The 72,089-nt window shown below is 47.3% G+C and overlaps 1 protein-coding gene across 1 annotated transcript; it reads left to right on the forward strand.

Moving 5' to 3' along the window:
• Positions 1-21,274: 21,274 nt before the first annotated feature.
• HEBP2 (heme binding protein 2) lies at positions 21,275-50,668 on the forward strand. Its single transcript, XM_086925414.1, has 5 exons — positions 21,275-21,667; positions 22,023-22,110; positions 39,715-39,850; positions 40,372-40,552; positions 49,987-50,668. The coding sequence occupies exons 1-5, from the start codon at positions 21,525-21,527 to the stop codon at positions 50,162-50,164; spliced, it is 726 nt and encodes a 241-aa protein (XP_086781540.1). The 5' UTR covers positions 21,275-21,524; the 3' UTR covers positions 50,165-50,668.
• Positions 50,669-72,089: the final 21,421 nt, after the last annotated feature.

Below are 72,089 nucleotides of genomic sequence, written 5' to 3' on the forward strand. Positions count from 1 at the left end.
GCGTGGAGATGTTATGTAATGTCACAAAGTAATTCCAACAGCTTATGCTTATTTGTAAATTGGTGCATGGTATTGAGTAGTGTGTGTGTTTAATAAATGTACTCTTGCTTTTATAAAGCAAAGTACAGACTGGACAATCAATATTTGAGTGTTATTTTTGCACACCTGCAAATGGCGATTACTAGCCCCCACCACCTCCCTTGAGTAAGCCTCTGACTGCTCTGCAAGACTACCCTCTGAGAGTCAGGCGCTACAATTGGGTGTTTGGTTCCCAGTGAAGGACAATTTTAGTCATGTTATTTGTGCAGGCCTCACAGATGATACCTCGTTTACCAACACCTGTTCAGTAGACTACGTGAGATATCTGGGATGGCACCTTCCCTGTTGCTGTTATTCCAGCAACTGGTACCTCCCCCAGTGTCACTGACAGTGAGCTTTTCTTTTAGCGGCTTCCGGCTTGATTCTGAATGCTGCCGGAGTCGGAGAATCATGAGCGCCATCATCATAATCGCCACTGTAATACTGTATGTACAGTGTTTTTCTATCTGCGCCGCCCTGAACTAGAATGGAGCCGTGGCGACTTTCAGGTCAGTCGGGTTCGCACTATTCAAGGTAGGATTGCAAGCATTCAAAAATATATACCAGCTAGTAACATTTGATCATGTCCACACAAAACCATCTGTAAGACATAACGTTGGTGTTTTTGTTAATTTTAAATATTGGTCAGGGATCATCATGTGCAACTCTAAAGCATATTTAAAGCTCCTTTTTAGGTCTCGCCTGGACATCGCATCCGAAGGATGCGTCCAGGCTGGAGACTTATAGTCGTCTGACACGGGGGAATGAGGGACACAAAACTGTGACGAGCGGCTGGATTGAGCTGCGTGCACGCGCGTCAACATTCACGCATGCGCACATCACAGCCACACGCATACACAGCACTCACGCATGCGCACATACACACGCATACACAGGCACACCCCCGTCACCTACACGCATACACAGAGACCCCTCCACACACACCAGCCCCTCTCCTCTCGGCTCCACACACACGCACACGCATTTACACTTACACAGACACGCAGGCACCCAGACAGGCAACCCCCCCCCCCCCGTCACACACACGCATACACACAGACTCCAGGACACATACACATACACACACACATGCACGCTCACACACATACACAGTCCGCCGCCGCGCGCGCGCACACAGATGCCCCCCCCCCCCCCCCCCAACAAGGCGAAGCCCCACTCACCGGCATCCTCAGTGCAGCGGCTCCCACCGGCAGCAAGACTCTTCTTCCCTTCTTCGGCACCGGGGCGCAGGGTAGGCTCCTGCCTGCTCCGGTGCGCCAAACAATCGCGGCTCTTCCGTGGGAGGCGGGGTAGGCTCCCGCCCTCCTACTTCCGGTTGTCCCGCCCGGCCTGCCTGACTTCCTGTTCGCAGGCCGGCGCAAAACGAAAGCGGGAGTCCGCCGTAATTGCTTACCTTAGGGCATAGCTTTCCAAACTATGTGTCGCGACACGGTACTGTGTCGCCTGACATGTATGGGTGTGTCGCGCAACGGGGCTCTAATCAAGCATGTCCTTCTATCTGTCTGTCTGTTTAAAACTTAAGACTTAAAGATTTAAGACAGACATACTTTATCGTGCATCAGTGAGGCTGAGGCAGAAAAGGAGCGTGTGTGCGCGGCGGTTTCCTTTGCTGCGCGCGTTGATTGGTGAATGCGCAGTGAGTATTTTTTATAAAACTGTAAAATACTTGAATCAAATGCGCATCACGACGTCTGCGCATGTCCGTGACTTGGTATGATACAAGGAGGCAGGAGAGGAGAGTGTGCGAGCGGCCGGTTTCCTTTGCCGTGCATGTTGTTTTGCCAAGCGTGTTGTTCGTTGAGGGTGGAATGCGCAGTGAGTTTTTTATGAGAAAATTATTAGGTACAATTGCACGGACTTGATTCCTGGAGTACACCCTGTCCACGCACAGAGGACTCCTGAGCCGTGGATGGATCTGGTTTCCCAGGCGACCGATGGCCGGGTTGTGTGCCTGGCCCTCTCCATCAAGTCTTCGTCTGATCTGTTTTGATAAGGACGGGTCGGGTGGGTTCGTTGTTATGGGTGATTGATTTTTTTTTTTGTAAGTACATTCCTCCAAGATACAGTGAAGCGTTTAGTACTTTGGTATTGCGGGTACATTTTGTCTCTTACCTCGTAGCTTCTAATCTACGGCCTTGTGCTGTTGCAGGAACATATCATTTTGCCATTTTGTTCAGACATTGACCAAGCTTAGCTCCTCTGACATAAACCAGTGCACGCAGAAGAGGTACCCGTTTTATGCCACAAAAGGAACAGTAATGATGAGTGCAGAGTGAGTGCAGAGTGACAGTGAGTGCAGAGTGCATGCAGTGAGTGCAGAGTGACAGTGAGTGCAGAGTGCATGCAGAGTGACAGTGAGTGCAGAGTGACAGTGAGTGCAGAGTGACAGTGAGTGCAGAGTGACAGTGAGTGCAGAGTGACAGTGAGTGCAGAGTGAGTGCAGAGTGACAGTGAGTGCAGAGTGCATGCAGTGAGTGCAGAGTGACAGTGAGTGCAGAGTGCATGCAGAGTGACAGTGAGTGCAGAGTGACAGTGAGTGCAGAGTGACAGTGAGTGCGGAGTGACAGTGAGTGCAGAGTGACAGTGAGTGCAGAGTGACAGTGAGTGCAGAGTGACAGTGAGTGCAGAGTGCGTGCAGAGTGACAGTGAGTGCAGAGTGAGTGCAGAGTGACAGTGAGTGCAGAGTGACAGTGAGTGCAGAGTGACAGTGAGTGCGGAGTGACAGTGAGTGCAGAGTGACAGTGAGTGCAGAGTGACAGTGAGTGCAGAGTGACAGTGAGTGCAGAGTGACAGTGAGTGCAGAGTGCGTGCAGAGTGACAGTGAGTGCAGAGTGAGTGCAGAGTGACAGTGAGTGCAGAGTGACAGTGAGTGCGGAGTGACAGTGAGTGCGGAGTGACAGTGAGTGCGGAGTGACAGTGAGTGCAGAGTGACAGTGAGTGCAGAGTGACAGTGAGTGCAGAGTGACAGTGAGTGCAGAGTGACAGTGAGTGCGGAGTGACAGTGAGTGCGAAGTGACAGTGAGTGCAGAGTGACAGTGAGTGCAGAGTGACAGTGAGTGCAGAGTGACAGTGAGTGCAGAGTGACAGTGAGTGCAGAGTGACAGTGAGTGCAGAGTGACAGTGAGTGCGGAGTGACAGTGAGTGCGAAGTGACAGTGAGTGCGAAGTGACAGTGAGTGCAGAGTGACAGTGAGTGCAGAGTGACAGTGAGTGCAGAGTGACAGAGTGCAGAGTGACAGTGAGTGCAGAGTGACAGTGAGTGCAGAGTGACAGTGAGTGCAGAGTGCGTGCAGAGTGACAGTGAGTGCAGAGTGACAGTGAGTGCAGAGTGACAGTGAGTGCAGAGTGACAGTGAGTGCAGAGTGAGTGCAGAGTGACAGTGAGTGCAGAGTGAGTGCAGAGTGACAGTGAGTGCAGAGTGACAGTGAGTGCAGAGTGACAGTGAGTGCAGAGTGCGTGCAGAGTGACAGTGAGTGCAGAGTGACAGTGAGTGCAGAGTGACAGTGAGTGCAGAGTGACAGTGAGTGCAGAGTGAGTGCAGAGTGACAGTGAGTGCAGAGTGAGTGCAGAGTGACAGTGAGTGCAGAGTGACAGTGAGTGCAGAGTGACAGTGAGTGCAGAGTGACAGTGAGTGCAGAGTGACAGTGAGTGCAGAGTGAGTGCAGAGTGACAGTGAGTGCAGAGTGCATGCAGAGTGACAGTGAGTGCAGAGTGACAGTGAGTGCAGAGTGACAGTGAGTGCAGAGTGAAAGTGAGTGCAGAGTGACAGTGAGTGCAGAGTGCGTGCAGAGTGACAGTGCGTGCAGAGTGACAGTGCGTGCAGAGTGACAGTGAGTGCAGAGTGACAGTGAGTACAGTCACTCAGCACCACCACATTATCAGTCAGAACCACCACAGCATCACTCAGAACCACCACAGCACCACTCAGCACCACCACAGCATCACTCAGCATCACTCAGCACCACCACAGCACCACCATAGCACCACTCAGCACCACCACTGCATCACTCAGCATCACCACAGCCCCATTCAGCACCACCACAGCATCACTCAGCACCACCACAGCACAAATATGTTCTCTCAATGTTTCAAGCTTTATTACAAATGTCACAAAAAGATGTTAATATTTCACTTCTGTTCTTGGATTTTGTTACAATAAAATACACTGAACATAATCTTCACAAAAGTTATTTACAAAAGTTTAAGCTATTGCCATTATAAATTACAATCACTTTTATTAAGTATTAAAAAAAATTAAAAGCCATTGTTATTTGTAATATCAATACATCTAAGTCACGTAAATACAAATGTTGCATTACAAATGCTATAGGTGTCACATTTGCGAAAGTTATAACTATTGGCATTGTAAATGACAAAGCTATTAATTTAGCTATTTTCAAAACCAACACATAAATGAACGTTTGGTGAATTTCCATTAAAATATTTGACTTTTTTACTAAGATATTATTATACTGTTTTATGCAAACAAAATTTAGATACTGCATAAATACCTTTAATAAAACATATTTTATATGAAGCTTTTTATGTAAAAAAAAAAAATATAGCATAAAGCAAAAAACAATTGCCATTTACAATGCTAATAGCTCAAACTTAAATAATGCGAGACCTATTGCATTGCAAATGCTTGTTTCATTGTACCTTCTGTTTGTAGTATGTACTAATGAGGGAGAAAAAACTATCTTTTTGTGATTTTTTTTCGTATTTTCTACTAGCTGAAAGAGTAAAATGCGAGTTTCTGGTTGATCAAATTGGTGTAATTTTTGATTTTATATGTTTCCCTGGTCTTCATTGCTCGATCTTACTCGTGAAAAAATTTGTCGTAGAATGTAACTCATAAGTACAATGAAAAAATTAAAATGTCTCACATAAGTTCAAGTTCAAGTTCAAGTTCCAAAATGTGTATAGCGCACTACTCACCCAGAGGGTCTCAAGGCGCTTGAGGGAGGGAGGTGCTTTACTTATCGAATATCCAAGTTTTTAGTTGCTTTCTGAAGGAGAGGTGGTTCTGTGTAAGGCGGAGGTGGGTGGGGAGAGAGTTCCAGGTTTTGGCCACTAAGTAGGAGAAGGATCTTCCCCCCATGGTGGATCTGTGGATGCGCGGAATGGCGGCGAGGGCTTGATTGGACGATCGTAGTTGGCAGGAGGGGGTGTAGAAGGACAGTCGCGTGTTGAGGCATTTGGGTCCTAGGTCGTAGAGGGCTTTGTGTGCGTGGGTGAGGAGACGGAACGTTATTCTCTTGTTGACAGGGAGCCAATGGAGGTCTTTGAGGTGGTCGGAAATGTGGGCTTGCCGAGGGATGTCCAATATGAGTCTGGCTGAGGCGTTTTGGATGCTTTGGAGTTTTTTCTGTAGTTTGGCTGTGGATCCGGCGTAAAGAGTGTTTCCGTAATCCAGTCGGCTTGTCACCAGTGCATGGGTGACCGTCTTTCTTGTTTCGGTGGGGATCCAACGGAAGATTTTTTTGAGCATGCGAAGGATGTTGAAGCATGATGATGAGACAGCGTTGACTTGTCTGGTCATCGAGAGGGAGGAGTCCAGGATGAAGCCCAGGTTACGTGCGTGGTCCGTAGGTATGGGTGCGGTTCCCAGGGCCGGTGGCCACCATGAGTCATCCCAGGCAGAGGGGGATGACCCTAAGATGAGGACTTCCGTTTTGTCCGAGTTTAATTTTAGACGGCTGTTCTTCATCCACTCGGCTACTTCTTTCATTCCATCGTGTAAGTTGGTTTTGGCGGTGTTTGGGTCTTTGGTGAGGGAAAGGATCAGCTGGGTGTCGTCTGCGTAGGAGATGATATTGAGGTTGTGTTGGCGTGCGATGGATGCGAGGGGACTCATGTATACGTTGAAGAGGGTGGGACTGAGTGATGATCCTTGTGGTACGCCACAGATGACTTCGGTGGCCTCTGATTTGAAAGGGGGGAGGCGGACTCTCTGGGTTCTTCCGGCGAGGAACGAGGTGATCCATTCCAGTGCTTTTCCTTGTATTCCGACGTTGCTGAGGCGTTGTATGAGGGTGCTATGACAGACTGTGTCGAAGGCTGTGGAGAGGTCAAGTAAGATGAGGGCAACTGTTTCTCCGTTGTCCAGTAGTGTTCGAATGTCGTCTGTTGCTGCAATGAGGGCGGTCTCGGTGCTGTGTTTGGCTCGGAAGCCGGATTGTGAAGGGTCGAGGGATTTGTTGGATTCGAGGAAGGCGGCGAGCTGACTGTTGACGGCTTTCTCAATGACTTTGGCAGGGAATGGGAGGAGCGAGATGGGGCGGTAGTTCTTAAGTTCGGTGGGGTCTGCTGTGGGTTTCTTCAGGAGGGCGCTCAGTTCGGCATGTTTCCAGTTTTCCGGGAAGGTAGCGGAGTTGAAGGAACAGTTGATGACATCGCGGAGATGGGGTGCGATGATGGAGTCTGCTTTGTTGAAAATGTGGTGGGGACATGGATCGGTTGGGGATCCTGAGTGGATGGAGTTCATCAGGCGGATGGTGTCTTCGGTGGTGATTGGGTTCCAGGCGCAGAGGTTGTTGGAGTGCGGTTTAGGTTCGGAGGTGGGTGGAGTGGACTGGTCTTCGGACTGGTTTTCAAAGCTGTTATGTATTTCGGCGATTTTGTTGTGGAAGAATGAGGATAGGGAGTCACAGAGGTCTTGGGAGGGAGTGATGTTGTTGGTGCCGGCTGTGGGGGTTAGTAAATTCTTTGACGATGTTGAATAGTTCCTTGCTGTTTTGGGCATTGTTGTCAAGTCGATCCTTGAATGCTGATTTCTTGGTGGAACGGTTCAATTGGTGGTGTTTGCGGGTGGCGTTCTTGAAGGTGGCTAGGTTGTCAGTGGTTGGGTTTTTTCTCCAGGTTTTCTCGAGAGTACGACAGAACTTCTTGGATTTCTTAAGGTCGTCGTTGAACTAGGGGGCTTTTTTGTTGCCTTGCTTGATTAGATGGTTTTTCAAGGGTGCTAGTTCGTCGGCGCTGTGGGTGATCCATTGTGTGAGGTTAGTGGCTGCTTGGTTTGGGTCCGATGATTTGGCAGGGGGGTTTTGGTGAAGTGATGTAAAGAACTGGTCGGTGGTGATTTTGTTCCAATTTCTTCGAGGAATAGATTGTGGGGGGTTGTGGGTCGTAGTCTTTTTGTAGTTGAAGTGAACGCAGCTGTGGTCCGTCCAATGGGGAGCTGTGGTGCGATCGAAGGAGATGTGCTTGCAGCTATGCTTGACCTAGGTGAGGTGTGCCAATTGTAACTGAGATCCTATGAGAAAGCATGTGAAGGAGGTAAACAGCTGTCAAAATATTGGCAGGGACGAATGCTTACAGGTGAGTGGGAGAGGTTTGTTGGGGTGGTGCATGAGGCTCTGAAAACGATGGTGCCAAAGAGGAAAGAGATTAGGGGGGTCATTAGGATGCCACCCGGGGGTCATTAGGATGCCACCCTATCGGGAAACGGGACCGCCCGCCATAAGGCGGGGGTCCCGTGGGGGCAATTAGGATGTGCCTGCCACAGTGGTGGGCGCATCCTGCATTCCTGTGATTGTGGCGGGCGATGCACTCAGCACCGCCCGCCACAATGCCAGGAAGGCATGTTGTGCACTTCCATGCACAACATGGCAGGCACCGCGTGGTGCCTGCCACGTTGTGCATGGAACAGCTGGGGGGTACCATAGGTACCCCCCATGTGCACCCCCCACCCCCAGAGTCCCTGAGGGCCCACAACAGGCCCCCAATGTCAAACATTGCATGCCTTTCAGTTGCTGCAACGCCACCGCGGAAAGGCATGTCCCCGCCTGCATAGTAATATGGATGGCGGTGTCTCACAGACACCGCCACCATATTAAACCCTTTTCCACCCAGTCAACTCGTTGACTGGGCAGAAAAGCGGCGGACGGTCTTTCCATCCACCGCTGTCCCCCCGCCATAGTAATATGGCGGGGGGAATAGTGTGGCGGGCAGTGTCGGATTACGGGCGGATCGCCACCGCCATGTGGGCGTTGGCGTCCGCCCGTGATCCTAATGGGCCCCTAGGTGTGAGATATGCAGATGGAGTATTTCAGAGAGATATGAGAATAGTATTAATAATAATAATAGTAATAGCGGACAACGTTTCAGATTGCTATATGTGACATTTTCATAATTTCAGTGTAATTATGAGTGACATTTCAATGACTATGAGTGGCACTTTCTCGTGAGCAAAATCAAGCAATGAAGACAAGGGAAACATATCAGAAATTACACCCATTTGAGCAATGAAAAACTCTAAGATCTTAAAGTTTCTGCAAAGCCCCAGAAAGTGAGGGGGACTTAGGAAGTAAATGAGTGGCTAGGGGCATGCTTAGTGGGAAAGAAGCAATCGACTAAGTAGCATGGACAATGCACAATACCTAGAGTGCCTGCTTCTAAGCACTACAATTAAGCACAAAAGAAAACTAAACTAGAGTCTGGGAGGGGGAGAGCAGAGTTATAGATATGATGACAGCACTGTGATCAGTCTGAGCCAGAAGAAACTTGAGCTCACTGTAGCCCACCTATACCGTGGAGAAGGAAATAACGAGTGTGGGTGTGGTGGGGAATCTTGGCTTCCTGAACGTAGTTAAGGTAAAAGCACCAGTGGCGGCTCCTCCGCTAAGGCTGAGGAGCGTCGCCCCACTGCTTTTCAGCAGTGTAAGGAAAAATAAAATGATAATAACTCAATATTATTGTTATTTTCTTTTTTTCCTGTTGCTGGCACTGTAGCTTTGCGAGGCAGGCAGGGCTGCTCTGCTGACAGAGCAGGGGAGCAGTGGTTTTCACTCCTTAAGTGTGCATGAATGTTAGGCCGGCCATCTCGGGCAGGCCAAACTTTCTCTCGCACTTAGCATGTTCTCCATCCAGGCTGCATTACAGCCTGGGTGGAGAAACAAGACCAGGCCCCCAATCCCTGTCTCAGCGCTGAAATAGGGTGCTCAAACCAATCACAACGCAGCATTGTGAGTGGCTCAGGGGAGCCTGGGTGCTTGTTGTTCTGGCTGGAGGGATGAGGAGGAGAGATGCGACGAGGAGGACGTGGCAAGGAGGTAAGTATAATTTCATTTTTTATTTACCCCCTCCGCACCGCAATCAGTGCCAGTCCCCACTGAAAAGCACGAACACAAATGTGCACATGTGTATCGTGTCTACCTCAAATTTAAACTGTCACGTGTTTGTCACTAGTACCCTCCATAGCACACCATACTTTAACTTTTCAATACTGTTTGAAGGCTCCTCGCTCCCAATATGATATCCCAGCGGCTCCCACGGAACCCCTGGTGCCTTTTCCAGACTGGCACTACTGCTGCTTTTCCCAGAAGGTGTACGGAAAGGGATCCGGGGTAACTTTGTGTTCCGCAAAGTGAATCAGCACCTCCCCAGGACAGGAGTCTGTGATCTGATACTTGCCCCAGCCAACCTTCTTCTGACTCTGGAAGTAGTACAGGCAGGAACTTGTTATTCAGCACCTTGGTGCAGCCCTGGGAGCCCAAGGCTCCCGAATCAGGATGGGGTGTGGGTAAGCTTTGTCCCCCATCCGTATTATCGCTACGCTCCCCAGTTCAGAAATATGTGGAGAATTGGACTTCCTATGCTATACCATTCAGTTCAACCAGATAAATCAGAACAGCTGGCTTTTTGTTTCTAAGTAGTTCAAATTGTTTGTTTCGGAAGTGCCAAGGGAGTATTATTGAGGGTTATTGCTGTGCCTCGCCCAAGGCACTTTGGAACACGGTTCAATGCACAGCTTAATCTGATCAGCTGTGCAAGCTCTGCGAGGAGTAACACTTTTGGGTGACAAACTTAGGCATTGCAGTAATGAAGGGACATTACCGAAAATGCGTTATTCTAATGCGAGATGCATGGCATTTGGCAGGGCTGATAATAATATTAATAAAGCAATTCATAGAGCGTCTGGTTAATCCATCCAAAGTACCCCCGCGCTAAGAAGACAACCTCAGTACAGACCGCAACATGATGTACTAGTCAAGACCTAGATTTAGAAAAACAGCAAAAGTGCCTGAGAGACTACAGAAGAAGGTATTAAGATGAAGAGAAATGCATTGGTTAGGACACTCTGAAGACCACTACCCATTTCACGCGTGCAGCCTCTCTATATACGCGGCCCTACCAGTTTCTTAGGTCTCGCCTAGCATTGCAGCGCATGCGCTGCTCGCTTGGCGAGACTTACAGTGAGAGAGGAAATTGAGAGATTTCAGAAGGGGGCACGAAGCCCCACCCCTCATTTTTATTGGCTGGTGTCACCCTTTATGCTAAACAGTGGTGGCCATTCATTGGAAATGAGGTTTTTTTGTTGCCGCCCTTTTCGTCCAGCCCATCCGGACAGCATTGTCTGCTTTGTAGCTGTTGTAAAGCAATTTCTTATCTTTAGGGGCCATCTGTTTTCACTCAGCTGCTATGAGTATTTTCCCATCGCGCTCTCACTTAAAGTGAAAGTGAAAGCGTGATGTAAATATAAACATGCGGCTGCGTTTATATCGAGAACACTTCTCTGTTTTTAGGTTTCCAATAGGTTGATGGGGTTTCGTTGTTTCAAGCCTTTACATAGTTTTAGTGTTTCCATCTACATATTTATTTTAGTTTTGAATATTTCCCTGTGTTTTGTTTTTCAGTTTGGGTGTTTTCCATGTATTTCTGAGTGTTCTCTTTTAAATAGTTCCTTTATTTTGTAGTGATCTGTTTCAATGTTGTATTTTTTCGTTTTGTGTCTTCTGCTGTAATTTTTCAAGTAGTTTTGAGGGAGTTTGCATAGGACATTCCGTTGAGAGCGATTCATCTGTTTTTTTCTTTTTGCAAGGGCTCCTGTAACGAACCTTATCTCGCTCATGCTGGAGAGTCGAGGGTACCACATATTTGCCGGCTGTGGTAAGACTTCCTCAGAAGGGTCAATGATTAGAAGTAGACATGTCGCTGCTTTCTCCGCTCACTGTGACACCGGCCCTTTCTCCACGCCCGAGGCATGCCCCCTGAGCTGCCCTTGCAACGTCATTCCACCCCTCTGACCATAGCCTGACTCCTGCCTCTTGGTTCTCCGCTCACACATTCTCCTCTCTCGAACGTTCTTCTGTTCTCTCTCGTGTCCTCTTGCCTCGTTCATCTGCTTCTCCCCTCTTGGCGCCATCTTCCTCTTCTCACTCAATCATACCTTGCTCTCATCCTGCCTCCGCCACTTTTTGTAGCTCTTCACGCTTTGCTTCCGCTAAACTGCTATCTCCCACCATCCTCTTGTTTGTCCTTTTTCTCCCACCCAACTTTCTCGGTCTCCTCTCGTCGTGCATCTCGTCTTGTTTCCCTCTCTTCTCCAGCTCCTCCTTCCCTCTCTCTCTCCCTCCACGCTCTTCTTATAAACATGTCTCCCCCTCAAGATCTTCTCTTTTCTCGCGCCCTCCTCCTTCTCTAAAGCCTCATTTCCTCTCTTCGTTTCTCGTTTCTCCCTTTATTCTTCTCCCGCTCGTTCCTTTCTCATTCCCACAATCCCCTTCTTCTCACTCACTCTCCCTTTACCCCTCTCTCTCCCGTGGTTTTCAATATGTCCCTCCCTGGGCCCTTCTCCATTAATCCTATCTTTCTTTCTCCTCCTCTACTTCCTGCATCCCCTTTCTCTTCTCCCTAGACCTCCTCTCCTCCTTAATTTCGCTCCTGTTTCGTCTTCCCCTCCTTCCTCTCTTACGGATTGCCCTCTTCCTCTGCCCCTTCTCATTCTCTCGCTTCTCTTCCTAATTCTAATCTCCCCCTTTTGCTCTCTCCTCAATGTCTCCGGTTTCTCTCCCTCTCGCCTTCTCCTAGGCCCCTTTTCCCCTACCCCCTCCTGGTTTTGCAGAAATACAACAATGCTCTGTGTGGAGAAAAGGCCCAGGGTTCTGCTCTGGTATCAGCAGATCTTTTCACCGGGACGTGGAGTTGTTCGTGGTCGCCCACTCTACGGGTGCAGTGGGTGTGAGTGCACGTGTTATGGTTCTAGTGTGGCTGCCGGACACTTGTTTATTTCCTGTCTACTATTCGATTTTTTACCCTGCCTTTTGCCCAAGAATGCTTAAATTGAATTATTTCTTGTTACTTTCTGAAATAAAACAAGGCTTTTTTTTATTTAATAAAAAAAATTCTGTGGGAAGGAGGCTGAGTGTGAGGACTTTTATCCCTTACCAGGCTCCAGCTAGTGATTCTGAATGGACGTGAGTGAACACAGAAGTTGCAGAACAGACCCTCTGGAGACCCGGTGGGCATCGAGGGGGACAGGAGGAGCGGGCACAGGTCTGGTCCCTTTTAAAAAGGGCTGTGCTCTAATTCACACTCACCTGCACCCTCGATCATTATAGTTTGGCATAACCTTCTGTTAGACGGACCGGGAGGGTCGGCCGAGTAGAAGGGGAGCGGTCTCCAGGGAGAGCCGTCTCCAGCGATCGTACAGACAAGTAACTTCCCCCCCACAGACGGACACCACACAAGGATAAGGTTAAACGATACTTTATCAGCAATTCTTCGAGTACGGTCAAATGGTACAAGGAGGTCTGGACTCAGGGGTCCCCTCGGTTCGGGTCTCTGGTGGGGAAAAGGGGTAGCGGGACAGTCTTGTTACCAAATGGATGGATGGATAGCTCTCAATCCTCGAGCTCGGCGTTCTAGATGATCGGGCCGCGGCGGAGCCAGCAGGTCCCGAGATGGTTGAAGGTGGCGACGGTCCGCGGCGGAGCCAGCAGGTCCCGATGAAGATGGAGGTACAAACGGTCCGCGGCCACGCCAGCAGGTCCCGACGACGATGAAGGTTTACGGAGGTTACGGCAGCGCCAGCAGGCAGGACGATAGTTCACAAGGTAGGGCTACGGCAGCGCCAGTAGTCCGTCAAGGATGAGTTCTTCTTTGCGTCTCTCGACTCCAAGATACAACTGCCTTCCTGCTCTGGAGCTGCCTCAGTTATAGGGCTGATGCCCTTTGATGTCCGGACCCTCGCACTTGGAGATCGGTGGGTCCAGGATGAGGGAGTCCAGACACCCAGCAGGGGGGTGGAGCCAGCGCCCGGGGAGGCTGGGGGCGAGCGGTACCTGGTGGGGGAGAGCCATCGACACCTCTTTCTCCCATTGACCTGCCAAGTAGTCCACTCACCTCCTGGGTGGATGTTGGTGCCGGGATGTCTGAGACCTGGCCAGGCCCAGGGTTAGGGTCGGTCGGAGGCCACGCGGCCTCGTGGTGCAGTGTCCAAGATGGCGCCCAGGTCGGGCGCACGGCCCAGTAGTGGATCGGGCCCAAGGGGTCGAGATGTTCAGAGGCAGGGGTCCCGGAGGGGACGGAAAACGTGAAGTGGTGGTGGGTAATACTTGAGGGACCGGGCTCGGGCCTGGTCGGGCAGAGGGGGAGCGGGTCCTTCATGTGGCCTGTCCAACATGCGTCCCCCCCAGCTGAAGGCGGGGAGAGTCACCCATCCTCTTGGGGACTCTCCTCGTCGAGGCGGAAAAAGCGTGACAGGCCATCCGCGTTGGCGTGGTCTTGCCCAGGTCGATGTTCCACAGTGAAGTCCATCCCCTGTAGGGAGATGGACCAACGTAGTAGTTTTGGGTTCTCCCCCCGCATCTGCATCAGCCACTGCAGGGGTCGATGATCGGTCTGGACCCGAAAGTGTGTGCCAAAGAGATAGGGCCGGAGCTTTTTGAGGGCCCATACCACCGCGAAGGCCTCCCTCTCGATGGTGCTCCAGCGTTGTTCTCGAGGCAGGTGTCGCCTGCTGATGAAGGCCACTGGCTGATCAAGGCCTTCGGGGTTCAATTGAGACAGGACCGCCCCAATGCCGTGGTCAGAGGCATCCGTCTGGACGACAAATTCCCGGCTGTAGTCGGGGGCCTGAAGCACAGGGGCGGAGCACATGGCGGCCTTCAGTTGTTCGAAGGCTGTTTGACAATCTGGGGTCCAGTTGACCTTCTTTGGTTGATTTTTGGACGTGAGTTCTGTGAGGGGCCCCACTATGCTACCATAGTCCTTCACGAACCGTCGGTAATAGCCCGTGAGTCCCAGAAAGGCGCGTACCTCGGTCTGGGTGATGGGGGGCTGCCAGGACTGGATGGCGGCGATCTTGAGCTGCAGAGGGGCCACCAGGCCGCTTCCCACCTGGTGTCCGAGGTAGGTCACGGACCCCTGACCAATCTGGCATTTGCTGGCCTTGATCGTGAGGCCAGCTCGCTGAAGGGCCTCTAGCACCTCTCGGAGGTGGTGGAGGTGGTCGGACCAGTGGTGGCTGTATACAGCGATGTCGTCTAGGTAGGCGGCACTGAATCCTTCGAGTCCGGCCAAGACCTGATTAACGAGTCGCTGAAACGTTGCTGGGGCATTCTTCATGCCGAAGGGCATGACCTTGAAATGATAATGGCCGTCAGGAGTGGAAAACGCAGATCGTTCTTGGGCCCGGGGTGTGAGGCCGATCTGCCAGTAGCCCGCCGTCAGGTCGAAAATGCTGAGGTAGCGGGCAGCTCCCATGCGGTCGATTAGTTCATCTGCCCGGGGGATGGGATGTGCGTCTGTTCTGGTGACTGCATTCAAGCCCCGGTAGTCGACGCAGAACCGGAGTTCCGGTGTGGTGCCGGGGGTGGCTGCTTTGGGGACCAGTACTACTGGGCTGGCCCAGGGGCTGTCTGAGGGCTCAATGACCCCGAGCGTGAGCATCTTGGTTACTTCTTCCTGGATGCAGGCCCGTACCCGATCTGGTACGCGGTAGGCCCGGTGGCGGATAGGGGGGCTGTCCCCCGTGTCCACATCGTGCACACACCAGGAGGTGACACCTGGGGTGAGGGAGAACAGGCTGGCGAACTGCAACAGAAGGTCTCGGCATTCTTGGCGTTGTTCCGGGGTGAGGGCCTCCGAGAGTCGGACCCCGTCCACGGAGCCGTCTTTCTCCCGAGTCCGTAGGAGGTCAGGGAGGGGTTCGGAGTCTTCTTCGGCTCCGTTGTCTGTGGCCATTAGGAGGCTGAGTTCTGAACGCACGAAATGGGGTTTCAGTCTATTAGCGTGGAGGACCCGGAGGGGGTTCCGTGAGGTTTCCAGGTCGATGAGATAGGTGACAGGGCCCTTGCGCTCGACTACTTTGAAGGGCCCCGTCCACTTGTCTTGCAGGGCGCATGGTTCGGTGGGGGACATCACCCATACTTGTTGGCCGGGTTCAAATTCGATGGAGGAGGCATTTTGGTCATACCACTTTTTCATGTCCTCTTGACTGGCCTCCAAGTTTGCTTTTGCCAGCTCTCTGAACCGTCGGGTCTGATTGCGGAGGGTTAGGAGGTATTTGAAGACATCTGGAGGGTTCTTTAGAGGGGGCATTTCCCAGCCTTCCTTGACCAGGCTGAGCGGTCCCCGTACGGGGTGTCCATACAACAGTTCAAACGGGCTGAAGCCGAGGGACTTCTGGGGGACCTCTCGATATGCGAAGAGGAGGCACGGCAGTAGCACATCCCACTGGCGACGGAGGGGCTCTTCCAACCCCCCAATCATCCCTTTGAGCGTGCGGTTGAACCGCTCAACGAGTCCGTTTCCTTGAGGGTGATAGGGGGTCGTGAATCGGTAGGTGACCCCACACTGTTGCCAGAGGGACTTCATATATTTTGAAATAAAGTTCGTGCCTCTGTCGCTGACGACTTCCCGGGGGAAGCCCACACGGGAGAAGATCCCCATCAGGGCCCGGCCGACTACCGGGGCTGTCACGGTTCGCAGGGGAACAGCCTCGGGGTAGCGGGTGGCGTGGTCCACCAGTACCAGGATGAACCGATGTCCTTGTGCTGTACGGGGGTCCAGGGGCCCCACAATGTCTATCCCGACCCTCTCGAACGGGGTGGTAACCACTGGAAATGGTTGCAGGGGGGCTTTTAGTTTGCGGCCGCTCTTTCCACTGGCTTGGCACGTGGGGCAAGATCGGCAATGCTGGAGTACATCATTCCTCATTTTAGGCCAGAAGAAGTGGGTCACTAGGCGGCTGTAAGTTTTATCCTGGCCCAGGTGTCCAGCCAGGGGGACATCGTGGGCCAGATTTAGCAAGAAGTCTCTAAAACGGAGGGGCACCACTAGCACTCGACTGGCCCCCAACTCCGCGATCCTTTGTTCACTGTATAGCAGCTCATTGTCCCAATAGACCCAATGTGTTCCGGAGGTATCCCCTGCGCTCTGGGCGAGGGCTTGTTGGCGGAGTCCCTCGAGGGAGGGACAGGTCTTCTGCTCTTGGCGAAACTGCTCCTGTGTGGGCCCCCCCTCTTGATGCCACTGGTCGAGGCCAGAGAGGTCCGGAGGTTGAGCTGGTTCTGGGGGGACGGCACGGTCGGCGTCTTCGACTGGAGCGACCGGGGGAGGAGGCGCCGGCCATTCAGGTTCCTCGGGTCGGGGGTTGGTCCGGGCGGCCATGGACCGGGTGGTGACGCACGCCCAGTCCGGGATGCCTAACATCCCCAGGTGTTCTCTTCGTTCTACGGCTGCCCACGGGGAGCTTTCAAGGTCATTCCCCAGGAGGCAGTCTACGGGGGCATCATCTCGGACCGTCACCTTCAACATGCCGGAGACTCCTCCCCATTCGAAAGGGACGCAGGCCATCCGACACAAACTTTCCGAGTTATCGGCTGAACGGACAGGGCAGAGAATATTTGGTAGGAACTGTTCTGGGGTCACCAGGTGACAGCGGACGGCTGTTACACTGGCCCCGGTGTCACGGAGGGCTTCGGCCCGGCGTCCATTGATGCTCACCCATTGGCTGTACTTCCGGGTGTTAGCGGGTAGGGGGACCCGCGGGACCATGTCTTTCCCCCCTAAGCAGGCTAGAGCCATGGCGGCTGGCTCCCATTCTTGATGTTCTTGCTCATATTCTTCTTGTTCCTCGGAGATCTGTTCTTCCCCCAGGGCAGCGGCAGCCACCTGGCGGGGTTTCGGGCTCTGGTTCTGTGGGCAATTTGGGTCGTTTGCGTAGTGGCCGACTCGCTGGCATCGGTGACACGTGACATTGGCCCTATATCCCGGTCGTGCCGGGGTGCTGCCCCGGTTGGCCGGGGGAGTGGTGCTGGCAGCGGGGGCGGCCGGAGTGCTGTCTCTTCCTCTTCCTTGGCCCCCCCCTCCTCCTCCTCGGGGACGGTGCTGACCGTGGTGGTTTCGGTTCTGTTCATAGGACCCATTTCGGCCCACTCTGGTGATTTCCCACCGGTCAGCTTCGGCTGCGAGTTGCCGTGGATCAGTCAATTTGCTATCGAGGAGGTGCTGCCGGAGCTCGATGAAGCAATTGTTTGACAGATGCTCCCACACCATTAGATTGAAGAGTTGTTCGTAAGTTGTGACATTGCTTCCTTTGATCCAACCCTCGAAGGCTCTGCTGAAATAGTTAACGTACTCCACCCAAGTTGTACCCGGGATGCGGGTGCAGTCTCTGAACCTCTGGCGGTACATCTCGGGTGTGAGCCCATAGCGGGTGAGGAGGGCCGCTTTCATGTGGTCATAGGAGGTCATCAGATGGTCCGGGAGCTGTAGCAGGGCATCGCGGCCCTCATTGAGGAATCTCCCCCATAGACCGGCTCCCCAGTCGCTTCGATCGATCCGGTGGGAGGTCATAGCTATTTCGTAGGCCTTGAACCATTGTTGGATGTCGTCCTCTCGGAAGTATTCTCGGACGACATCCTTGGGGATGTGTACTTTCTTATCTGTGGCTCCCAGGGTGCGGGGTTGCTCGGTCGCCCCTGATTCCTTGTTCTGCTTGCGTAAGTCTATCTCAGCTAATTTGCGCTCATGTTCATATGCCAGTCTTTTTTCCTTGAGCTCTCTTTGTCTCTGTTTTTCCTCTCTTTCTTCTCTGAGCCTCAGATGTTCTAAGTTCAGTTTCTGTTCGGCCAACTTGAGTTCACCATCCATTTTGAGCCGGGCCATTTCTAGTTCATGTAGTCTTGTTCTTTCTCGTTCCTGGATCTCGTTTTGCGAGAGACCCGTTCTTCGCTCCTCGGGAGCCGCGGTGTCTTTTTCTACTGCTGCGATAGTCTGGTCCGGGGGTCTGACGGCCCCGGTTTCTGCCCAGGACTCCAGGGCCTGTTTGAAATCATCTTTGGTACTTAGACCGGTGGTAGCGATACCTAGTTCGATGCAGAACTGTTTTAATTCACGATGGCTGTATTCTTCCACTTTCTCCATCTGAAATTTCTCGGTGGATCCGCTTTCTTTGGTAGTCATCGTGATTTCGTCGTGGGGTGAGCTACTCTCTGTACGATTATGCGGTGATTCGGATCGCGCCGCTGGCCACCAATGTTAGACGGACCGGGAGGGTCGGCCGAGTAGAAGGGGAGCGGTCTCCAGGGAGAGCCGTCTCCAGCGATCGTACAGACAAGTAACTTCCCCCCCACAGACGGACACCACACAAGGATAAGGTTAAACGATACTTTATCAGCAATTCTTCGAGTACGGTCAAATGGTACAAGGAGGTCTGGACTCAGGGGTCCCCTCGGTTCGGGTCTCTGGTGGGGAAAAGGGGTAGCGGGACAGTCTTGTTACCAAATGGATGGATGGATAGCTCTCAATCCTCGAGCTCGGCGTTCTAGATGATCGGGCCGCGGCGGAGCCAGCAGGTCCCGAGATGGTTGAAGGTGGCGACGGTCCGCGGCGGAGCCAGCAGGTCCCGATGAAGATGGAGGTACAAACGGTCCGCGGCCACGCCAGCAGGTCCCGACGACGATGAAGGTTTACGGAGGTTACGGCAGCGCCAGCAGGCAGGACGATAGTTCACAAGGTAGGGCTACGGCAGCGCCAGTAGTCCGTCAAGGATGAGTTCTTCTTTGCGTCTCTCGACTCCAAGATACAACTGCCTTCCTGCTCTGGAGCTGCCTCAGTTATAGGGCTGATGCCCTTTGATGTCCGGACCCTCGCACTTGGAGATCGGTGGGTCCAGGATGAGGGAGTCCAGACACCCAGCAGGGGGGTGGAGCCAGCGCCCGGGGAGGCTGGGGGCGAGCGGTACCTGGTGGGGGAGAGCCATCGACACCTCTTTCTCCCATTGACCTGCCAAGTAGTCCACTCACCTCCTGGGTGGATGTTGGTGCCGGGATGTCTGAGGCCTGGCCAGGCCCAGGGTTAGGGTCGGTCGGAGGCCACGCGGCCTCGTGGTGCAGTGTCCAAGATGGCGCCCAGGTCGGGCGCACGGCCCAGTAGTGGATCGGGCCCAAGGGGTCGAGATGTTCAGAGGCAGGGGTCCCGGAGGGGATGGAAAACGTGAAGTGGTGGTGGGTAATACTTGAGGGACCGGGCTCGGGCCTGGTCGGGCAGAGGGGGAGCGGGTCCTTCATGTGGCCTGTCCAACACCTTCCGACACGGACATTGGGGAGGGGGGTGTGCAGGGCCGGACTGGGAACCACAACTGGCCCTGGCATATTGCTCGGCTGGCTCCCCTCCCCACTCGGGGGTGTTGGAGGTGCCGCCGAACTCTTTGCCGGACCGGTTTTCCGCCGATTTTGGTACCGGGCCGATTTTGGAGCATAGCTACAAAATCGGCCCTGTAACAAAAACGGCCCCCAGGGGCCCAAAACCGGCCCCCACCTGTGCCGCGCACCGGGGGATTGCCCGGTGCCCGCTATGGCCAGTCCGGCCCTGGGGGGGTGTGTGTGTGTTTGTCCCCAACCCTTTAGTGGGATGTATGAATTGATTCCCAATTATTGCAACATTGCAATGTACACAGTTTGCACACCTTTGGATTCCTTTATGCTTCACTGTCTCAGTTTTCTTCTTGTTTGTTAATAATTCTTTGATGTTTCAGGATCGTTGAAATGCAAACATAGGTTAACAGGGCTTTAAGTGGGAAGATAAAACTGGGGGGGTCTCTCAAAGGGGCGTGGCTAATGTAATTAAGGGTATGGCTTAAAAACACGTAAGCCAAAAATGTGTGCTTTAAGATAGTGTGCCACGCGACTTGTCTCGCATTTACGCGAGTTTAAGTAATTGTAATTTTAAATGCCTTTTGTTTATGTCCCAGATAAAGTGCGTGGAGCCCCATGGCAGGGCAGCACTAGTTTGCACACCTTTGGATTCCTTTATGCTTCACTGTCTCAGTTTTCTTCTTGTTTGTTAATAATTCTTTGATGTTTCAGGATCGTTGAAATGCAAACATAGGTTAATAGGGCTTTAAGTGGGAAGATAAAACTGGGGGGGTCTCTCAAAGGGGCGTGGCTAATGTAATTAAGGGTATGGCTTAAAAACACGTAAGCCAAAAATGTGTGCTTTAAGATAGTGTGCCACGCGACTTGTCTCGCATTTACGCGAGTTTAAGCAATTGTCATTTTAAATGCCTTTTGTTTATGTCCCAGATAAAGTGCGTGGAGCCCCATGGCAGGGCAGCACTAGCACTGCTGAGCTGGGCGCAGCACTCATGGTGCTCTCCAGTGAGTCACCCCAGCTCTGCCCCCCCAACACACTCTTTTTTGTCTTCACGGACACCGCGCTTTGCAATACATAGGTGTTGGTATTGTAAATAACAATGCCTTTTAATTTTTTTTAAGACATTGCCATTTACAATGTCAATAGCTCAAAACAATGTAATTGCGAGACCTATTGCATAGTAAATGCTTGTTTTCTGTGGCAATTGCGTGCCCCACTCCTCTTAAAATACCTTTAAGGGACGCCACTGCATGCCTTCTAGTTCTAACCCTTCCACTTTAATGGGCGTTACTGCATAACCGGGCTAACTGCATATTAAAGGAACGGCCATCTTGGAAGAGGGTAACGCGCTGCGTGTTAAAAGAAACCTCGCACTGCCTTGAAATGAAAGCACACTAATTATGTAATGAAACCCGCCCTTTTCATTTAAGAACTTAACCCATATACATGTGAAACTGGTGCTTTTTCATTTCGGTTTCCAATCGGACTATTAAAGTGCATTTTCATACCAAATATTTCATTACGATTGTAGTTTGCTATTAATATTTGCGTGACGATTATATTTTAACTTATTTTAAGGAAACTTCGAATTTGCATTCGCAAGATGAAGGCTGTGAAGTAAGTTGAAAATGGAACAGGTAGAACTTGAGTAGCGCTAACTAGTCTGTAGTTTAGAGATTCCAAAGGCAGTTTTGCTAGGAGCGTTAAGTTACCCCCCATCTCGTTGTCATTTACGTAGGACGTTTGCGTCGCTATTATGTTGTTATATTATAAACAAAAACAAAAAAAATTGCCGTGGCTTTAAGTAAAGTGTTCCAGGCCCACATGGTTGCTGACCATGCAGAGATAGAATGCACACGCTGCACAAAACGAGCACCGCTCCCCTCCGGTGTGCGGGCCCAGCTGGGCTCCCCGGCTCGTGTTACCTGAGACCTGCCACGATTCGCAGCATCCTTGGTTGCCATGGCGCCGGCTCTTTGTCCAGCCTAAGACAATCCTCCGTGGAACTTATGAAAGCACCGAGCAACCAGTTGAAGGCAGCAGATGACTGGTAGAGGACGCCAGCAAAATATGTGTTATGAAACCTCTGGTTACACAAGCTGGAGCGAGCACAAGAGAAACCGGCCGCCTTCGACATACTACTACTCACGTCACCACAGCGCCGCAACACCCTCAACTCCACTCGGGTTCGTATTTTTCTTATATTAAATATATCAGTGTGTGTTTGCGTACATAGGTGGCTATGCGTTACATCCTGTGTTAAACGAAAAAAATGAGATAGCGCCTTGATTGTGCTTACATATTTGCATTTTATTTTCTCGTTATTTTTCTCTACCTTCTAAGGATTGTTGAAACTTTTCCATTCAGCTACTGTTTCTATTTGTGCGAGTTGTCATTGAGTTAAAACGCTAAAGCTCAAAGTATGGCTGAGATTATGTTTCGTCAAGACCTCAAATAACAGTTGAAACATTTGAACTTTACTTGAAAACAGTATGCAGACATCCTTCCTAAAAATGTGGCTTTCCTTGAATACTTTAACAGAACCTTTGCCAGGATGCTGAAAACAGTGAAACAAGCTCTGTTCTCAACGGATCTGCAGATGCCCAAATGGTACCCAGTGCCTAGTGAGGTATGCTATTTATTTATATTGAATTATGAAGTAGTTGTTCAGGGAACATTGGGGGAATGACGTGCAAAAGATTGGAAGGTCCACTTCGGTCGAAAAAATACCATATTCTTGGTCTTAAAAAAAAGAACATGGAATTAAACAAATTATTAAATCTACTCGATTATTCGTGTGATTTGGTTAAGTGATCCGTACAAGAGAGAAACATTTCACTGGAAGCATCTGCGCTTAAAATTAGATTTTTAAAAAATGTATTTTATGGTTTCCTAAAACAGCAATTCTGCAAGTGTGGCCTCATAGCAGCAGATAGGGTACATAAGGGCATTACCGTTCTCTTAAATGTCATTAACTGTTTCATAGCACCTCCCAGGAAGGACTGTATTATGCTTTGGGAATTTGTATAGTGCACTGTCTGCCATTAGTATGAACTTTATAACTTGTCTGCAGTTAGACGGCGCCTATTGTATCCCTTCAATAGTGTCACATTATCCTTTATGTGTACTACTTTATTGGTTGTATTTCTTTGAATCACATGATCGTTCACATTCTGTTTACCTGGTTGCTACTGTTGTTTGGGGCTTTCTTCCTTGGGGTTCCTTGCTAGACAGCAGTGTCTCCAATTGCTCCTGCCTGCTCTTTGTGGGCTTGTTATACCAGTTTACTCATCTTGGATTAGACTTCTTCATTTGAAACCACACCTTTGCTTCAAAGTGTTTATTGTGCTCTTTGCAATACAATAGCACCTTCGCACTCTGTTCCGGGGTTTCCTTTGCAAACCGGAGTTTGAGTCTTCCTGTCATATTATGTTGAAAATATGTTCTGGTTACTGCGTTCTGGTCCATCTTTGGTAGGTCTCGGTGTCATGGTCAGCTGTCTCTCAGGCAAGTAGCTTTCCCTTTGTGGCGCAGTTAGAAGTAGGCTAGTTCTAGTGTTGCGGGCTGAATAGGTAGGTGTCTGTGTTGAGTGCAACACGATATACCGTCAATCGGCATTGTGTTGGCGCTGTGTTGAATGTACATGGGATCTTGTGTCTAAGTATTCACTGTGGGGTGTGTGTGATTTTCTAGCAGTGTTTAGATTTCTCCTGTCAGTTTTTTTTGCTCTCTTTATTGGGTGATTTCAGCATATACAACAACACGGACTGTGGTCCGATTACAAAAGAGCATACATCAGCGAATCAACGCGATTGCAAAGGAGATATACCACATAGAGTGTATGACCAGATGCCCCCGCATCTCCTCCACACCTAGACAAGAAGTGATGAGTACCGCTGTGAAGCAGTTATTGACCATGAATAGGGTTCCCTTCGGTAAATCATAATCAGACCCTAGGCTCTGATAATTAGTCTGAATGATCACTGGGCTCCAAATTACCCAATATTCCCTGAGCGGGCCCCCGAAATCCGGTGGTCTCAATGTTCGTGGTAGACTCTCTGCATATAGCTCAGCAGTTCCTCACATATGATCATGTCTTTCAGTCGGGGCTTGAATTTGGATATGCCTTTACCTTCCCACGTCATTGCCACCCTGCGGCGACCCAGCAGAGTCACCATCGCGAGGAGCTTCCTATTAGGTTAAGGGGGCCTTCTTCACATAACCTAGCAATGCCATCGTCGGGTAACCGTTACCACTGAATCCACTCTGACATCCAAGGCCTACAGCACCAGAGACCAAATTGCATTACTGTTGAGCAGCCCCATGCTAAGGGAACAAATTCATTCATGAGGCTGAGCATCGGCTGCAGCTGGGGTCCTTTGAGAGACCATGCTTGACCATGCTATCAGGGGAGTGGTATGCCTGATGAAGTTATCTGTAATGTAGTAGCCTACGTTTTCCATTGGAGGAGATCTCTTTGGTCTGTATGCAGTAGAATGCCCATTGTTAGTCTGTAACGTTTATGCCTAGATCTGATGACCACTGCAGTCAGGCCTTCTGCTCTGGTTTGGAGATGGCCTTGAGGACAATGTGATACATTCAGGTGTGTTAGGAATGGGATCTGCAGTAGGAATAATAACAATTCCCAATCCGGAGGGGCATGGGATGAGGCTTTGTAATGCATGTTTCAGGTTGTGGTGACATAGCCCGTCTATCAGTGAGGCCGCTGTTGGGGACTTAGCTTCCCCCAGAGTCATGAATGTAATATTCTGGAACAGATCACCTAGTAACCAGAGCTCCTATCATGTCTACCTATAAAGTACACATCAAGCCAAATGGGCAGCATAGTGCTGTGTGTATTTGCACTAAAAGAGCACCTATTAATCCAGATGGTGACATGAGCAGAACCCTCTACTGTATTTTCAGTTTGGGGATACAGTCAACTGCTCTACATTAATGCCACCATGAGCATGATTTCAACTGGAACAGCAATCAAAGATGGTGTCATGAGCAGGGTTCAGGCCTCAGGCTCTTCTCATTTTCTTGAATGCTCCAAAAGGGTGACAGTCTCCATTTAGGCGCGCTCTTGTCATTCAGTTCCAGACTTGTATTCTAGATCTTGATGACTGTTGCAGGTCTGTCTGTAGATGCCCTGAAATCCTTGTGGCCCTTGCTTCCAAACATATTGACTTTAATTTGTGGTAAGAAATGACATTTGAGGGTGATTAAATATAGGAAGCTTAGCAAAGGGCAATTAAGCAGTGTGGTAATTGTATTTGGATTTATATGGTTCTTACTACCCTTGACGAAGCGCTGAAGTGCTTAACTGCAAGTAGCATACTACCCCAAAACCCAAGGTTAGTGTTTAATGTAGTGGTTATTTTTGGTTATTGCAATTAATCCAATTGAAGCATTTTCAATCAGAAGGGTTGAGGCAGGCAGCCATGAGACTGAGAGGAGGCTACACTCAGAAATAGAAGTTATACAGAGAATAGAAGGTACGAAAAGGGTCACTTTGAAGAAAAGGGGAAAGAGAAATCAAGCGGGAGTAAGTCAAGGTCAACTTTCCATGCAGGATTAAGGACTATAGTGGGGGAGGCTTTCTGAGTCAGCAAGCAATAGGAGAATGTACGCTGTAAAAAAGAAATAATGTTATGCACAGTGCTCAATATCCGGGGCAGGGATGTAGGTCAGTTGTTGTGTTATATATCTGGATGCGGTAACAGAAAGCTCAGAGAGGCATAAACATACCAGTCAAGTGGTAAGCAATGGGAATTACAGAAAGTGGTTACATGTTAAAGCCATACCCTTAATTGCATAGACGATACCCCTTTTAGAGACGCCCCCCCACACACTTTTTTTTATTCCACTTAAAGCCCTGACCCTGGCTGGTAACACTTCTTTGCCTGTAGGTGCAGAGTGGCACCAACATCACGTTCACCGCTCTGAGCTAGGAGGAGCGTTTTATCCAAAAGCAAGTTGCATTCTAAAAACTTGTAGTTTTGCATTAACTGGGGCTGAAATGATCCAGCATAGAAAGTGCTGTTGGCCGAAAACCCACGCCTGGCTGGGTGTTTTGCGCATGTTCTGGAGTCACCAAGCAGCAAGACTTTCAGTCAGAACTGGCCTTCCTTTCTTTAGGCACTTTCAAACTATCCTTTAACATTAGGTGCTGAGCTTGCATATGCAACACAAGACACAGCTAGCAATTCACCTGCTATTGACACTAATCAGGTCAATAGAAACATAACGAGACAACTATAAGGCACTAGATTATCAAAAGACAGCACAGAGCTGGACAATGTGTGTGACGACATGGAGTGTTAATGATCAAACTATAAGTAATGGACCCCCAGGGGTAAGAGTGGGTCACACTTCCAGCCAGCCTCCCTCCCCCTTTCTGCAGCAGCATTCTAGGACATGCAGGTCTGGACAGCACTGAGGGTCCAGCCTCACCCATGAGCAGCTGTGACAAAGGAGCCCTGTGGCCCAAAGGGGTCACTTTCACCCCCAGGTATCAATCAAGACATTTGTAGAGCGCGCTACTCACCCGTGAGGGTCTCAAGGCGCTGGGGGGAGTGGGGGCGGTGCTGCTACTGTTCGAACAGACAGGTCTTGAGGTGTCTCCTGAAGGTGATGCGGTCCTGTGTCAGACGTAGGTGGGCGGGGACGGAGTTCCATGTCTTGGCGGCCAGGTAGTGGCCTGCGCAGGGCCGCAGCAGTAGAGGACATCCAGGCGGAGACCTGGTCCCTGTGTCCACAGTGGCAACGGTGTTGACGGGTGCCTGGGCCAGGCGCCGGGGCTCAGTGCTCTGGAAAACGAAGCTGTGTGACTGGGGACCGCAGATTGCCACATGCTGAGAGAGTGCTGGCAGAGAAGAAATGCCATGCACCAGTTAGTAATACCAGGACTTCAACAAACCCGTTATCTGAAAAATGTAAGGTGTGGAAAACCAGATAGTCTATGTTTCGGGAAGAACTAGTCTGTAGCTTACATCCCCATCCAAATCAGCTTATTTGGTTAGTACTGTGCGATCAAAAGTAAAGTGTCCTACCAATGTGTGTTGCTACTGCCCCATTGACATTAGACAGCCTTCCAAGGAATACTGTTCCAATGTAATAAAGCAGACCCACACAGTTTGTCAGAAGAGTCAATTACAAATATAAGAGCTCTGTCGGAGGCCTCAGTGTTGTCCATTACAAGAATACCAGCCTTGCTAAAAATGTGACCCTTTTGTTACATTAGCAATACTCCGTCAGATAATCCATAATACCATGTTAACAGGATAGCAGCCATCGACTTGGATTGACTATGTAGAATCTCTGAGGTCTGAGAGAAACCCAAGAACTTCTGGAGGAGGGACTCTGCAGCAAGCTATCTGCTTATTTTAGAGGGGAGTTTGAGAGTTGGATTGAGTAAAACCCAAGCAACAAGCTCCCCATGACTATGTTGCCATCTGTGGACCTTCTCTGGCACTGTTGTGACCTACCTTTGGTAGTTGGCAGCACACAACCTGAAGCATAAACTCTGCTGATTGGGTCAATTGAAATAACTTGCTTGGTGGGCCCTAAAAATGGAGGGCTGCCTCCAATGACCTTGGCATGCACAGGCGGTGCCTGTGAACAGATTTCTGGAACTTCATTATTGGGACTAATAAAGACACTGTGACATTGTTCGCTGAGGGGAGAGACAAGTTTTCTCAAAGGTAGGCTAACTGAGAGATGTGGCTTTGATTGAGAACATCCAAAGCACAAGGAAATATCTGTTTTTGGCACCATGACGCTTCCTCGCACCGGCCCAAAGGCAAATATAAAATTTACTGCATGAGAAAAGACTGTCCCATAACATAACAAAGGTACTGCACTCAGTAGTGCTCTATTAACCACACTCTTCTAAATTTTGGACAGTGATCCTTTTTTTCCTTATTGTGTGTGATCAGATTTAAAGTACTTTCTTTTCTCCGGCGACAGAGTACTGGCTGGACAAGGATTTATTACTTCCCTCCCGATGATTGTTCAGTGCTGAGTCTCTAACCACACACCACCTCCCTGAGTAAACCGTGAACTGCTCGACTATGCCACTTCTAGGTGCTCCTTATAAGTGGCCCAGTAATTGATTTGATATTTATCACACCTGATAACATTTGTGTCTGTTGAGATGAAATTTATCTGGTGCAATAAATATGGCCATGTCTGAACTGGGGTGGTTTGCTGAGCAAAATAACGATGGATTAAACCCAGATCTGTGACTGGGGGTGAATGTTTTGCCATTGTGCAACATTCTGTCCATCATCTTGTGTATTTTGCTGTTCACCCTATGTGGGAAGGGTATGCCCAGACGTGGGTCCCGTGCTCAATACGCCACTGGAGTCAAGCTATCCTGGCTGATGACGGCTGATAGCCAGAAACCGGTGCTAGGATACTTGATTACGGTACAGGGAAGACATGGCTTGGCAGTTCAGGCTGGACTGTTCCCATGAGGCACAGGGTCAAGACTGATTTGCATATGGCCATGTCTGAGCTGGGGTGGCATGGTGAGCAAAATAACGATGGATTAAACCCAGATATGTGACTGGGGGTGAATGTTTTGCCATTGTGCAACATTCCGTCCATCATCTTGTGTGTTTTTCAATAAATACCACACAATTATGAGTTTTTAGGGAATTCAATGCAGATTTTGGCACTTACCGTACAAAAACCTGCATGTTCTGATAAATACTGGGTATTTTTTCTACTTAAATATCAGCAGGGTTGACCTGCCAATATTTATCACAAAACTCATATTTTCAATATATAAGCGGTATCAGCAGTAACTACACATACCACAACTAACTAAGATATTCGCAATGAAGACTTTAAAGTCAAGTTCCAAAGGGTATACCTGGGGATCAGTTTTGAGCCCAGCAGTAAGGTTAAGGCCCGGGACACCTGTGGTAAATGGCTCTTGTTGATACAGTCTGAGCTTAGTAACTCAAGACTGCACAGGGTCGTCTGAAAAGTTTCCCACAGGCCCCTTCAGCTGAAGACTGGTAAAGCTATTATATAGCAAAGACCTGAAGATACCCCTACATCTGCTGATGTACCCTGTCTTCCTTTCAAATATAATGCCAACATGCCCTGCTTGAGGTATAATATGACGCGTGTTGGAAGACAATGTGACACTACAGGCAATTATGGAGGAGTCACCAGAGGGGCCCGCTGACGAAGAGGCACTATCAAGAGAGAGGGCAGCTGTGCTGTGCTCCATTGATGATCTCCATACAGAAAAGGTGGAGAAAACGAGCACAATTGAAGTAGTGGTAACAAAGGTGGAGCAGATATTGGAGGGTGTAATGGCCACGTAGAAGAGAAGAGAACTGAGTCGGGAGTACATGTCCCAGAGACTCCGACTGCCATGACTGTGGTGAAGTGGGAAGAGATACCCTCCTTTGGGCAAGGTCACTTTTGAGGCTCTTTTATGGTGCAAACCTATTTTATTGATTTTGTGAAAAGAGACCATAGAACAACTCTCACCTACATTCGAAGACCAGTAAGGGCAACACAAGCAGGGGAGGGGGAGAGGTTTGAGATCAACAAGTCTATTTTTCAAGGGAGGACTGGGCGGGAGTGGGAGAGCCTGACTCAGCATTTCCGCCAGCGCGGAATGTATATAGTCTCATCGTGGGATGTAAATGGTGGTGCATCAGCCAGGGCAGCTGCTGCTTGGTTGTTCCACTGTATTCACTGTGGACGCTAGTCTGAGTATTTAGAGGTATGCCAAACAAGAAAGTTCTTTGATTTAGAATCGTATGCACGGGCCCCAGATTTTGGCAAATTGTGATAATTTATTGTCTATGGAGGCCATCATCTTTTCAATGCCAAGGAGGCTCAATGGGTTGAGGGGCCAGTTGGCATGAGCCGGAGTGGCGTCTGTGCCCCAGTTGGATAAGATGGCATGTTTGGCAGCACCCAGTCCTAAAGTGCTGACTTTGCCCTTGGTGGAGAGGAGGGGGTAGGTAAATGCATTGGGAAGTCTCAGTAGGACATGACTCGGAAAGTTGGGGATATCTGTTGCGTATATCTAATTAATATCGGATAGTACAATCTCCCAGCACCGCTTTAGCTTAAAGCAATGCCAAAGTAAGCGGGTCAGGGTGCCTGAGTGGCCACAGTTATGCCAGGAGTCACCTTTGATATTATGCTCCCGCTTGGCCAGCCAGGCTGGTGTGTAGTACCAGTAGTGGGTGAGCCTACGCATCTTTTACTGTCTAGCTGGGCTGAAGTACAGGTTCTGTGGAGAATATCGGCCCTTTCTCTGGCGGACAGAGAACAATCTAACTCACATTCCCACCGCTTTTGCGCCATATATTTCTTAGGGTTGGGGAATTTGTTCAGGAATGGATCAATGTCTGAGAGGAGGCCTTTATCATGAGTGCGAGTGAGGAGCCATTTCTCAAATGTAGGAAAGGATCGGTTAGCATGGGGGCATATTAATGCATGTGTGACTGAGTGTTTATTTGCCATGTAGTGCCCGTATTCTCTGGCGGTATTGCCGTAGTCAACTTGGATTTGTGCGAAGTCCGTAAGTCTATGTGGTTAAAGAGGTCCCCTGTTCGTTTGCACTTTGAGGATCCTTTGACACTTGATGTGACAAGCTATGCTTTGGACAACATGAGGAGTGTTGTAAATTTCGGAATGTTGTGGTTCTCAAGCTTGGTTTCAGTTGAGGCAGTGCTCAGTGTTCAGTTTGAGGCAGTGCTTCTGGGGTTGCTGCCTGTGCAGTCTGAACAGCCAAGAACAGGGGCGTAACACAGGCCCCCATAGGCCAGGGAGGTATATCAATTGCCTGTGAGAAATCTCGAAGGTGGAAATTTAATCGGCGGACGGGTCATGGTGATAGTGCAGCCGCAGGATTGGTAGCCTAGATAGTGCGGGCAGCATATCTAGGTGGTGACGGTGAACGAATCCACGCTGACATGAAAGAGGACCTTATTAGATGGGAAGAGTCATGGCAGCAAAGGGATTTACTCCACAGATGGGCTTTTCAGGTTAACACAAGTGGAAGATTTGGTGAAAAGAGATGTTTTTGCACAACCAGACTTGGAAAGGACTTTGCTCGATGCCCTGTATCTCGATGCTGGTGATCTGAGAGTGAAGATACTGGCGTTCGTGCTGAAGGAGGGCGTCTCGGCAGAATGGGGTAGGTGAAGAGTTGAGGGGCAGGGCAGCTCCCTGTTGAGACAGGGAGTGGGCGAGGGCTGGTTCCTTTGAAGTGAGGTGTTCCTGTTTTGCCTCTCTGCTTTCCCTCCTTCACCCCACACGTATTGGAGCAGAAGACGTGTATGATTTGTGGTTTATTAGTTTATATCTATTGTTTTGAAGTTGTATTCTCTTCCCACTAATCTCCTTTTTGGTTCTTCACATGGGTTGTTATAGGCCAGGGACTTCCGTGTTGGTCCTGTTGTTGTGGCATAAAAAGGATTTAAACCTAAACAGTTTTTACTGGTTTTGCATGTTTACATCATGATCGCAGACACGAACAAGTCCTTGCATACACATTACAAGAATTTTTTTTTCAAACCTTAGAATTTCTGTGGTAAATTCACAATAAACTTGTGATTGACTAAAAAACAGATAGTTCTTGTTCTCTTTTAAAAAAAAGTGAAGAAAATGTACCCTGACTGAAAGATCACAGAATTCAAAGGGCTTTGTGTTGTGGAACGATTAAACTGTTGTCAAAGCAGCTGTTGGGACATTAGAGGGACCCGTTCAACCTGTCAGTGAAGCAATAGTTAAATATTGTAGACGTTGCTCCCTCCCTGACATACGAATACTCTCATATTGTTCTGCTGGCCCTACCAGGTTTTAGCCTTCTGGCCAGAGCCTCCAGCCCTGGTGACACGAAGTGTATTTTCCCTGTTACTCTTCATCTATTTTATTTTTTTGTTTAAATTAGTTTTTATTATATATGGTTAGGGATAGATAGGGAAGGACCAAAGACATGCCAAATATACATTAACATCACATGCATTACATACGGAGGCAGCAGAAGAGCACAGAGGTTGTCGCACATAAAAGTGCTACATGCAGCAATGAACAAGCAAATGGTTACAATCAGGAGCCCAAAGGCTTGGTAGTTTCAATGCACAGGAAACATTACTGTGGGTTTCTTGCTGCGGGGTTCGAACATGTGGCGGCGACATAGGCTTGCGTCCGTCTCGAAATAATCCACAAAAGAATACATCAAGGAGAAGAAAACTAAGAAATCGGGTGGAGGGGGTGACATCGGAACAAACCAGCCCAACTTGGGTCTTGCCAGCCCTCTCCCATCTCCCCCAGTCCCTGGCATGAAACAACAATGTATATACTTCCCATCAGGGACGGATTGGCAAGTAGGGCATTCGGGAATGGGCCGAAGGGCCGGTGCCTCAGTGCCCTCTGTGGGCCGTTTTTTTTCTCCCCTGTCCCAGTCCACAGAGAGTGGACTAGGAAAGGGGAGAAAAAAAACGGCCCACAGAGTGCACGGAGACAGAGACTGAGAAAATGAAAGCCTCGCTGTGCGGCCAGACAGCAATTGTCAGCTGTGGGCTCTCCTTCACCCCTACCCTGCCAAGCAATCAAGCTGAGGCTGGGCTGGGGAGGGGTGATTGTTTGCAATAATCGGCCTCCCTGGGGGCCAGGTGTTTCTTAGGCCTTTGAGCCATTTGCACCTCGGCCCCCTGGCGCCCATGCAGCCCAGAAACGGTGTTAGTCTTAACACCTCGCCCACAGCCCTTCACATACAGGGCATAGTGGGCAAGGAAGAATGGGTCTTGCTGTGGGGGCCTGGTGATGTTTGGAATTTTTTTGTTTTATTTATTTATTTATGCGATTTTATATAGCGCGGACTTTACCCGAAGGTGTCAGAGCGCTTCACACTAGGAACAGCAATAATACATGAGGAGAAAATTATAAGTGGACAAATTACAAAAGCAAACGTTAAGTTACATGAATCAAAAGTGACAATAGTGAGCAACCAAAAAACAAGAGGAGCAAACGATACATTACAGGAGGAAAAAGAGATATGTGTGCAGGTTACAAAAGCGTACAAAATCCAAGTAGAGGTATAATACTGCAATTAATGGCAGACACTCCAGCACAAGAACACACGTTACGTAGGCAATGGTGGCTCTTGTGCAAGTATCTAAAGCAAACAAAAGTGAGAGGTAGCAAACAGTGTGTTACAAGAGAAAAGGACTTGTGCAAGTTACAAAAGGGTACCATACACAGGTACAAGGGTAATACTATAGTAAATGGTAAATACTCAAACTGCCAGAACACACTGGGAAGGCACTTCCCATGCACCAGCTTCACCTCAGCCTCCCCCCTGGCTACCTGGCTACCTTGGATGACCCAGCAAGCGGTGTTTTGTGCTCCCCTGCCAGGACATTTTCCCAAGGCCTAGAGGGTTGATTAATTTACTAATTGCAGGGGCCTTACCTCTGTTCATGTGCTCCTGTGCTGAAGGTCTGGGGAGGGCTGAGTAGGTTAGTAATAGCAGGGGCTTTGCTGCTTTTTAGGTGCTCCTGTGCTGGAGGGCTGGAATAATTTTGTGACAAAAAGGGGCCTTGCTATTTTTTTTTGTTGCTCAGCATGTAGGCCATTGTCACCTTGGCCCTGTGTCGTGTGCAAGAACAGTATCCTCCCACTTTCATTCCTTGTCTATGCAAATGGTGTTTCATGAAAGGGCACACCCCTTGAATGTGGGCCACGCCCCTTGAATGTGGGCCACACCCCTTAAATATGGGCCACGCCTCATGAATGTGGGCCACTTTTTTCGTCTGTGCCCGGGCCGAATTGTGATCCCAATCCGACCCTGCTTCCCATCAATGAGCCCACCATATCCTAAATTATATGAGGGGCCGGCATGGCGCTATCGTCTCGCTAGGCTCTAGCGGAGTGTTAGGTTATGACTCTGTGTCCGGTTTGCCTACCCTCGTTGCGCAATCTGTCTGTGAGGAGTTTATTTTGGAAGTCATGTAGTATAGTGTCTCAGTTGGCGTCTATTGGGATCTTTCGAACCCTAAAGTGCAGGACACGAGTCGGGTTAACACGTCGGTACACGGAGTCCGCCTACTCTTTTCACAGGGTGGACGCCGTCCACCCTTCCAAGAAGTTGGGCTCCACAGAAATATGTTGAACTTGTCCCAGTGTAATTTTCAGACACCAGGACACCTTTAGCAGTGCCTGTACGTTCCATTCCCAGCAGCAACGTGCACGCGGGTGCGGGCTTTTTTTTTACACCTCCAGCTGGGCAAAAGACAAAGGCAGAAGATAAGGGGCCATCAGGCCTCCTTTTGATCGTGTATTGGACTGGAGGAGGCCTGGAACCTCGCACTTAAATGCAAATACAAGGGAGCGGAAACAAAAGCACACAGCTTATATCTTCACAGGTAATTAAGAGATGCATGCTTTTTACTTTGTTCGGTCCCTGTATATAAGTGCATGCACTGTCAGAATGTCAGATGTGTGAGTCTGTCCCAGTATTTACACAAATAACAATTTAAATAGTACAATTGTATTTCTTTGATATCGCTACTCATCTCAATACAAGGTTAGAGCGCTTTACATATCATACGCATCCCCTTCAAAATAAACCATATAAGTGTGGCAATCAATGTTCAAGATGTGTTACATGAGACAGTCAGGTTGCAAAGTATTGGAGTCAAATGCCCTTCAGAGCTCACTGTGGTCATCTAGAAGGGTTACAATTTATAAACTGCAGATGCCTTAACCCCATAAAATATTATAAAAGGCATTTTTTAAACAAATTAAGCAGAACAGATCTGCTACAATGCTTTTCATTGTAGCCAATTCCCTCGTGGCAGGTTTTTAAAAAAATGTATTAGTTGAAGCCCAAATTTTGCACCAGGATTGTGCCACTTTTTGGCACAACCCCGACTCCAAATCTCATTTGTTAATTATCATAATAGCCTTAAATGTACTCATGATACACCTGATAAACATCTGTGTGAGATCTTAATATCTGATGTCACTTCTTGTGATGTTACTTCCAGTGAGGTCACTTCTTGAGATTCCAAGGCGAATGTCACGTGTCGTGACATCATGTGCTGTGATGGCGCATCATGATGTCACTTGCATACTGCCTAAATTGGTCAGTCCCCCCACTTCTTTTTATAGGACATGTGCCCTGCTAAAGACTGAGTCTTTTTTGTGTAATGCAGTAATCTCGGTTCGGGCCCACACTCGTAGCGACTGTTTCCCGGCTATCAGCGGGGAGGCTTAGACAATTTTCAACGTCTTGTGATCAAACGCTTAGCTACCAAGAATCCCAAATCAAAAAAGTGGGAAGTGACCGTCTGCTCTAGTTTCTGCGAAAGAAAATTTGCATATGTCCCATTTTTCTAATTCTGCACAACCTGTGCAGGCAGTCAACTGGTTCGTCACATGTTGCCGGTATTTGACGCGATGTGGACAAGCCCATAACACGTGCAGGAGGTTGGCATCTAGGAGATGGTATCTGGGGCTGTGGGCATCGGTTGTTGAACGTATCTGTTAAGGGTAGCAGGGGTGAGGTAGGCCCTTTGGATTATGTAGTATTGGATAAGTCGGAAGCGAGCGTTCCTGAGGGACACGGAAGGGCTCCCTCTCCGTTACTCTTAATAATAGAGTAAATCTAAGGTCGAGTCATGTTAATGCTGCTCTTTGTTTTAATAATAAACAGAAGTGTGTAAGATCTATACAAATCTGTCCCTAATTTTCTTTACACAGTTCAGACGTGTCAACCCAAATAGTAAGAAAATGACATAACTACTCTCCTGTAATAGGTTATTACAGTTGATTTCTGGCCGAACGCCACTATGACTGCTGTCAAAACATGAAGGCCCTGTAAAAGGCAAGGGATAGAGCAGAATTACAACTACTGCATAAACAATGAAAGTTACAACCAGATTTTATGCTCTTTTAATCTATTTCCCACTGAAAATATTCTGTAATTAGTGGGTGAGATGGCATTTATAGCAGCATGTTTTATTATAACTCTGCTGGAGTTCATTACAGATTAAACCTATCTGCATGTTGCTACACATTCTGAACTACATATGCTGGTAACATTGATCTATTTCATTGCTTAGAATGTATTTTACAACCACTTTTATACTGCATATTGATGTGTTTGTGTTCACAGTATAGATTCCACATTTATTCCACTGCAGCCATAGAATCTCCTTCCATTGTTTTCAAAAGTGATACTACAGTTGCAGATACAGAAACTATGGACTGCACTTGGGAATATTTATCAGGATACATTTAAGGTATATGCAGTTGAGAAAGTGTATTATTTATTCAGTGATGAAAATTCTTAATGCCTTATAAAAAAATCCCTGCTTATGTAACTGGATATAACAGTGCTGACTCAAATAGCAGCAGAATTTATATACTTATATTGTTCCTTTTTCTCTGCTATAATTCTGAATTCAATTTCATCTCTCTAAACTGCTCGGTGACTTTGAATATACTTTAAATATATAAAAGCATCACTTTATCTCATATATCTCCATGTTTTATAGGTAGAATGGGTCATTGTGGGGCTGTCTATCTGTGGGTGGGTGGGTGACTGGCTTTTGTGGCTTCCTGTCAGCATTCCCTGGTGGATTTACAGCAAACTAGATAGTGTGAGTTGAGTGTTTCTATATTCTGCAGTCCCCTTGTTTATGCTACTGAAAACCAGTTAATCATTGGTTTATCTGCAACAATTGAAACTGACTCAGTCCTTTCTGGCCAGTTCCCCAGACACAGATAGAGAGTGGTTCTGTAGGGAGGGCTGGCATCTCCCTCTCCTTGGCTGTGTAGTTCACACCTCACTATTGATAAGTGTTCCCTTGCCCTATATGTAGAATACCTCAAATACAACCTTTGAGACAGTCCCACAACAATACACCTTTACAGGAGGTGTCTAGTATGCAAACTCAAACAGCAGGCCCTTCTTTTGCCTCTTTTGCGGGCTCATTTTATAGCTGGCAACTTCAAAATACTGCATATTGTCTGGCTCCAGTGCAAGCAGCAGTGTACATTATTGGACGCCAACCTTCCACAAGGCCCCTAAGGTGATGTTACCCCATTGGTTTCTGGTTACAGGAAAGAGGCACTGTATAATGGTTGGCTTCCTTCAAAAAATTGTTGAGGATATCTTTGACTGGCTAGTTGACTTGGACTCAACTGCCACTGTTTCTGAATTAGCGTGGGAGCTGTAAGTCAGTTTGGAGTTCATCTTTTCAAGAAGCTGCCTGCTGCCATGCAGACAACAAATAGGCCTACAGGTATGATAACTTGGCTGTCTTTTATGAACAAGTAGGGCATATGCTTCAGAACAGAGGAATAGGTCTGGTGCCTGTGCGACCTGAAAGTGTTTGTTACTGTTTGCAAAGCCCTCGCAGGCGAGCACAAGTAAATACACATCGAAACGATACAACCACAACAGGTCCTGCTGATTGTCAACACGCCCTTGCCCAGTGTACTAAAGTGACGTTTGCTATTTTACTGCATATACTTAGCTTTTATACATTTATAGCGCATGCCTTATTTGTTCTATAAAAAGATGTAACTACTCTAGGACTTTTTTTGTAAATTATCCATATGCTAGCTGAACCAAACGCTCTACCCCACAAGTAAATGTCAAGGATATGCTTTGACTGTTTAATCTTGCAATCCCTTGAAAGTCATTGCCTACAATGGACTTTCTTGGCAATTCATTGAGCGTGCATAATGACTGGCTCCTGTGGTTTAACACACAATGGCAGTGCTGTCTCCAAGCACTTCCTTGTTGCCTTTAAGTCACATAGGCCAGCATACACCTAGCTTTACAGCTCTGAACAAACGTGTTCCCTTTTTTTGCACGGTTTGAAAAAAAAAAACAATTTGTCATCAATTTTCTTTGGGTGTTTTTTTTGTCTTCTTTAAAATAGTTTAGACCATGTTAATGATGTTAAAAATAGTCAGGTTACCTATATGATATGAACAATTTACATTTGTAATATGCTATTCCATTTTGATCTCTGCCTTACGTCTTAGGCATTCTCCAAGAGACTGAATGTGTAACTATGGAAATTCTTTATTGCATGTAAACAAGGAAGAAAAGTCTAGTATCTTTTTGGAAGCAAGATGCCTTTCTCCAGCTAACTGCTGATATTGTGAATGGTAGCATGAATAAAGGGATGGGCACAGTTGTTATTTACTATGGAAACTTTTTGTAAGGTTTCAAAGCTCTTTCCTCCATTGCCACGTCCTCAGTCGCAGTCCTTGAATATTTTTGTATATATGGGTCCTCCTGTGTTTTACAGTGCTGTATACCATTGCCTAATATTTAATATGCTTGATAATCTCTTTCCATCATCTCAAGAATCTGATATAAGAAAGAACTATTTATTGTACCGCTAGTTCTCGTGCACCTTGTCCTTGTTGTTATGTTATATATATTTGCAATGCGCACTATCAAGAGGGTGTCCTGGCACTGAGCTGTTGTGTGTCTAGCCAAACATAAGGCCTACAGGAAATACTCGAAAAGCCTGGCCTTCAGCTTCTTGTGGCATTCAAGAAGTGAGGAGGCGAGGCGGAGGCTCTTATGTGTAGTGGAAGGTCATTCTACACTTTAGGAGTGATGTAGGAGAAGGCTCGCTTACCGTTTCCGGTTTCTCATATGCGGAGGATATGTGCAAATAGGAGTCCGGACAAGTGGAGGTGTCCGGAAAGTTTGTGAAAGCATAATCAATTGTTGAGGTATGCTAGGCCAGTGCCATTCAGTACCTTGAAAGTGTGGGTGAGGATTCTGAATTGTGCTAACTTGTGCATTTGGTAGCCACTGGATCTCCTTCAGGGGGTGTGAAGTGGAGTAATATTGGCCTCTGAGCTCTGAATGGTCTGCAGCTTTCTTCTGAGTTTTTTGTTGCTCCCGTCATAGAGGTTATTGAAGTACATGAGCTCGCTTATGACTAGGGCGGGCATGACGGTTTTCCAGGTGCTTATTGGGAGCCTTTTGAAAATCTTTCTTAGCATCTTCGGGGCAAGAGGCGGTGATGATGTTGACTTGGAGGGGTCATGTCGAGTTTGATGACAATTCCAAGGCCCTTGATGTGGGTGGTAATGGTGGGTGTTGGTCCTAGCTTTGTTGGGCACCAGGTGGAGTCCCACTGTGAAATCCTCTTCCCAAAGATCAAAATTTTGGTCTTGCTGGTGTTCAGCTTTATGAAGTTGGTCTTGACTCAGTGGGTAATTTCATTCATGCAGGCATTGAACTTAATCTAGGTACTGGGCGTCTTGTCTGTGAGTAGGAGAATTTGTTGCCTGTAGTCAGAGAGGAAAGGACGTTGGTGTCATGAGAGTGGATGATCCCGGCTAGAGGAATCATGTATGCATTGAAGAGGATCAGGCTCAGGGAGGATCCTTGCAAAACTTTCACACAATATAATAGGTGTCTGAGGTGTACGGTGCCAGCCTTCCTGACTGGGTCCTGAAGGAGCACTTCCGTAGGAGTGCATGTCCTCGGATTCTAATGTGGTGTAGGAGTTGTATGAGACTGGGGTGGAAGACCATGTCAAACTCTGTGGAGAGGTCCAGGAGGAGGAATGCCACTCTGTCTTCGTCCAGAGTCATGCAGATGTCATCCATGGTGGCATAGGGGTAGTTTCCTTGCTATGGTTGGGTATAAAACCAGACTTAGTGATTCTGAATACTTGGTGGTCATTGAAATATTCTATGAGGCATTTGCTGATGATGTTCTCTAAGACCATGGCTGGAAATGGTAGCAGGGAGATTTTTCTGTAGTCAGCGAGCATTCAAGGGTCCACAGAGGGCTTTTTCACCACTGGGAGGTCAGTTGTGTGTTTCCAAGCATCTTTGAATGTGTCTTTGTACCCCTCACCCTGACTTTTTAGTGCTCTTGTCAGAGTGCTGACTTAGGCTATGCCACTTAACCTTGATTGTCTACCACTATGAACGCCCTTCCTTGCGTAAGGCAACTGTCAGTTAAGATCACCCACTAAAGAGTGCATAGAATAATTTATTTCTGTGGTTAACTTCCACATGCTCACAAATTATATTTTGAAATGAGAAAGTTGTATGTTATCATTGGAAACAGTACAGCTGGACGGTGATGAAGATAAGATTTTGAGTTACGGATACCTCATTAAAACACAATACAAGGACCCTATTTTAAAATATCGACTCTAATGTTAACATATGTTTCTGTATGCACCTTTAGGCCACAGATTATGAAATCCGCCAATATGAGCCTGCCAAGTGGGTGAGCACATCTGTGCCTGCCACTGAATGGGATCCGGCCATCACCACCGGTTTCATGAGGCTCTTCGGATACATTCAAGGCAACAATGAGAAGAGTAAGTGTGGTGCCTCCCTCTAGCTGAGGTAATACTGTGTTTCTAGTACTCTGTAGGTGTAACATTACATTAGTATTTTAATGCAAGCAGCTGCTCATTGCTAATGGTGACAGTCATCTGCTGTTTTGTGTTGGGTTGGCTATACGATTGGGTTCTTCTACAAGATATCTAATTAAACAATGCTTGGCCTGTCAATGGCACGTCTTCTCATCTTTCAAGAAAAATACCACCTTTAGGCTCTGCTCCACATTTGTTTAGCATATTTTAATCAACCAAGATTGGCAGGTTTGTGCATATAAATTACACTTTCTACACTGCCCTCTTTCATATGCATTTTATTAAGGTATCTCAGTTTGCTTTGGTATATGGCCGGCTTCTGGTTTTCATGTCGACAACATATATACATATTTATATGTATATTATATGTATATCCGTATGGCTGCTTTGAATCAGAGCATGTTTATGTTTTTGTAAAAATATCTAATTTATTGATCTTTGTGTATATCCAATCTTTCCTGCAGAGGCGAAGATCGAGATGACGGCTCCAGTCACCTGCTTTATAAATCCTGGTGCTGGCCCAGCTTGCGAGTCTAGCATCACCGTTTCGTTTTTCATCCCCCCTGAATTTCAGAATGATCCACCAAAGCCAACAGAATCGAATGTTTTCATTGAAAACCGATCAGCACTTACAGTATGTGTAAGGTACGACAAAAAATACAGGCTCTTTTGATACCTGCTTGTTGTGGATGTGTAATGTATATGGTGTCTGAACAGAATGAACTTAGCCAAATGCAGTAGAACTCTGCCCAGGGGCAAAGGCAAGGATGCAGTCAAGAAGTGATGTGATGGGCAGCTGGTTTGTGTTCTTTAAAGAGATGTGCTTTCAACTCCTTCCTGAACTGGAGCAAGGTTGGGTTGGGCCTTAAGGACATGGAGATGTTGTTTCAGGAAAAAAGCAATGTTGAAAGAAGCATTAGGCACAGTGAGGGATAAGCAACAGAATGTTGGCTGTGGTGAGGGACAGCGGCATGTGTGTTGGTGGTGGCGAGGAAGGGAAGTGGCTGGACAAATGCTGAGTGGGTTGAGGGAGAATTAAAAAATGGATACAGTGTTAACACCTTGCCTGCGGGCCGATTCTACCCCAGTGCTGAACATTCCATTCGCGAGTGTGGTCATGACGGAACGGTTCCGTCATGAGCACAGCGCAACCGATGCTCATGACGGAAGCGTTCCGTCATGAGCATGGAAGGGGTTAAAGAGTGTGTGACTTGTATTAAGGTCTAGTAATTGTTGAAGGGTGTGGCAAGCTTTGACGTTGAGGAAAGAGATAAAAGGTTGTAACACATTTTAAAGGTTGAGGCAAGATTTGGAAAAGAAGGGGCCAGTAGTGAAATTATTGAGAGAAAGAAAGGGTGGGCACTCGTTGAAAAGGTAAGAGTGAATCAGAAAAGGTTTGAAGGCAGGGATAGGACAGAAGAGAAGTAATCCCAGAGGAATGAAGGACAAAAGATATATGCCACTACATGAAGTGACAATTAGATAAAAGTGTTTCAGTGGAGATAAGATAGGGATACAAGAAAAGACTTATAAGGGTTCTACCCACCATGTGGAGAGACTTCATTTTTGAGAACTATGGAGGTGAAGGAAGAACGCGTAGAGGATTCAACAATGTTTGTTTGTACACGTTGGAAATCTCGAGCTACTCTATAGTAGTTCCGCCACTTCTTCAGCTATGCTGAGCCTTTGCTGTTAATCCACTCGCCTCCCTCTGTTAATCGATATTTCCAAACTTACCTCACTAGCCAAACAGCAGGCATTTCATTTTAGAGGATAATTAACAAATTAAGTGGGCAAGAACATCTTTACTGTTTTGAACCACACTAGAGTGTGATAGGACTTTGTTAGGAGCATATGCACTTCTAGCTGAAACATCCAACAGATCTTGTCATTCTTTTTATCGGGTTCCAGGTTTTTTGGGCACAGTTTTTAATTTAGTCCTGGCTCACATCCTGTATTTATCTCATGCAACCGGGTTGTACTGTGACACCAGAAAAATGGTGAGAAATGCAAAAAGAACAATTGTTGGACAGAGTGCAGAACAATGTCATACATTCACCCCAGTACAGAGACCTGGGCCTAAATCCATGTTTTTTTTGCTCACCATGCCATTCCAGTTTTAACCCAGCCATATGCAAATCAGTCTTGACCCTGTGCCCCATGGGAACAGTGCAGCCCGAACTGCCAAGCCAGGTCCTCCCTGAACTGGAAACAAGCATCCTAGGACCGGTTTTGGGCTTTCAGCCCTCATCAGCCAGGATAGCACGTCTGGGCATACTCATCCCACTTAGGGTGACAAAAAAAATGCAGGACCTGGCTTGGCAGTTCGGACTGGACTGTTCCCATGGGGCACAGAGTCAAGACTGATTTGCATATGGCTGGGTTCAAACTGGAAAGGCATGGTGAGCAAAAAAACAATGGATTTAGGCCCAGATCTCTGCACTGGGGTGAATGTATGACTTTGTTCTGCATTCTGTCCATCAATTGTTCTTTTTGCATTTGTCACCCCGAGTGGGACGGGTATGCTCAGACGTGAGCCCCGTGCTCTCCATGCCACTGGAATCATGCTATCCTGGCTGATGAGGGCTGAAAGCCCGAAACCGGTCCTAGGATGCTTGTTTCCAGTCCAGGAAGGACCTGGCCTGGCAGTTCGGGCTGGACTGTTCCCATTGGGCGCAGGGGCAGGACTGATTTGCATATGGCTAGGTCCAAACTGGAAAGGCATGGTGAGCAAAAAACGATGGATTTAGGCCCAGATCTCTGTACTGGGGTGAATGTATAACATTGTTCTACATTCTGTCCATCAATTGTTCTTTTTGCATTTGTCACCCAGAGTGGGACGGGTATGCCCAGTCATGGGTCCCGTGCTCTCCATGCCACTGGAGTCAAGCTATCCTGGCTGATGAGGGCTGAAAGCCCGAAACCGGTCCTAGGATGCTTGTTTCCAGGACAGGAAGGACCTGGCCTGGCAGTATGGGCTGGACTGTTCCTATTGGGTGCAGGGTCAGGACTGATTTGCATATGGCTGGGTCCAAACTGGAAAGGCATGGTGAGCAAAAAAACGATGGATTTAGGCCCAGATCTTTGTACTGGGGTGAATGTATGACATTGTTCTGCATTCAGTCCATCAACTGTTCTTGTTGCATTTGTCAATAGAAAAATGGTGGCATTGGCGTAATTACATGGAGGATGTACACAGCAGGTGCAGTCCAAGATGGGCCAATGTACACCAGAAGCAGTGACCTTCTACATAAACCTTTATTAAAAAAATACACTAGAATTGTGGTACTCCTATGTAAAGAGATATCTCCTGAACTCAGGCTACCAGATAGCATCTAAAACTGAAATAACCCAAAAAAACCTATTCTCTATAGAGGTAGAAAATTGCTACCTCTGCTCCTCACCTTTGTTGTCGCGAAGAGGACAAGATGAACAAATGATGGACAGAATACTGAACAATGCAAACATTCACACCAGTCACAAAGATCTGGATTTAATTCATTGTTCTTTTGCTCATCACGCCACCCGAGTTTGGACCCAGCCATATGCAAACCAGTCCTGACCCTGTTCCTCAAGGGAACAGTCTAGTCCGAACTGCCAAGCCAGATCCTCCCTGGACTGGAAACAAGCATCCTGGGACCGGTTTCGGGGCATCATCCCTCAACAGCCAGGCTAGTTTGAATCCAGTGGTGCAGTGAGCACGGACCCACGTCTGAGCATACCCTTCCCACTTAGGGCGACATATGCAAAAGAAACAATTGATGGGCGGAATGCTGAACAATGCAAACATTCATCCCAGTCAAAAAGATCTGGGTTTAATCCATCGAAGTAGGTACTGGAAGAAAATTTTAATAAACACCTGTTTGGAGATAAAAATCGAGAGCAGGTTTATATTATCCTTAGTAGAAGTTGAATACCAACTATGCTATCGCAGTCCATAACCATTAAACGTCAGCTCTACAGCAAGCTCACTGTCTTGAAAGGGATCGCTGTGTAACAGACATGTCGAGAGAAGTCTTTTTCAGCCTCTCTGCACTAATAAAGCCAGTGAAACCATCACAGCTGTGGGTTCAGTCTTTATGCCCATAATTGAAAATGTTTACATCAGCATTGGCACACCAGACTGGAAACAAGATAGCTGAGATGTCTATCCCTACCCATCATTATCTTGAAATATTACCAAAAATAAAAGCGGGCCTTTGCCAAGCGTTGCCTATCGTCAGCCCATGGTTGGTAATCAGTCATGTATCTGCTCACCAACTAAAATGTCTAACGCTTTTCCTGCTGGGTGCGCCTTGATCGCGTGGAGATAATCGATGTAACATTTTACTTTTCCTTTCCTTTAAGTCCCTGTCTATGTATCTCAACAATTGTGCTTGGCCTGGTTAGTGACAACTTTATTATTTCAGGTAGATCTACTGTGTGCGTTGACGAACTGGAGGACCTTGTTTTTAATAGTACACTGAAATCTTGGTCATGTGCTCACTTGTGCGGTTGGCTCTGTGTGGACGTACTCCATTTTAAAACTTAGTTGAATTCATGGTCGGGCTCCGTTCCTTGGGAAACGTCTACTGACCCACTCCTTTGCTTACTATTCACTGTGTGTGGCAGACCTCATACGCTAACCTACACTTTGCTGTCTGGCACGAGATTGTGCATCGCTCCTACATTACAGCAAAATCTAAGAGGTGGTCGCTACTGTGAACTCCTCTGATTCCCAGAAGGGGATCGTGTTCAAGCTTTGTAAGGCGATCTCCCTCTAAGTGAGGTATCACATGATGCCGCATTGATGCCTGACAAGAAGTTCTCTCTCTACTCACTGTTGTTAAATTTGATCCTCAGAATACCTCCCTTTGCCACACCCTTCTTCACATGATCTGGTCTTGCCTTAAGGGTGATGTGTTCGTGTAGAGGTTGATAAGTGCAGATCTACACCGTGCAAAACCAAAGAGTTTCTTTTTGGGTTTACCTCTTGCCCTGCCAGTCTTAAAAATAGGATTTTACGGGTACCATTTCTGATGGCCATTTCTCTGCCCCAGTTACTCCTCTCTGGTAAAAGGCCTTGCTCCGTTACAAGTGTGAGGACCATTTTGAAGGCTTGGTTCACCCATGGCAGAGGTCAAAGTATTTTAGGCTGGTTACCATATTCATTTGACTCCTGTGGCAGATTACTCCAAATTGTTAGATAAATATGTAGGAACTCAGTAATTTCTGTGGTTACTTTGGGAGTGATTCACTGCTAATATGGTGTCTTGACGTATGCATCTCTTATGAGATTGTGCACTTAATTATAATATGCAAATGAACATTCTGCCTCCTGCTGCTGCATTCTATGACTTATTTTACTGATGATTCTGCCGTGCGATATGGCTGTACCTAAAGACCAGTTATGTACTCTGAAGGAAATTGCTTGTTTTGTTGTATTGCTCTCCTTTATGCGCTCTGTTTTCTTTGTATGTGTGCATGAAAAATAGTAAAGATTAAAGAACAAGCATTGCCATAGCCAATAGGTCTCGCCTTTGGGATCTTATAAGTGCTTAGCCATGCACCAGTTGCTGTTGTTGCACCAGGGATATTGTGCTGCATAACTAAACACTTATAAGGTTCCAAAAGCGAGACCTATTGGCTATGCCAATGCTTGTTTCTGTTCAGAGCAGTGGCCACATCCTTGGACACAGAATATGTCAAGGCACTGCTTCTTTGCAGACCACTGGTTATCTTGTGCAAACTGGTATGATACAGAGAGGTGAGTACAACGAGTCTATTAAAATGAAGATTGAGGGCCATATGTATCAAGCACAAATGTGTTCGCAAACGCCGAAATTCGCAGGTGTACTGGATCATTTATGACTTTTGATAAACATTGTCGGCACCCTTGACATTCAGGATCCGCTGTGGCGTTCAAGCCATCAATCATAAGATCCACCTTACTAGGTCAGTCAGGTGGGATATGAGGCCAAATTCTTTGAATGAATTTGGTGCTTTGTGACCAGTAGATCCTATTGCAATTCTCTTCAGTGCCTTTAATACCTGGGTGGATTAGAATAATCTCCGTCCAACAGAGCTATTGGTCACTGGCATTCCTTTACAGAACATTTAGCCCAATTTGTGAGAGTGAATATGAAATGTTATTGTCTTAGTGTAATCGTAGCTTCTAATACATTACTGTTGAATACCATAGTTGGCTTCCTTCTGTTTTATTGTTAGTCACTCAAATGGACCACGTCTTTTTATTTCATGGGTAATATAATTTTTAGATCAGACAACTAATCTGGTACAAGAGGAACATAATTGCTGGTTTCACCGTCTCTTTTGTGCCCATACCTCAAAATACACCATTATAAGACACTTTATGCCTCCCCGACATTCATACTATACAATGGCTCAGAACTCGATGATCGCTCATCCCCACCATTTTTAGGTCTCGCCTAGAGCGTAACGCTGCTCTAGAAGTGACCTTTAGGAATCGGTCAGCTCTTTTCGAGCACTCGTGCTTGTGCTGGCATCCACCTTGCGGGAGCGAGCAGGGGCATGCGCGCTATTTGAAAACAGATGGCCCATGCGCCGCTGCTCGCTCCTGCAAGATGGATGGCAGCACAAGCACGAGCGTTTGAAAAGAGCTGTTTGCATTTGCCTGCTCTCCTGCTGCAGTTGCATTCCTCGCTTTCAATTTTGCCGCCACGCGGTCGTGCTTGTTTTGGGGTGTTTGGAAAGTCATTACGAAGAGCATCTGTGTTTCTCTAGCAGTTGCGTTTAAATATACTTTGTGCTTCATAAAGCATTCCTGCGCTCTTTCTGTTTGTTTTGTGGTCGTGTTTTAATCCAGGGTGTGTTGTATTTTGCTCTGAAAGTGTGCCTTAAGCAAGATTGAATAGGCATGCGCTAAAATGATTACATGTGCAGGCGAATGGCTGTCTGAATACAGGCACGAATTACATTTAGCCTGAAAGCTTATGCAAACATGGACAATGCTGCTCCCCCTGCACTCGCTTTGTAAACTTTATTTTAGTGTTTTTAGCACTTCCACGGATTGCTGCCCCAGACATCTGCTTGATAGGGGCGGGGGAGGGCCAGCAGCAAGGACAGCCCTTTTCACATGGACCTGCTGAGGCGCACACAGTTCCCCGGAAAGTCTGCTGCATATTCCGGGCTTAGGAGATCAGCAGTTCAGAGTGCTCCAGCAGGGGCTGGGGGAGGCATGTTTTCCCGTCATCCTCACCCATGCACCTCAATTAAGTTCCTTTTAGAAAATAACTATTAGCGCTTCCGGTCCACCCAGGGATGTAAAACTGATTACCGATGCATCCCACATGAAATGCTTATGTGATCAATGCTCTACTTTAGCCATTTTGGCTCAGCAACAGAAATAATTACTAAGTAACAGTGGGAAATCTGGTTTAAAGCATAGGCACGGAGCAGGATGTGCCATCGTCCGTGGTGTATTTTAGCAGACTGGTGAGGCGGGGAGAGAGCAGTTATACAAAATAACAAGGTTGCAGAAACATGTGTACTTTCCGCTACCCAGCCTTGCTAAAACGATTCCAGATCTTGCGTTAGAAACAATTCCCACCCAGTTAAAGTCAGTGCAGCTCCGGATTCATACTCGTGTGATATTAACACCATTAAAAAAAATTGAGCATGCAGCTCCAACAGTCATGCTAATAGATGCTTCAAGAGATGCAAGCCTTGTCATGAATTAACTGGCTTCTTCAGTTGCCAGTGCAACCAGAGCCCTAGTTGTTCACTGCTGTTCCGTGTTTGCAAGGCGCGTTACGAGTGCTTTATTCAAATCCGTGCATTCCATTCAGTGTCCGGGGTAGAAAGCTCCTAGACAGAAAATCTGTGAGAAATTATGCACCTTACAGTTCCAAGATGGCTACTCACTGCGATGTGAACAGAGCGACCCATCTTACAATGGTAGGTGCAAAGTACGCCATTGATCTGCTGGGAGACAGCAATATGTTTCCTGTCATCCATGCTTCTTCCTTGAATTTATCTTGCATAAGCTTGAGTGTTTGATTATTTTTCATCAGTGGGTGAGTGGCTGAATGCAAGTGTCAGTAAGTGGAGAGAATAGATGCATGAGTGCAAGGATCATTGAGTGGATGGAGAGAATAGATGTATGAATAAATGGATGCTTGAGTGCAAGAATGAGTAACAAAGCGCATGTATGAGGAGTTCAAGTTTCAAGTCTTTCTCTCAATACTTGGTCAATGACCTTAATATCCCAGACTTTTTCCAGTCACTTTCCCTGCCATCATAATGGCAGCACCCAAGTGACCACACATGACCCCTCTCAGGATACTGGAAGCACATGGCACATGACAAATCCATTATTGGGTTGCACAAAAATATATATGCAGCATTAGAAAGTAGAAATTAAACCCCGGTGCTAGTAAATGTTCAAAATGCGGGACTTCGTCTTTTTTCTTGCTTTTGTCATTTTTTGTGAATACGGGGGTGACAGTGGCAAGACCAAAATATGATCAAATTATTTCTTGAGTGCCTGTTACAGTTGAAATCCACTTAGCCGAACCATGTTTTTTGAGGTTCCAGAACTTACTTGTTCTTGGTGCCATTGATATACCACAAACTGTCCTTAATGTGCTAAATGGCTAAACACTTATAAGGTCCCAAAGGCGAGACCCATTGGCTATGCCAATGCTTGTTAATCTGGACCCCGATGTTGCCCCCGCTCTGTGGTTTGAATAGTCGTAGCAGTGAAGTGTTTGGTCAGTCAACAGGCCTTCGGGGTAGGATACCACAACGGGTGTGGCAGAATTATCAACACTCTGCACCAGTTAAAAAAAAGTGAGGAAAAGTGGTGCAAAATATTGATGCAGTATTTACTTTCCAGTGCAGAACTGTATTTGCACTAGAAAGTAGCCTTAAAGTAAAACAAACTGCTCTTTGTGCTGCTTTCCGTCGAATGAGGGTACTATGAGTGGTACATATGCCACACGATCACTCATGGTTTTTGATGCAACAGCCTACTTCTAACAATTTGAGACATGGCTTATTGCCAAACAAAATCACACCTCCTCAAGGCAGATGTTAAGATGAAGAAATCATTACGTTTCTCCAAACTTTTTCTACATTTCATGTGTGATACACTATACAGTGCACAAAAAATGTGGGGAAAATGCTAACATTGGTATAAGCATAGTATTTTGCACTAGTTGGGAACCTTTCCAGTATGAAGCCGATGCTAGATATCACACACATACCTTCGCACTCTGGGGCAAAGGTGTATGCAGAGTGTGAGTGTGCCAGAAGTAGGGAAGAGCTAAGCAGTGCTAGATGTTTCTAGATATGGCTCTGTACTGTGTTTTCCCACTTGCACAATGCAGCAAAGAATCTTTCTTTGCTGCGTTGCCAAGGGCGGCGGCCCCATGTGGAGTTAAAAGTAAAATGATAATAACAGAACGTTGTTATCTTTTTATTTTTTTTAGTCTGCCTTTAAGGTCCATTTTAGGGCAGGAGGGGCTGGGCTGCATGACGCCGGCAAATGGAGGAGTGGTAGCTGCACCTTAAGTGCACGTGACGGTTTGGCCCGCTGTCTTGGATCGGTCAAACTGTCATGCGCACTTTGCATGTTCTCCATCCAGTCTGTATTGCAGCCTGGGTGGAGAACATGCCCAGCATCCCAGTCCATCTCTGAGCGCTGAATCACGGAGCTCAGACCAGTCACAAAGCAGCTGTGTGGCAGTGTTGTGATTGGCTGGGAGAGACTGGGAGTCTAGATGCCTCCATTCCGGAGAAGAAGACAGAGGAGAGGCGGCGGCGTTCGCAGGTAAGTCTTATTCATTTTTGTATTATCCTCCCTGCTCCCCCCCACCACCGCCAGCCCCCACCACGTTCCCTACCAGCCACCACTGTGCATTGGCAACTTTTTAATAAATCTACCCAGCTGTGTCTCAGGAGAAAGAAGCAAGAGAGAGCTTAGGAGATGCAAGGAGCTACCAGGTCTCTCAGCCAGTCTGAGCGGCGGTGAAATCAACACTAATTTGTCACGTTCTTTGAGTGATGGGAGCATTCTGCTGATGTTGAAAATGTGTTCTTGCTTTTGTTTTCTGCAGGAGCTTTGGAGGATTTACGAATGCAGAAAAGAACCAAGAACAACTTTTGGAGCTTGGAGCAAGTTTGAAGCGGGACGGGAAAGTTTTTGATGAGAGGGTCTACTACACTGCCGGCTACGACAGCCCATTTAAAATGTTTAACCGATGCAATGAGGTTTGGCTGATATTAATTAGGTAATGTAGTGAGCTTGTCGGCTAACAACGTCGGATCCACATGGTAGGACTGCATGTTTCTCCGCGGTATCCAGTAGGACTCAATTGCACATTGCAACAGCGAGTAGGAGATGATGAGTACTCTTGCGTAGATCTCACGTCTAGGAGCCAAGCGACGGAGAATCTCTATTATGAAGCAAGTAGGTGTTTGGTAAAGATAGTAAAGATAGTGTGGTATTCACCGTCAATCTATCAATCATGGTTTATATAGCGTGGATTCTCAAGGCTTGGGGGCTAGGGGGGCTACTGATCCTTCTGGGTGCATTGGTACCTTTCTCCTGAAAGGTCAATTGATACAATCAATGGAAATCAGCCTTGATGGCACTGACTGGAAAATAAGGACTTCATTTTTCGACATAAGCGTTATCGCCTGCTCAGGTTCCACAATTACCTCTAAAAGTTTTATTGATGTTTTCGGTGTACTGGAATCTCCAGGAGTGACAGCAAATAAAATGCTAAAGCTTGTAAATACATGTTTTTAAACGAGTTAGTTTTTCAATTTCTTGAATGCCCATGTTCTGATACTGTTGAATGGATGAGTGAATGAACAATCCCAGCGTGTGGTGCCTGCATTGCCACCAAATCAGTCCGGTACACTCAAGGACGAAGCTTGCAATTCTGTGTACTCTTAATTCTGACTTTTTTTTGTAAGGAGGTTCAGAAACCCGAAGTTTATTTCATCAGAATAAAGGAAGTTAGATGGATTGACCAACTCTGGGGCTTGAGTTTATTTCTTGTCTTGCGGGCTACCACTAGTGTCTTCCTGGTCCAGGACCAGAAAATTGAGCTCTTAGTAGGCAGCCACTCTGACCCTTCTTCCATAAGAGGAATCCTATTTACTTTGAGGTTGGACTGGGACATGAGGATAGTATTCCACCGACCTGCATGATGGTGGTCTCTTACTTCCAGTAGCATCCAGTCCACCTCTAACCATACAGGTGTTGCGTCTTTGGTGATGTGCGATGATGAAGGAATCATCAGGTGATTACATTTCATTAGATTTGCTGAGTAGCGTTGTTTCACGTGTATATTTAAAAAGACAAAGGGCCAGATGTACGAACCTAAATTGCATGCGCAAACGGTTTTGTGAACCGTTTGCACATGCAAAAAGGCCCACGGCCATGTACAATTCCTAAATAGCGAGTCGCAATTTATTTGCGTCCCGCTGTTTAGGAATTGCGACTCGTATTAGGAAAGGGCGTTCCCTTCCTAATAGTGTCCGCAAAGCAATGTATGAATGTTTTGTGACCGCAATTGCGGTCGCGAAACACTTGCAAATTACCACTCTTTTCAAGAGAGTGGTAATGCAGTCGCAATTTAGAAGGGGTGCCCAGGGGACCCTTTCCACTTTGTGACTGTCTTCAAAAATATTTTTAAGGGCAGGGAGTGGGCCCAGGGACCACGAACTGTCCTTAAAAAAATCAAACAATTTTTTTTTTTTTTTTAATGCATCCCGTATTCCTTTAAGGAAGAAGGCCAGCATTTTTTTTTTTTACTGCTTTATTGAAAAGCAGTTTCTTCAGTTGTGATAGTGTCTCTTTCCGTAGAGCCTCAACCTTACTATGGTAGTGAATAGGCTAGCGGGAAAATGTATTGTTAACATAAAATGCAATACTTCCCTGCCCCATGAAATCAGACTGAATCATTCGATGGCTTCTTTCAAAAAGGAAGTTAAAGCGATACTGATGAAGACATTTCTGGCCTGGATCCCCAGCCCCCCAGGCTCTCTAGGATTCTCATGTTTATATCTGTTTATACTGACTGCTATGATTGTATGTTGACCTGTTAGTTTACGGTTCCTACTTCTTGTACCTTTGTGATTGTCATATCGTAAAGCGCTCTGATACCCCCAGGGGTCATGTTCGCAGAATAAAAAAATTTAAATAAATAAATGGGTGCAGGGGATTCAGAATAATCCAGATAGTCGAGGTAAAGGGAAACATAATAACTTAAAAGTACATTTGATTGACGAACAGCGATCTGCTGGGGGGAGGGGGGCAACAAGTACGAATGGAGCGACGGAAATGGGCTAATGGATCAAAAGTACACTTTTAGTCACTGAGTTAATAAATGCACCTGTTGTCCTGAAACTACTTCTATGACAACTTCCTCAAGGTAATGTGAGGTGATGCTGAACCTTTGGGGCAACTAGTAGCACACAGGTCAAATTCTGGGTCCTTTCAGTCCAGTCAGAGTTGAAGGATGATGTTGCGCCTGTCCCCTAGGAGGGTGCTGTGCTTGAACTTGCACTACAAGTAAGGGAAATGCCCAAGTCCTTCTCTCTGGGCATACTGGAGAGGAGACTTCATCTCCCCGGCAGGCCTCAGCTCACACACTCTCTGTCACTGATCGGCAAACTTCTGACAGGGCGATTCCTGGGCACTAGTCTCTCCCATCTCAGGGACTCCCGACTCTTCTCTCCTCCAGTCCAGCAGACTCATCAGCATCACAGTTCCACTCCAGTGGCAGCTTCTCCGCTAAGGCGGAGGAGCATCACCCACTACTTTTCAGCAGTGTAAAAAAAGAAAAAGAAAAAGAAAATAATAATAACATGATGTTATTATCATTTTATTTTTCCTCCTGAAGCAGTTTTGCGTGGCGGACTGGGCTGCTCTGCTCACGGAGGAGGGGGAGGAGTGGTGTGCGCACTCTGTCAATGTGCATGCCGGTTTGCTGGCCGTCTTGGGCTGGCCACACAGTCATGTGCACTTTTCATGTTCTCCACCAGCTGTAATACACATCCTGGGTGGGGAACATGCACAGGCTCCCACTGTCTGTCTGAACACCGAACCACAGCGCTCAGACCAATCACAGCGCTGCATTGCTCCGTTGTGATTGACTTAGGGGAACCTGTGTGTTTCCGGCGTCTGTTCCGGCTGAGAGAGACGCGGTTAAAAGGTAAGTGTCGTTTTTTTCTTCCTACACTACCCCCCTCCTGCCAACCACCCCTGATCATTGCCAGCCGCCACTGTCCCACTCTAGGCAGAACCAGCTCACTTTGTAGCAAATTTACTATTATTAGTTGCTGTGTTGCATAAAAAGGAGAGAGCAGGGCAGGGCTATATTTACAAATATATGTTCCTACATTCTCAGTCCCTGGCATGTAATTAGGCTGCCTTGTGCATCGCAGACACCTTTGGAAAGGTGTATGTGTGTGTGATGTCTAGCACAGATTCTTTACTGAACGGTAGCCTACCTTTACAAAATGCATTGCTCGGACATACTTTAAAACGTTGCAATGCAAAATTGGGAACGTTTTGGTGGAAAAAAGAAACTTTTTACTACTTTCTGCCTGCTTCAAGGATGCATTTTTATCAAAGCCCTATTAATAAATGTTAGTAGAAATCACGTTGCATCAAAAGCCATGGTTGATAGTGTGGGAACACCTGTGTCCCACCCATCGGATGCCCCTTGACAAAAAAGTAGCGTAAAAAGCACTTTAGACAACTTTTGCGCAGGGATGTAAATAACATACTGGTAAATAGCTCCTATGTGCTTCTCTCAAAAGTACTCTTTTTCTTTTACTATTTTCCCATAAATACATTTGGAACTGTGGAGAAAATTTTGCATCACCACAATTATCTGGCCCCAACCAGTGCAGAAACCTTAACCTCCTTCAAGACCTGCTGGGCACGGTCTCCATATGAATGCAATGTAAATGAAACAGGCACGTGACATACAAATAAATATTGTGAGATTAGCTCCTTCTCCCTCGCAAGAGAACCCCACATCTCTATGCATAACATATGCACTTCTTTTAACCCTGGATGTCTCTGAGCTACATTGTAAGATTCTGTGCTCACAGCAGATAGGTGATCTCTTTTTAGTTCCATCAGTAAAGCTTTTCCCCCCTGGTCAAACATATGACAGCCATGGTAAGTGAAACATACTTAATCAAATTGCCAGTTATAGTTATTCATTTAGAAAGTTTTATATAGCGTGAACTTGACCACCGAGGGTATCAGAGCGCTTTACAGATTATGCATCACCAGGTAACAAGCATCCAAAACAGAATAACCAAAACGACAAATTCAAAGTCAAAATTGTCCAGCAATCTCATGGAGGCACAGCAAAACGTATCATAAACAACAGAGCAAGCAAAAAGATCACAGTCTAGAATTGTCTGACCGACTCATGAACAAGGTGGCTGGGGAACAGAACAATGGGTATGAACCCCGAATCAGAGGAAGGTGCCAGGCTAAGGCAGAAATGTCTTCATCAGTAACCCTTTGACTTCTTTTTTGAAGAAGACAGTAGACAGGTTCACCCTGACTTCAGTGAGAAGGGAGTTCCAGATCCTCGGAGCCATTCCTGTGGCAAAGTTCTGTTTCCTCTTGCGCCAGGCTGTTTCATACGCGCCTATGCCAAGTCGTGCTCTTGTGCCAGTGCGCTCCACTCTCTCTCCGATGTGTCATCTCGCATAACAATCACTTCTGCAGTAGAACAAGGCCCGCTCCAGCATTAAAGGCCCGAGCCGAAGGCGAGGGACTTTGCAAGGGAGCAGGACTTTAATAGCCGGTATATTGCCACAGCTGGTCTTAATGTATGTCTAGCTCCTTAAATTGACTATTAAAGGATGTAACAACAGATAGAGGAGTCGAGCAAGGGTGCATGTTATCACTAATTGGTTTCAACATGTATCTACATAGGTATGATTGCGCCAATAATAGCAAAATAAAGTCTCTCAAATAAGTAATGTATTTGGGCTAACAACTCCATTCTTGATGCCAGATAAAAGACAATCATATAACAGCCTTATCATTATTACTCCTGAGATGAAGAAACCTGGTATGAGGTGAATTGAGATAAGATGATACATTCCCTATACACAGACAGATAATTTACAAAATACAACTAACTGACAAAAGTTTTCTGGGTGCAAAAAGCAAACTTTATCTTGAATATCCCAGATCCTGGTTCACAAAATCACATTTTGATTATATTTCCATGGAGAGGTAAATTTACGACTTGTGAAAATCAGTAAAATGTGTGGATTTGTCTGCAGATGTAATTGTGATCTGTGTTTTTTGTTCCCTTTGGAATGCCAAAGGAGTAAGTAATGCTAATGCAGTGAAACCCCGCAAATGTGTACCTTTATGGATACAACCCTTTGCAATGACATTTCCACACTTCCTATACTTATGAGTGTACACCTAAATTAAGGGAAAACATCCTTAACCCTGCAATCACAACAACCACAAGCCCATACAATTAAGTTACTACCCCTACTGCGACTTTACCACACATTACTTTAACCCGAAAGTCATTACAACGACTTGCTTTAGGGGGCGCGTTTTTGTATTTTTTTAGTCCAACACATTCCCTACTGTTGCATAGACTGGAGTTGGAATAGTAATTTATACTATTCCAAAGTCCAGCGCCCCCTAAAGCAAGTTGTTGTAACAACTTGGGTGGTAACATCGCAGTCGGGTAGTGACTACATTGTAGAGGCATGCAGGGAAATGCATGCGAGGTTCCGTCATACAACATAATTAAGTGTATTACGGCATATGCGCTATCTATTGCATGACATTCAATCAATCAATCAGACATTTGAAGAGCGCGCTACTCACCCATGAGGGTCTCAAGGCGCTAAGGGGAGGGAGGAGCAGCTACTGGTCGAACAGCCAGGTCATGAGTCGTCTCCTGAAGGTCAGTAGGTCCTGGGTCTGACGCAGGTGGACGGGTAGGGTATTCCATGTCTTGGCGGCGAGGTGAGAGAATGATCTTACACCAGTGGTCATTCGGCGGATGCGTGGGAAGGTGGCTAGTGCGAGGTCGGCGGAGCAAAGCTAGTGGTTCGGGGTGTAGAAGGATAGTCGTTCATTGAGGTATGCTGGTCCAGCGTTGTGGAGTGCTTTGTGAGCATGGGTGAGGATTTGAAGGTGACCCTCTTGTTGATCGGGAGCCAATAAAGATATCTCAGGTGGGTGGTGATGTGGCTGTGGCGAGGGAGTCCGAGGATGAGGCGTGCTGAGGCGTTTTCTATGCATTGGAGTCTCTTCTGGAGTGTGACCGTGGTTCCTGCGTATAGGGATTTGCAGTAGTCCAGCCGAGAGCTTGGGCAACCGTTCTTCTGGTTTCGGTGGGGATCCATCTGTAGATCTTGCGGAGCATGCTGAGGGTGTTGAGCAAGAGGAGGAAACCCCATTGACTTGCTGGGTCATAGAGAGTGTTGAGTCCAGGATGACCCCCAGGTTGCATGCGTGGTTGGTGGGTGTCGGGTCAGCTCCCAGCGTGGTTGGCCACCAGGTGTCTTCCCATGCGGAGGAGGTAAATCCAAGGATGAGGACCTCCGTCTTGTCCGAGTTCAGTTTCAACCGGCTAGACATTGTTGTCCTACAGTGGGCTTATAGTTCACCATTTGCTTACCATTGTTTAGTTTCATTGTCACCCTCATTTGCTTGCTTCTAAATTATTAGCTGTGTGTGCTTTCCTTCCTCTTTTGGAGTTTGTCCAGCTCCTGGAGCATGGATGCATTACTATGCTCTTCTATTGCATGCTTTTTTGCTTTTTCAGGCACTAGGGGCCAGATGTACTAACATTTTTGCAAGCGCAAATGGATTTTAGACCCGTTTGTGACCGCAAAAAACGTGTGGCCCATGTACTAATCCTATTTTGCGAGTAGCAAATCAATTTGCGACTCGCAAAATAGGATTAGCGACTCGCTATTATGAAGGGGCATTCCAAGGGCGTCCCTTCCTAATAGCGACTCCTGAAGCTATGTATGACTGTTTTGCAGCTGCAATTGCAGTCGCAAAACAGTCGCACTTTACCACCCTTCCCAGAGGGGTGGTAAACCACTTGCAAACGCGAAGGGGTCCCAGGGGACCACTTCCCCTTTGTGAGTGGCTCTCAAAATATTTTTTAAGAGCAGGCAGTGGACCCAGGGACCACTGCCTGCCCTTAAAAAATAAAACTCAGAAGTTTAATTTTTATTTTTTAAATGCATCCTGTTTTCCTTTAAGGAAAACGGGCTGCATTTAAAAAGAGAAAATTTGCCTTATTTAAAGCAGTCCCAGACATGGTGGTCTGCTGACCCCAGCAGGCCACCATCCCTGGGAGTGCCAGCCATTCCCAATTGGGTCGCAAATTGCGACAGCCTGATTAATATGCATGATGCATGCAACTTGCGACCCCATCTGTTGTGCATCACAATTTGCGAGTCGCAAATGCGACGCAATTTGCGACTCACAAATTGGTGGGTTGTACATCTGGCCCTAGCTATTTTCTTTTTGTTTAAGCGCTCTACTAGAGTGCATGTGTTTCTCGCTATCTCCTTCGTGTACTTCTCTTGCTCTGTAATGGGTGCTCTTTTCTCTCATCCGTGTGCTTCTACCCCACTCCCTTGAATTGCCTTCTCCACTGTGTGCTTTCTAGCCGCCAGTTCCACATTGCTGATTTTCGCCCGTTGGACCCTCCTCCCACGATTACCCCAGTGTTTCTTCCACCCACCTACAAAATGGCACGGCCAGCTGCTTCAAAGGCTTTTTTTTTGTTTACATTCTTTAGCCTCTCAGCACAGCATGGCTAAAATCATTGGCAAAGACAGTAGGTCCCAAAGCAAGTTAATGGCTTTGCCAATGCTTTTTGAATGAGTCGTAGTAGAAGGGGTTTCTTCACTGGGAAAAATGTTAACAAGTCAAGAACAACATCAGAACAAATGCGTAAAAGCACATCTTCCCTGACGCTGCCTGTGAATTATTCTGGGATGAGACCCCTTTAGAGGAGAAACGTTGGGGAAATCTATGAAAATCGTCGGTTTCACTGGCCTGCTCCTGGGTCTGAAAGTTCTGAATGTCCACAACACGTGTGCATAAGTCTGCAGCAGAAATGCGTGCCTTTTTCAGTGACAAATAGCACTAAGGGGCATGAAATCTGGATTCTAATCCTTACTTTGGCACTATATCAAAATGTCATTTGTAATGTAAATACGTAGAGACTGGAAAAGCTGCTGCCAGGAACTGTCCCAGTTTCAGTTCCCCTCCACCTCCTCCTAGCACATCCTCTCTCTCTGATCCACCCTCACCGTTCCCGGGACACAATACAGTCCTATCTATGTACAGCGCCTGAGTCTTGTGATGCTCCTGATGCAATAAAAATGTCCTTGGAAAAGTGATTCTCTGCTCTTTAGAGCTCATGCTATAAATACATAAATGATGCCGTTCCAATATGCAGCGCGCCCATTAGAATGACAGCACACAGATCGATATAAATATTGGAAATAGATTTGAAGACACAATACTGAGACTGTTTAGTGCATTTTCATTGGCCGCCCAAATGTTTTTCCACATGCACCTGCATCACTTTGCTTTGTATTTATCTGTACTTTTTTTCTCAAGGATTTCTAGAGGTTATTGAAAATATTGCAATAATAAACATGTGTCATAGAAGCAATGTACAACAAGCATTGGCAAAGCCTCGAGAAATGGTCTTTGATACTGGGCGCTGAGCTGTTGGTTTGCCAATGACTTTTTATGTTTTCGCCATGAATGGTGGCCATCTTGGAATGTTTTTTCATGAAGCTTAAGCCACAAGATGGCTGGCGTGCATGATCAAGCACGCTGGTCAGCAATCTTGGAATTATTTTTTCAAATGTGGATGGCCAGACAACCCCTTTACCAATGCTTATAACCTAATTCAAAAATCATTAGCTAAGCCAAATGTACAAGCAGATGCGGATGGCAGCCCCATCCTGCTGAGGGGGCAAAGAGACAGAAAAGGGGGCAGAGGGGACAAGTTACAACAGGGGACTACTTAAAGGCCTCGGCAAAACATGTAACCTTCCATGAAATGCCATGGCTTTTACAACAGCCCACTCAACCAATGGCAGTGCTTTAAAAATGCCATCTGTCAATGGCTGAATGGGGCTGACAAAGATTCAATCTATCTATACTGTATCTCTGTTCTATGTAGCAGTGTATTGGTAACAAGCATCTGTGGCAAAGAGCTGAAAATATCTGCAGATGACTACGAAAAAGGGATGTGCTGAGATTCTCTTTGGCATGCAATGCTATTGTGTGACCAAGACAATCCACCATCTTACAGCTGGACGACTGACCCTCAAAGCAATTTTTACTTATCCTTTAAACCGTTCGGAGTCCAGTACATATATCGGGTTACTGTTTGCGTCAAGATGTAAGAAGGACATTGGCTAGCTCTGGGGTGATGATGGCGTCTCAGCTTGTCTGGTATGCAGGTTCAATCACAAAGAGCGGCCTCTGTGTCGTAGCTCAAAGAGTGCACATCCAGTTGACCGTTCTCCTCCATTGTGTAACCTGGTGGTACATCAGCTTTTATTAACCATTACATGTGCCATTTACATCACCAACCTGGTGGTGTCCTAGCTGCGGTTCCTGACCCGGCCTTTAGACAACTTATCTATACCTCTTTTTTTCCCGGCAGCGTATTACCAGATGTTAGCGATTTAAAACATTGTTGGTAACAAGCCAGAGATTCATTCTTAGTGCGCATTCACTGATTTCACTTCTGGAGCAGGCTTCCTGCAAAAATCTTATATCTAACTCAAGCAGGAATTTGAGCACATCATTCAAGCCCTTAGATTGATGTAACAAGTAAAATACTCTATATTATTTGTTCCCTCCTTTTCTTATATGTACACAAAAAAATCTAATATTAGCCAAGATGAAGAGGCATTGTAATTTCTTAAGTCCATAAACACATGTTGACCTTAGTTCTGCACATGGCTAACCATTAAACAAATCTTGCATTTGCAAAACATTTCTGCTGTATCCTCATATCTCATTGCTTTTCTTCTCAAATAGAACTTCTGAACCTGTCTCCAACTCTACATTCCTTCACTTCCGCAACCAACTGCTGAAAAAAGTGGTTCATTTTTTTTAACAGTTCCTCTTGTAGAATTTTGAGGACCAATCCTGACCTTTGCTGTAAAGAAGACACAAGATAAATCCCATTTGCTCTTAGGGGAGGAAGTCAATTTCAGGTTAAAGATCCACTTCCTGTAAATGACGTTCACGATGAACGGTCGCTATTGATTCCACTGCTGCCAGCCCAAGATTTACATTTAATAGCATTGGGTTTTCCATAGATTCCCTTACTGATGAGTTATGCCACAGCCTCATGTGAGCAGCATGGAACATCAGATGTAGTCGTAGACAGTTTTGTATCCTCTCCGCTCCATCATTAATTTATAGCGTGGGCTTGTATAACACACACACTGCTAAGGTAATCACATGTAGGTGCTTCTCAGCTCCATCATATTACATTACAGGTGTCATCAGGTTGCACTGACAACGTGAGGCGAGGATGAGTCTCGCTGCATGAGATCAACTAGGGTTTTAACAGCTTTCGGAAATGTAAGACGCGAGGAGAGGTTTAAAGAGGACAGGGCCCCAAAGGGTCGGGCCAGCTACTGAGTAAACACGACCACCTTTGACGTAAAGTCAGGGATCGCGACCAGGTGAGGATTCTGAACAGCGGGCTCAGAATGCCGTTGCTCGCCTTGTGTTGAACATTCCCCAAGGAAATTCAATTCGAAAGGGGTTGCGAATACTCCACCGGCTCCCTATCGGCCATCATATTCACCTTCCAAGCGATGCAACAGACGGGCACAATCCACATTCAAAACAAGATTTAAAAGTACCAACCTCTCAGAAATGGACGTTCTACCCAACAAAATCTTTTGTGCATCCCAAGAGTACATAAATCTAGAACTGGAGGCAGGGCTTTTTCCTCTCTGGCTCCTACACTTTGGAATTCTCTTCCTGACCACCTTTGGAATATTTCCACGGAGGCTAGGTTCAAAGCTGTCTTGAAGACTCATCTTTTTAAAGAAAGGTTAATCTCCTTTTTTCCTGTCATTTTTCTTATTAAGGATTGTTAGTTGCCTTCTTCTTACTCCGGCAACTAGCACCGGGATGCTCCAGTTGGGGCAGCTGTTGCGCTCTATAAATCTTTTTCATTCATTCACTGTAGGAATTTGCGGTTGTGGGTGACTGACTTAAATTTTTAAGTAAGATGGAGAGTGGCCATATACACAGGAGCGGGCGGTGAGGGCAAGCGCGGTGGGTGCACTACACAGCACCGAAACTGCACTGCTCTTTTTGACCGAGCACTTGCGAACGGTGCTAGATGCTGGGCAAACAGCGGCGCTCCTTCTGTTAGATCTGAGCGCCGCGTTTGACACGGTGTCTCACGACATTCTGATCCGGCGGTTGGAGGAAGTGGGAATTGAGGGGTCTGCTCTCCAATGGTTTCGCTCTTTCCTCTCGGACCGGTTTTTTAAAGTGGCTATTCCACCTGGTCAGTCATCTTTTCATCCTCTGGGGCTGGGCGTTCCGCAGGGCTCTGCGTTGAGCCCTACTCTGTTCAACCTATATGTGAAACCGCTGGCTGCAGTCGTCAGACAATGTGGCCTAACCATGACATCGTATGCCGACGACACGCAGCTGGCGGTGACACTCAGCGGTGATCCCGAGGTGAACGCTCCCAGATTCCGTGCAGGACTCATAGCCGTGGCAAATTGGATGCAAACTAACTGTTTGCAGTTAAATGCCAAAAAAACAGAGGTCCTGATTTTAGGAAAACAGGCGGAGCTCTGGGGAGACCAGTGGTGGCCTCCAGAATTGGGGGTGACTCCTATCCCAGCTGCCGAAGTTAAGAACTTTGGGGTCTGGCTGGATCCTACACTCTCCTTCACCAGCCACACGAAGAAGGTTGCAGCTACCTGTTATGGTATTCTGCGAGGGCTGAGACCGGTCCTCAAATTCTTTGACCCCCCTACTCGGCAACTGGTGGTCCAAGCCTCCATTCTTTCGCGGCTGGACTATGGGAGTGCGCTGCTGCTCGGAGTGAATCAGGCGGAGGCTACTAGACTGCAAAGGGTGCAGAATGCCGCGGCACGTGCCATCGTTGGCCTTCCTAGACATTGCTCTGTCTCTGCAGTTTTGACCTCTCTCCACTGGCTGCAGGTCAGACAGAGAATTAAATTTAAGGCGCTCTGCCTGACATTTAAAATCTTGAAGCTCTCCTCTCCTCCAGCCCTTGCTAAGCTTGTCTCCCCCTATGTCCCTACGCGGTCTCTTAGATCGGAATCTCTCCATCTGGCGGTTAACACACGGTTTAGACTTAGTAGGATGGGAGGTCGCTCCTTTCGAGTATTAGCGGCAGTATTGTGGAATTCTCTCCCCGTCCATATTCGAGCCTTGAACAGCCTTACTCCCTTTAGGCGCGCCATAAAAACTTTTCTGTTCCCAATTGCTGAATGATTTCTTCTTCTCTTCCCCAGCATCGATTTGTTATGTTGTGGTACCTGATCAGGCGCCGGGACGCCCCTTGGCTGGGGCAGCTGCGCGCCTTATAAAAACTATTAACATAACATAACATAACATAACGTGTGTAGGAGGGGAGTCGACAGACGACAACGAGGGAAAATAACATTAAAAAAAAAAAGAAAACCACTTACTGTGTGCTCGCCGCATCGCCGAGTCATATTATCTCAAATTTAAAGGTACATGGGAAAACCATGCAAAAAAAAAAATTTCTGCATTTTTTTCACAATTAACGGCAGTTTTTTGCTGGTGCTAGCTGCCATTGATTTCCCGTGGTCTGAAGTGACAGTAACATGTTTATGGATGTGGTAATACCACTTTATGAAAATCCGATTACATGTAAAACTATGGTCGGCACATGTAACACGATCTACAGTTTCCAACGCTCTCCTAATGGCCCAGTGGCGTAACGAACGTTGAAGGCCTCCCCCCCCTGTAAGGTTCATGGAGGGGACCCTGCTCCGGATGTAATCCGGAGCTCTCAAGCCTGAGTACTGTGCTGGGTGGGCCCCCAGCAGCTCGGGGGGCCCCCCTGGACCGCGGGGGGCCTGCGTTACGCCACTGTTATGGCTGCTTCAGAGTACAACATGGCGTTGTAGTTGACGTGTTTAATGCACTCAGTGCACAATGTTATGCTATGCTCACAAGTTTGCATGATGATAATGCATCCTAGAGGGCTAATGTGCCTGCTGCAGAGCACTGCGTATGTTGATATCCAAAATGGAAAGCACAAATGGGGTACTTGTAGAAATCTTTGTGTGACTCACAGCTCACAAATTCCCATTCTGGTAAGTAGTTCAGTGGGTTCTGCACCTTGTACAAACATCCACATGCATGCAGCAAAGTGTGAGTTTGAATCCTTGCAGGAAAAACAAATATTTACTCTTCTGAGGTCAATAAAATGATTACCATTGAGTTTGGGTAGTGTTTAGCATGCAATATGGCAGGTGAAAAAGTAATTCATTGTGTATTGTGTACCATGTGCTTTGATTTGCATGTTTTCTTGGAACTTTCGAAGAAAGTATGAAACCTCTCCTGCAGTGATTGCTCCTTCAGCCTGTTTGTTGAAAATCATGCATTACTTTACTGGTCAGTCATGCAGCTTTCGCCCTGTCTTGAAAGAAAGCCATAAGCTGCATTGAACCAAACTTTATCTTAAATCCCAGAAGCTGTTTCATACTCCAGGTCCATGGAAGGACAAATAAATCAGCCTTGGAACCTTAGCCAAATGAGTCTGCTGGAGCATTGCCAGATCTCTTATGTCTTTATAGATTTGCCATCACTTGTCTTATCTTTCGTGAGCTATTAAGAGCCCCCAATGTTCTAGGAAAGGACTGCAGTCCTCCCAGTCCTGGCCACCACCCTCCTTCTGCGTTTGAATTAGGTTTGTATGCAGTTTCGAGATGAGGCAAATATCAGTGCACGGGTTTAGGACAGGTCCAGTATCATTTCATACGAAATGCAGCCACTCGCCTTCTCTTAGGCTTTCCCAAATTTCAATCGGTCTCGTCAGGGCAAAATCGTTTGCATTAGTTTATGGTCAAGAAGCCCATTGACTTTAAAGCCTTATGCATTGCTTTCAAGGCACTTCATGGCACAGGACCTGCGTTTTTTAGACAAAGTTTCCAGTGGTACACTCCCTCCAGATATCTTCGGTTTGCCTCAGCCTACATTCTTATTGTTCCCAATTTTTTTTTTAAAAAGGCTCAGTCGGGTAGTAGAAGCTTCATCGCTGGGACTACCAGACTGTGGAATTCCCTCCCTCTGAAACTGAAAAGGGAAACCCTTCTATTGGCCTTCAGGAAAGCACTAAAAACTTGTTTTCTTTTCTCATTAACTGGCTTTTTTAGGGCTCGCCTGCTGATGCGCTTCTGCGCATAGCTGGCGAAGCTCTATTGTGGCTTATCCAGATTTTAACCACCACTGGCGATTCCACTGGCGAGTCCATGCAGTGCATGTGCTTTTTAGGTCATTGCGCAAGCGCAAGCCCTAAAAAGCGCGTGCACAATGCCACCAGCCGCCTGCCTGCCTCGCATTACCACATCAAAGGCAGCCCTCCCAGCGCATTTCTCACCCCCTAATTTTTCACGGCCGGCCGTACTTTCAGTTTCACGACCGCCAGGCCGTATCTCCTTTTAAAACTTGTTTAACTTGTTTCTTTGAGGTATGCTTCAGGCTTGTTTACATTGTCTACCCCCAGCTGCTGCTCAATTTCTGTTCTCTTCCCTAATGCATCGCTCGCTCTGATCTTGTAACCTCAACCCCTCCACTAAGTTTCGTTTCCTCTCTCTGCCTCGCTCTCCTTGAGTTTCGTTTCTCCAGCTTTCTAAACTCATTGGGATGGGCACTGTTTATTAATGGTCTAAGACATTCCTCCCTGTTATCCGCCGCCAGGCCCCCCACCCCCATCCTGCACCCATCCTAGCTCTTCGGCCAGCTCCCAAGGTTACAGTGAACGGGCTCAAACTCTCTCACCATTAACCCTTTAATTCCACTTTAAACGTTCCCTTTCGGACTGCAGGTTTCACCCGAGGGCTAGAGCAGGAACATTGCAATTATGTGTGTATTCCTGTTTTAAAAATGTTTTGCTACGTACAGTGGTAAAAACGCTTTTGGTTTTCAGGGACACTTGTGAAGTGTTGGAGGAACGCTCCGTCTCTGTCCTTCGTGCCAGATCCAACTTCCCCTCCCCAAGTACATCTCTTAACCTCTTAGTCTGTAACATAAGGGTCAGGAAAGGGAACTTTCTACTGCTGAACGTAGAGTGCATGTCATTAGGGAGGCGTTTTCAAGGTCTGCATTCAGCAGTAATGTAAAAGCTGTTCTTAAAACCAAAAACCTTGAGAATCCTTTTTTCATGCGCCAAATAGAAATGAACCCCCATTTCAATGGTTAGTTAGCAATGATACCTTTATCGCTGTTCCATCAGATAATGTTTTGTCTTCTGAATTCCAAAAGCTGCATCTTGTTAAATATATGCCTTAGTGACTTAAATCTGGCCTGTTGTAAAATTGAGAATTTGTGAGACCAGTACTGCTGAATATTTTCCTATTAAGTGGACACTGACTGCACGTATTTAATATCTGTGGCGCTTATAAAAGGCTGAGGCTGCCCATGTTGTTTACAGAAATTGCTTCCCACACTTCACCGCCAGCAAAAGCTACGTTCCAATATAATATTTTTCCCTCCTCCTACGTTCTGAGAAAAGTCTCCAAACATCTGGCAGACAAAAATGGAAATAGTAGAAACAAAGCTCAGCCTTGGTGCAAACAGCTGCATACAACAGAATATGAAACTCAAGAATTGAAGCTCTAAAATGTGACCGCAAGAGTGACTAGGTAAGGTTACAGGGACACCACCACATCACTCAGGGACACCACCATACAGCTCCACCGATGCACCCACCACACAGCTCCACCGATGCACCCACCACACAGCTCCACCGATGCACCCACCACACAGCTCCACCGAGGGACCCACCATACAGCTCCACCGATGCACCCACCACACAGCTCCACCGATGCACCCACCACACAGCTCCACCGAGACACCCACCACACAGCTCCACAGATGCATCCACCACACAGCTCAACAGATGCACCCACCACACAGCTCCACCTACACAGCTCCACCAATGCACCCACCACACAGCTAAACCGATGCACCCACCACCCAGCTCCACCGATGCACCCAGCACACAGCTCCAACGACACAGCTCTACCGATGCACCCACCACACAGCTCCACCGATGCACCCACCACACAGCTCCACCGATGCACCCACCACCCAGCTCCACCGATGCACCCACCGCACAGCTCCACCGAGGCACCCACCACACAGCTCCACCAATGCACCCACCACACAGCTCCACTGATGCTCTAACTAAGCTCCACCAATGCACCCACCACACAGCTCCACCAATGCACCCACTAAGCTCCACCGATGCACCCACCACACAGCTTCACTGATGCACCCATCACAGAGCTCCACCGAGGCACCCACCACACAGCTCCACCGATGCACCCACCACACAGCTCCACCGGTGCACCCACCACACAGCTCCACCAATGCACCCACCACACAGCTCCACCGATGCACCCACCACACAGCTCCACCTACACAGCTCCACGATGCACCCACCACACAGCTCCACCGATACACCCACCACACAGCTCCCCCGAGGCACCCACCACACAGCTCCACCGAATGACCCACCACACAGCTCCACCGATGCACCCACCACACAGCTCCACCGATGCAGCCACCACACAGCTCCACCGACACAGCTCCACCGATGCACCCACCACCCAGCTCCACTGATGCACCCACCACCCACCTCCACCGACACAGCTCCACCGATGCACCCACCACACAGCTCCACCGAGGCACCCACCATACAGCTCCACCAAGGCACCCACCACCCAGCTCCACCGATGCACCCACCACACAGCTCCACCGAGGCACCCACCATACAGCTCCACCGAGGCACCCACCACACAGCCACTCCGATGCACCCACCACACAGCTCCACCGAGGCACCCACCACACAGCTCCACCGATGCACCCACCACACAGCTCCACAGATGCACCCACCACACAGCTCCTCCGAAGCACCCACCACCCAGCTCCACGGATGCACCCACCACACAGCTCCGCCGAGGCACCCACCACACAGCTCCACCGATGCACCCACCACACAGCTCCACCGATGCTCCAACTAAGCTCCACCAATGCACCCACCACACAGCTCCACCAATGCACCCACTAAGCTCCACCAATGCACCCACCACACAGCTCCAACGATGCACCCACCACACAACTCCACCTACACAGCTCCACCGATGCACCCACCACACAGCTCCACCGATGCACCCACCACACAGCTCCACCGAGACACCCACCACACAGCTCCACCGAACGACCCACCACACAGCTTCACCGATGCACCCACCACACAGCTCCACCGATGCAGCCACCACACAGCTCCACCGACACAGCTCCCCCGATGCACCCACCACCCAACTCCACCGATGCACCCACCACCCAGCTCCACCGACACAGCTCCACCGATACACCCACCACACAGCTCCACCGATGCACCCACCACACAGCTCCACCGAGGCACCCACCATACAGCTCCACCAAGGCACCCACCACACAGCTCCACCGATGCACCCCCACACAGCTCCACCGAGGCACCCACCACCCAGCTCCACCAATGCACCCACCACCCAGCTCCACCGACACAGCTCCACTGATGCACCCACCACACAGCTCCACCGATGCACCCACCACACAGCTCCACCGAGGCACCCACCATACAGCTCCACCAAGGCACCCACCACACAGCTCCACCGATGCACCCACCACACAGATCCACCGAGGCACCCACCACACAGCTCCACAGATGCACCCACCACACAGCTCCACAGATGAACCCACCACACAGCTCCACCAATGCACCCACCACACAGCTCCACAGATGCACCCACCACCCAGCTCCACCGATGCACCCACCACACAGCTCCGCCGAGGCACCCACCACACAGCTCCACCAATGCACCCACCACACAGCTCCACTGATGCTCTAACTAAGCTCCACCAATGCACCCACCACACAGCTCCACCAATGCACCCACTAAGCTACACCGATGCACACACCACTCAGCGCAACCACAGTATCACTCAGCACAACCACAGCATCACTCAGCACCACCACAGCATCACTCAGCACAACAACAGCATCACTCAGCACAACAACAGCATCACTCAGCACAACAACAGCATCACTCAGCACAACAACAGCATCACTCAGCGCAACCACAGCATCACTCAGCGCAACTACAGCATCACTGGTTCAAATATGTTCTTTCAATGTTTCAAGCTGTTTTCAAGCTTTCTTGCTTTATTACAAATCACAAAAAGATGTTAATATTTCACTTCTGTTCTTGAGATTTTCGTCACAATAAAAAACACTGAACATAATCTTCACAAAAGTTATTTACAAAAGTTTAAGCTATTGCCATTACAAATTAAATACATTATTTAAGTATTAATTATTTTAAAAAATTAAAAGCCATTGTTATTTGTAATATCAATACATCTAAGTCACGTAAATACAAAACATGTTGCATTACAAATGCTATAGGTGTTTGCGAAAGTTATAACTATTGGCATTGTAAATGACAAAGCTATTAATTTAGCTATTTTAAAAAAGAACACATAAATTAAAAAAAATTCATTCATAAGACCAATAGTTCAAACTTTCCTAATGCGAGCCCTATTGCATTTCCAATGCTTGTTCTTCCTTATAAGCAGTTTACCTCTAAGAGATTAGCGCCTAGACACCCTTGGGTATTGAGTGCACTCTACAAATCTTATTTTCGTTTAGTTAAATTTGCACTTACATCTAACTTAGCCCTCCTCCCACCAACTCCAACATTGAGCATTCCACCTACCAATACCTCTCCCAGTACCTACTCTATGTCTTACACAGCTAAGGGTGAAGACTGCCGCACCGCCCCTGGGCGCTGTGGAGCCTTAGCGCATGTGTGTCTGTCACTAGCCCTACTGAGGACTCACATCTGAGCATACATACATTCACCCCAGTACAGAGATCTGGGCCTAAATCCATCGTTTTTTTGCACTCCACACCACCCCAGTTCAATCAGTTCGGGCTGGACTGTTCCCATGAGGCACAGGGTCAAGGCTGATTTGCATATGGCCATGTCTGAACTGGGGTGGTGTGGAGTGCAAAAAAACGATGGATTTAGGCCCAGATCTCTGTACTGGGGTGAATGTATGACATTGTTCTGCATTCTGTCCATCAATTGTTGTTTTTGCATTTGTCACCCCGAGTGGGATGGGTATGGTCAGACGTGAGTCCCATGCTCTCCACACCACTGGAGTCAAGCTATCCTGGCTGAAGACGGCTGATAGCCAGAAACCGGTCCTAGGATGCTTGATTCCGGTCCAGGAAAGACATGGCTTGGCAGTTTGGGCTGGACTGTTCCCATGAGGCACAGGGTCAAGGCTGATTTGCATATGGCCATGTCTGAACTGGGGCGGTGTGGAGTGCAAAAAAATGATGGATTTAGGCCCAGATCTCTGTACTGGGGTGAATGTATGACATTGTTCTGCATTTTGTCCATCAATTGTTGTTTTTGCATTTGTCACCCAGAGTGGGATGGGTATGCTCAGACGTGAGTCCCATGCTCTCCACACCACTGCAGTCAAGCTATCCTGGCTGAAGATGGCTGATAGCCAGAACCGGTCCTAGGATGCTTGATTCCGGTCCAGGAAAGACATGGCTTGGCAGTTCGGGCTGGACTGTTCCCATGAGGCACAGGGTCAAGGCTGATTTGCATATGGCCATGTCTGAACTGGGGCGGTGTGGAGTGCAAAAAAACGATGGATTTAGGCCCAGATCTCTGTACTGGGGTGAATGTATGACATTGTTCTGCATTCTGTCCATCAATTGTTGTTTTTGCATATGCCTTTCTTATAAGCGCCCTTTCCCCCCTGTACTATTTACATTTACTAACGTTGTTAATTATGTGGATTTTCCTTTTCTTCATAGCGGCTTAAGTTGGAAGTGTTTAGAAACAGGATAAATTACAGACAGGGCTACAAAATGTGGCCACTTAAACGTACAGTGGAGGCTGGAAGGGTGGCGCGGATGAGTTCCTCCTCTGCTTGTATGTATTATTTCTAATTTCGGACCTCAGAAAAAGCTCATTTGTACAATGGACTTCGAAGAAGACCCACCTGTTGTTTAGCCTTTAGTGTGCCCGGTCCCAGCAAGTAAAAAGCTTTTACATTCTGGTGCATATGTTTATTTGAATGATTTCAGCACTCCACGTCATATCTAAGCACACATGAACGCAGGCCTCTTCCTGTAGCCCCAATGAGGCGACGCGGCCTCTTCACACCACGCAAAATATTATTCCGTAGACCAGTGGTTCCCAAACATTTTTACCTGTGGCTCCCTTGACCTAATTGGCAGTTGGCCGTGGCTCCCCACGTTTTTTTTTACCGGTGGGCGGGGAGGGGGGGTTTAAGCACGACCTCGGGAGTACTTACTGTCGGCTTCCTAAAGTAATTGGGATGCAATAATGAAGTTATTACAATCATATTTGTAACAAAATAAAAAGATAACAGTTGTTTAATAAGAACTCGTTAAGTGAGAAACGATACTACAGATTAATAGCCATATGTTTGCATGCACCTCTTTTTAACCACACAACAATTGTTAAATTAAACTTCAGTTTAATAAAATATCTCTTTCAATGAACAGGAAAAACAACAAAGTACAAATGTACCCTTCATATATAACCTCATGATTGCGGAGGAGGAGCTGTGGCCTAATAGCTCAACACCCTGTGATTCTGAGCTGGGCAAATCACTCTTACCCCCCCATGCCTAAAAAAGCAGCCAATGTCTAGTACTCATGTGAAGCATGAGTAAAAAGGCGGGCTCCACAGAGCTCATTACATCGTTGGACTGCATTTTATAAATGTTGGCAAAAGCATGCCAATGATAAGCAAGAGAGCCCTGCATGTGTTGATCCCATGCAACAGCATGCCATGCCATGCCACATATATAGTATTTTAATTTTCCAGCTTGTGTGCATGAGTTTCCCCAGAAAGCTGGAAAATTAAAACTCCCTACTTTTTGCTACACTGCATTTCCTGGACTCTCGACATAGTCCAGCATTTCTCTGACTTTTTCAACACTCCAGCATTTCTGGGACTCACCAGCATTTCCAAAACTCTCCCTACTCTCCAGAAATTTCCTGACTCACACTACATTCCAGCATTTCCCGATTCGGTGCCACATTTCCGGACTCCTCCACACTCGAGCATTTCCAGGTCTCCATGCCCACTGTAGCATTTCCCTGTCTCTGTCCGCTCAAACATTTCCATAACTCTCCCTGCACTCTAGCATTTCCCAGAACCTTACTCACTGTATATTTTCATGTGATGCTACCTGCCCTGTTAGTATTCCCATTATTTTGGACTCGGCTTTTAATTGGTGGAAGCACGTTGGGTAGAATGGATGATTCAGAAACAGCAAGTTACTTTTTAAAACTAAATGTGCCCATATGACGAGCGAGCGCGAGTTAAACTTTAACACGCACTCGGTGCGGCCCGCCTTGTTTCAGTAAAATTATTGATCAAACGCCATGCCGATGTTCGGCACAACCTACGTTTTACACCCGTATCACCAGCATTATTTTTACAATAAAAATAATGCTGGTGATACGAGTATGAAACAGATGTTGGGCCGAACATCGGCATGGCGTTTGAGTAATAATTTTACTCATGTGAAGAACAATGAATCCATGACCGTGTCCTTTTCCTCGTTTTTTTAAACATGATTGTTACAGTACAAAAGCGGGCGCCACAGAGTGACTTGAAGGTAAAGTCAAACACAAAAGAAAACCTAGTACTGAGTGTAACAACTAACCTTAGATGTGACGGAGAGGCTCCCACGAGGCACGGCGGACAGCAACAACGCATGTACCTGAAATGGTCAGCTATGCGTGTAAAATGGCGTCTAGGACTACGCCTGTGAAAG

The sequence above is a fragment of the Lissotriton vulgaris genome, chromosome 6 (genome assembly GCF_964263255.1).
Source record: "Lissotriton vulgaris chromosome 6, aLisVul1.2, whole genome shotgun sequence".
Classification (NCBI taxonomy): Eukaryota; Metazoa; Chordata; class Amphibia; order Caudata; family Salamandridae; genus Lissotriton; species Lissotriton vulgaris.

What these genes read in the sequence shown, in the direction of transcription:
- HEBP2 (XM_086925414.1), top strand. Translation starts at nt 21,525, where the DNA reads ATGACTGGTAGAGGACGCCAGCAAAATATGTGTTATGAAACCTCTGGT. An exon ending in GGTACCCAGTGCCTAGTGAG is followed by an intron (nt 22,111 to 39,714) that starts GTATGCTATTTA and finishes ATGCACCTTTAG; the next exon opens with GCCACAGATTATGAAATCCG. An exon ending in TCAAGGCAACAATGAGAAGA is followed by an intron (nt 39,851 to 40,371) that starts GTAAGTGTGGTG and finishes TCTTTCCTGCAG; the next exon opens with AGGCGAAGATCGAGATGACG.